Here is a 72,089-nt window from a genome sequence, read left to right on the forward strand (position 1 = left end):
TGGCCCAGGGTCTCCTCCGTTGCAGATGCCGACCTCACCAGGTCAGCATCTTCAGCGACTGTGCAGCATGCTCCAACCCACGTGAGCGTGATCACGAGCGGCGTGACAGTACGTGAGCGCAGGCGCAGAATATGACGACCTTTTGATGTCGCCATCTGCAATGGAGGGGACCACGGTCCACCGGCTGTGAGCTACGTCGAGGGACACATAAGCTGCCAGGGACTGGAGGAAGCCCCAGGTAAGTAGACCTTATTTTTTAAAAAAAACTCCTTGCACCTTCCCCTTAAACAGAGCAATAAACTAATACAAAACATAAAAAAATTGGTCTAATGTCACTTGAAAGCATATTTATGCTTAACTGAAGCTAACTGATAATTTTGCTGGTTTACAAAATTGTCTTGGAATTAAATATAATTAATTAATTCCTGTGTAAACAAATCAGAGAACATTTTCTGTCTCTCCCCTGGATACAGCAAAAGCTTATCTGCAAGGTTTACATATCTTAGTACACATTTCAGCACAATCTGATAATTTTGGCCAGCAACACAATCTTATGAATTAGCTTCATATTATTGAGTTGTTGTAAAGGTGGCCATACACTGGCTCGATTCGCCGCCGTTTCGACAGCAGATTCGATCACTGGGATCGAATCTGCTGTCAATCGTTCGAGCTACACGCCGAATTTCGATCCTTTTCGTCCGATCCCGTCGATCGCTCCGTGCGGAAAATTAGCATCGATCGCCCGCGGGTAGGGAGCGCGTCGCTAGCGGCGTTCGAGTACCCGACGACCGACGCAATAGAGCCGCATACATTACCTGCTCCGCCGGCACGTCTACGCCCGGTCACCGCTGCTCCGTGTCCGCGCTGGTCTCCGGCATGCTTCAGTTCCTCCTTAAACTTCCTGCCGGGCAGGAAGAAGTAAAGCATGCCGGGGCCGGAGACCAGAGCGGAGACGGAGCAGCGGTGACCTGGGGACTGGAGTCGCGCCGGCGGAGCAGGTAATGTATACGGGCATGCGGGCGGGGGGAGCGGCGACAGCACCACCACCACCACAACAGATTGTGAATGGTTTCAGGCTGAAATCGGTTCACAATCTGTTTGCAGTAAAGGTAGCCATACGTTCCCTCTCTGATCAGATTTGATCAGATAGGGATCTGTCAGTTGGTCGAATCTGATGGCAAATCGACCAGTGTATGGCTACCTTAAGAGTTTAAAGGTGGCCATACAGTTATATATTTGCATCAGATTCGGCCATCAGATAGATTTCTGTCAGATGCCTGTGAAGTTGAATCTCACTGGAAGGTATCTGATGTGTGCCACACACTAGGAACAGATTTCCAATAGATTTCAGAATCAAATCTATTGGAAATCAATCTAAAGGTGGCCATACACTAGTTAGATTAGCAGCAGATAGATCATCAGATAGATTTCTGATCTATCTGATGTGTTTAGGAACATTTTTGTACTAGGAACAGATTTCCAATAGATTTCAGTTTGATGGCATTTTTCAGATTTCAAAATGATAAGCAATCTCAACAGATCGACCTAGATTTTCCAGCCTGCCAGATCGATTGAAATTGATAGAAATTGATCGAAATCGAAATTTTCAATCGACCAATCGATCGATCGATTTTGATCGATCGATCGATCGGCCAAAAATCGGCTGAGTGTATGGGCCCCTTAAATGCATTATTGGACCATTAGATCCAATGCAACTCTATGGGCCATCGATCTGCTGCCAGCAGATTTGATAGAATCGGTTTCCGATCGATCGATTCCATAGAATTGATTGATGGCTGAAATCGATCAGAGTATGGGCCCCTTTAGTAATGTAGAAGTTTGAATTATTAACTCTTGCAGTAACTTGGAAACTAATAATATGTTGTTTGTTTCCCTATCAGTTTTATGCTATGTTTACTGCTTTTGACTAGTGATGAAATTTAAATTTCCTACCACTTTGAAGGATAACTGCACTTACATACAGGTGCTGCTGTAGTGTCATGATAGCCAGCCAGCAACAATAATAAGCCCCTGGCCCCAGAGACTGGCACACTAAGTGGAACTAGATGGTTCCAGCATCAGTAGCAGGACCTCTTGTGTACTCGCCTCAGTGTGCTGTGGAGACTGGAGTCCCCAAAGATAGGACCAGTGAAATGGGCAGGGTACGGTTGCTAATGTTGCTTGTCATGGTGGACTCAAGGTTTGAAATGGGAAGAGAGCAGTTTGGTGAGGAGAAGTATCTCGCTTTCAGTGGTTGAAAGTAGGAAGCACACTTAAAGAGACACTGAAGCGAAAAAAAAAATATGATATAGTGAATTGGTTGTGTACTATGAATAATTACTAGAAGATTAGCAGCAACGAAAATATTCTCATACTTTTATTTTCAGGTATATAGTGTTTTTTCTAACATTGCATCATTCTATAATATGTGCAGATTACACAACACTCAGCATTCAAAATGATTCTTTCAGAGCAGTCTGTGAATTAATGACCTCTCCTCTGCCAGAGGAAAAGTAAATAGTCCAGGAACAGTTGAGATAATAAAAGTCAGATAACAGCCCTCTCCACAACTAACTTAGTCGGAGAGCTTAATAGCTTTTTTGCATAGAGATAACAACTGGAGTTTCTCAACTCTTCCTGTACTGGAAACAATTACACTGACGTATCTGATCTTAATGTTTTATTTCTTAGCTGTGCTACACATACAAATCATAATATCATCATTTTTTTCCGCTTCAGTGTCTCTTTAAGTGTCTAAACCTGGGTGCTGTAGGGCCTTTTCCCAGCCCTTCACGGAGGAAAGGAGAAAGTCTGGAGCATAGCAGGCTTTGGGTTTAGGGATGGTCGTAGTCAGCAAACCTCGCTACGCTGGAAATACGCGTAGTTTTACGCAATTACGCTTCGCCAAACTACGGCTTTGAAATCAACGATTCGATTTGTAAGCATTTCGTAGACTACGCGTTAAAATACGCAATTACGCGTAGTGCGAAGCGTAGTGTATGCGGATGCTTATGCCCGCATGCAGAAAATTTTACGCATTAATTCCTCTTTAAATGCTTGTACAAGGAACTCTTCTATGCGTACATTCCCCTTTCCAATGCATAAATTTGTAAGCATACAATCGCACGTGGAAAATTTGCCACAAATAACGCATTCGTAGTTCACTACGCAATGCACATGTTGACTACGCATAGTGGGCGGAAGCTACGCGTACCAGTACTTCGCTGCGCGTAAATTCGTAAGCGTAGTTTTGAAACGTCACCTACGAACTACGATGTGTAGATGCGAACTACGATGCGTAAATTCGCACTGGCGTAGTTTCTGCTCATCCCTATTTGGGTTATTCTCATTTTCTTTGCCACCTTGGGGGTCCTTCCCTCAACAGAGTTTAAAAGAGCTGTATGTGAAATAAGTCTTTCATCTTCCTTTTTATGACCGAAAATATCTACAAAACATCCCTTAGCTACACATTTCCTCCATGTCATGGCAAGCAACACCTCAGAATAATGATGCAGGCCTCAGTGACTTAAAGAGGAACTCCAGCCTAAACAAACATACTGTCATTAAGTTACATTAGATATGTTAATTAAAATAGATCTATATATATATAAAATCGGATGTGTGTATGTATGTATGTATGTGTGTGTGTGTGTGTGTGTATGTATGTGCCGCGATCACGCGAACACGGCTTGACCGATTTGAACGAAACTTGGTACACAGATCCCTTACTACCTGGGATGATATGTTCTGGGGGTCTCGCGGCCCCCCTGCACACGTGGGCGGAGCTACAAACAGCAAATCAGATTTCACCCATTCAAGTCAATGGAAAAAATGTAAAAGGCTGCCATTCTCACAGTAATCAAGCCAGAGTCCCCACACATGGCACAGTTGGTCACTTGGTGACCGAGGTTACAAATCCAGGAAAAGTGGGCGGAGCATAAAACTGCCAATCAAATTTCAGCCATTCATTTAAATGGGAAAATGTAAACTGCAGCCATTCTTAGACTGTTAATCGCAGGGTTCTCAAACTTGGTACACTTGGTCACTGGGTGAATACGATTACGATTCAAGAAAATGGGTGGAGCCTACAACAGCCAATCAAAAATCACCTATTGATTTTCAAGGGGAATATTTAAACTGCTGCTATTCTTACACTTTTAATGGCAGAGGCTTCAAACCTGCTACAGTCGGTCATTATGTGACTGGGGTCCAAATTCACTAAAGGGGCAGGGCCACATACAGCCAATCAGATTTCCTTGGCGAATAAACTGCTTCCATTCACATATTTTTTATGCCAGGAACCTGAAAGCTCACAAACTTGGTCATTGAGTGACTGTGTGTGTCAAGGTTACAAAAAGTGGGCGGAGCCAAAAAAAACTTTTATTGGGAAAATATAAACTGCAGCCATTTTTACACCGTTAATGGCAGGGTTCTCAAACTTTGCACAGTTGGTCACTGGGTGACTGAGATTAAGATTTTGGAAGGTGGGTGGAGCCTACAACAGCCAATAAAAATTCACCTTTTGATTTTCAAAGGGAATATTTCATCTGCTACCATTCTCTTATACTGTGAAAAGCAGATTCCTCAAACCTGGTACAGTTGGTCGCTGGGTGACTGGGGTCCAAATTTGGAAAGAGGCGGAGCCACAAACAGACAGATTTGTTTATTTTTCAATGAATATACAAAGTATTGATACCAAGGACCCCAAAGCCGATAAACTTGATAACTGAGTGACTGTATGTCAAGGTTAGAAAAAGTGGGCGGTGCCAACAACTACATTTTTAACATGGCAGGGTTCCCAAACTTTACACAATTGGCCACTGGGTGACTGGGATGAATATTCAGAAATGTGGGTGGAGCCTACAACAGCCAATCAAAATGTACCTATTGATTTTCAAGGGGAATATTTCCATTGCTACCATTCTCAGAGGCCTCAAACTTGATACAGTCAGTCATTGAGTGACTAGGGTCCAAATTCACTAAAGGGGTGGAGCCACAAACAGCCAATCAGATTTGTTAGATTGATTTCAGCCATTCTGTTATTGGCAGGGTTTTCAAACGTGACACAGTTGGCCACTGGGTGACTGGGACTAATATTCAGAAAAGTGGGTGGAGCCTACAGCAGCCAATCAAAATTCACCTTTTGATTTTCAAGGGGAATATTTACATTGCTGCCATTCATGCACTCTTAATGGCAGAGGCCTAAAATCTGCTACAGTCAGTCACTGGGAGACTGGGGTTTAAATTCTGAAGGGAGCGGGCCAAAAACAGCCAATTAGATTTGTTTAATTTCAATGGCAAAATGCAAAAATGTTCAAATTCAGTAAAGGTGCGGAGCCAAAAACAGCCAGATTTCTTTGCTGGATAAACTGCTTACATTAGCACAATTTTGATGCCACGAACCCAAAAGCTCACAAAGTTAGTCATTGAGTAGTGACTGTGTGTCCAGGTTACAAAAAGTGGGTGGAGTTAAAAACAGATTTTTCTGGGAAATTCTAAACTGCAGCCCTTCTTCACTGTTAATGGCAGGGTTCTTAAACTTAGCTGGTTACTGGGTGACTGGGATTAATATTCAGAAAGGTGGGAGGAGCCTAAAAATGGCAATCAAAAATCACATGTCACTTTTCAAGGAGAATATTAAAATTGCTGCCATTCTTGCACTTATGGCACAAGCCTCAAACCTGGTACAATTGGTAATTGGGTCACTGGGGTTCAAATTCAGAAAAGGGGACAGAGCCACAAACGGTGAATCAGATTTGTTTTATTTCATGGGAAAATACAAATTATTGATGCCAAGGACCCCAGAGCTCACAAACTTTGTCATTGAGTAGTGACTTTGTGTCCAGGTTACAAAAAGTGGGTGGAGCCAAAAACAAATTTCACTGGGAAAGTGTAAACTGCAGCCCTTCTTACACTGTTTATGGCAGGGTTCACAAACTTTGCCCAGATGGTCACTGAGTGACTGAGATTAATATTCAGGGAAGTGAGTGGAGCCTATAATAGCCAATCAAAATTCACATGTTGATTTTCAAGTGGAATATTTAAATTGCTGCCATTTTTACACTGTTAATAGCAGATGCCTCAAACCTGCTACAGTTTGTCATTGGGTGACTGGGGTTCAAATGCTGGAGAGGGGCGGAGCCACAAATGGCCTATCTGATTTGTTTAATTTCTATGGGAATATACAAATTATTGATGCCAAGGACCCCAAATCTCACAAACTTAGTCATTGAGTGTTTGTGCGTTAGGGGTAGAAAGTGGGCGGAGCCCACACCAGTCAAATACATACCCGGGCAACAACGGGTCATCAGTGGGTGGAGACAAATACAAATTTCACTGGGAAAATGTAAACTGCAGCCATTCTTATATTGTTAATGGCAGGGTTTTTAAACTTTGCACAGTTGGTCACTGGGTGACTGGGATTAATATTCAGAAAAGTGGGTGGAGCCTACAAAATTAGGCTCCACCTATTGCTTTTCAAGGGGAATATTTAATTGTTACCATTCTTGAACTGTTAATTGCACAGGCCTCAAACCTGGTACAGTTGGTTATTGGGTGATTGGGGTTCAAATTCAGAAAAGGGTGTGGAGCCACAAACAGCCAATCTGATTTTTTCATTTCAATGCAAATTATTGATGCCAAAGACAGCAAAGCTCACAAACTTGGTCATTAAGTAATTGTGTGTTAGGGTTAGAAAAAGTATGCAGAGCCAACACCAGCCAAATACATACCCGGGCAACGCCGGGCAATCAGCTAGTAGGTAATATAATCTCTTACTCACCCTGTTTTAAAAGAACAGGCAAATGTTTGATTTCATGATGGCAGCCATCTTTTTGGTTGAAAGGAGGTGACAGCCGTAGAGTTGGGCCGAACCTCCGATTTTAGGTTCGCGAACCTGGTTCGCGAACTTCCGCGGAAGGTTCGGTTCGCGTTAAAGTTCGCGAACCGCGATAGACTTCAATGGGGATGCGAACTTTGAAAAAAAAAATAATTATGCTGGCCACAAAAGTGATGGAAAGATGTTTCAAGGGGTCTAACACCTGGAGGGGGGCATGGCGGAGTGGGATACATGCCAAAAGTCCCCGGGAAAAATCTGGATTTGACGCAAAGCAGCGTTTTAAGGGCAGAAATCACATTGAATGCTAAATGACAAGCCTAAAGTGCTTTAAAACATCTTGCATGTGTATACATCAATCAGGTAGTGTAATTAAGGTACTGCTTCACACTGACACACCAAACTCACCGTGTAACGCACCGCAAACAGCTGTTTGTGTAGTGACGGTCGTGCTGGACTGGTGCGCACCATGGCGAGAGTGCAGGTTTTGGTGGCTTTACAGCCCATATGGTCGCCTGGCTGATGTAGCTGAATGACAGAACAGTGACTGTCCAGCTGATCAAATTTGGTCTGACCACAATGAAGCAACGACCTTATTATCTTTTGTGTGCCCCCCGAGACACTCATCTAGGCGCCGGTCATTGCTTCATTGTGATACGCAAGCCCCTTCACCACGGCAAGGTAATGATCACGAAGGGGAATGGGCGCATGTACATGCCTTTTCTTTTGTTGTTGCAGCTGCCCGCAGTGCAGCCAGAAAAATTAGGCAGTCATGTACACGCACCAGAAAAACTATTACAGCGGCCGCTGCTAGCAGCGGCCTAAAAAATTCAGCAATCCGCCTGGAGTCCCGGACCCTGTTGGTGGTGGCGGAGAAGGTAGTCAAGCGGCCTGCAGGCAGACATGCTGTGTGGAGGGACTGGGAGCGACTTAGTCTTTTTGGGGCAGACCAGGCAGCCAGTCACACGGCGTGCAGGCAGAGATGCTGTGTGTGCGGGGACTGACTTAGTCTTAGGGCGGGCAGCAGCCCTCCGGGATCCATGCCTCATTCATTTTGATAAAGGTGGGGTACTTAACACTTTTGTGACTTAGGCGACTTCTCTTCTCTGTGACAATGCCTCCAGCTGCGCTGAAGGTCCTTTCTGACAGGACGCTTGCGGCACGGCAGGAGAGAAGTTGGATGGCAAATTGGGACAGCTCTGGCCACAGGTCAAGCCTGCGCACCCAGTAGTTCAAGGGTTCCTCATCGCTGTTCACAGCAGTGTCTACATCCACACTTAAGGCCAGGTAGTCGGCTACCTGCCGTTCCAGGCGTTGGTGGAGGGTGGATCCGGAAGGGCTACGGCGAGGCGTTGGACTAAAGAACGTCCGCATGTCCGACATCACCATGAGATCGCTGGAGCGTCCTGTCTTTGACTGCGTGGACACGGGAGGAGGATTAGTGGCAGTGGTACCTTGCTGGCGTTGTGCTGTCACATCACCCTTAAAGGCATTGTAAAGCATAGTTGACAGCTGGTTTTGCATGTGCTGCATCCTTTCCACCTTCCGGTGAGTTGGTAACAGGTCCGCCACTTTGTGCCTGTACCGAGGGTCTAGTAGTGTGGCCACCCAGTACAGCTCATTCCCCTTGATGTTTTTTATACGGGGGTCCCTCAACAGGCAGGACAGCATAAAAGACGACATCTGCACAAAGTCGGATCCAGTACCCTCCATCTCCTCTTGCTCTTCCTCAGTGACGTCAGGTAAGTCAACCTCCTCCCCCCAGCCGCGAACAATACCACGGGAAGGTTGAGCAGCACAAGCCCCCTGCGACGCCTGCTGCGGTTGTTCTCCTGCCGCTGTCCCCTCCTCCTCCTCCTCCCCCAAAGAAACACCTTGCTCATCATCCTCTGAGTCTGACTCGTCTTCTGCACACGACTTCTCTTCTTCCTCCTCCTCCCCCCTCTGTGCTGCCGCAGGTGTTGAGGAAACAGCTGGGTCTGATGAAAATTGGTCCCATGCCTGTTCCTGCCGTAACGGTTCCTGGTCACGCTCATTCACAGCTTCATCCGCCACTCTACGCACAGCACGCTCCAAGAAGTAAGCGTAGGGAATTAAGTCGCTGATGGTGCCCTCACTGCGGCTCACCAGGTTGGTCACCTCCTCAAACGGCCGCATGAGCCTGCATGCATTTTTCATCAGTGTCCAGTTGTCGGGCCAGATCATCCCCATCTTCCCAGACTGTTTCATTCTACTGTAGTTGTAGAGGTAGTGGGTCACGGCTTTGTTTTGTTCTAGCAGGCGGGAGAACATGAGCAGGGTCGAGTTCCAGCGAGTCGGGCTATCGCAAATGAGGCGTCTCACCGGCATGTTGTTTTTGCGCTGAATTTCCGCAAAGTGTGCCATGGCTGTGTAAGACCGCCTCAAATGCCCACAGAACTTCCTGGCCTGCTTCAGGACATCCGCTAAGCCAGGGTACTTTGCCACAAATCTTTGAACTACTAGATTCATGACATGTGCCATGCAGGGTATGTGTGTCAGCTTCCCCATATGCAAAGCGGCAAGCAGATTGCTGCCGTTGTCGCACACCACGTTGCCTATCTCCAGGTGGTGCGGGGTCAGCCACTCATCCACCTGTTTCTTAAGAGCAGCCAGGAGAGCTGCTCCAGTGTGACTCTCCGCTTTGAGACAAGACATGTCTAAGATGGCGTGACACCGTCGTACCTGGCATGCAGCATAGGCCCTGCGGAGCTGGGGCTGTGTAGCTGGAGAGGAGAACTGCCACTCAGCCAAGGAGGAGGAGGACAGCGAAGAGCATGTAGCAGGAGGAGAGGAGGTGGCAGGAGGCCTGCCTGCAAGCCGTGGAGGTGTCACAATTTGGTCCGCTGCGCCCTGCTTGCCATCGTTCACCACCAGGTTCACCCAATGGGCTGTGTAGGTAATGTAGCGGCCCTGCCCGTGCTTGGCAGACCAGGCATCCGTGGTCAGGTGTACCCTTGACCCAACGCTCTTCGCAAGAGATGACACCACTTGCCTCTCAACTTAACGGTGCAGTTGGGGTATGGCCTTTCTCGAAAAATAAGTGCGGCCTGGCATCTTCCACTGCGGTGTTCCGATGGCCACAAATTTACGGAAGGCCTCAGAGTCCACCAGCCGGTATGGTAACAGCTGCCGAGCTAACAGTTCCGCCACGCCAGCTGTCAGACGCCGGGCAAAGGGGTGACTGGCCGAAATTGGCTTCTTCCGCTCAAACATTTCCTTCACGGACACCTGACTGCTGCTGTGGGCAGAGGAGCAGGAACCGCTCAAGGGCAGAGGCGGAGTGGAGGAGGGTGCCTGTGAAGGTGGAAGGGAGAAAGCGGCAGAAGCAGATAATGCACCTGATGGAGGAGGAAGAGGAGAAGGAGGGTGGCTTTGCTTTTGTGTGCTGCTGCTGCTTTTGCTCAGGTGGCCATCCCATTGCTGTTTGTGCCTTTTCTCCAGGTGCCTTCGTAAGGCACTTGTCCCTACGTGAGTGTTGGCCTTTCCACGGCTCAATTTTTGTTGGCAGAGCGAACAGATGGCTTTGCTCCGATCTGAGGCACACACATTAAAAAATTTCCACACCGCTGAGCCACCCTGGGATGTGGGCACTATGGGGACCTCAGCAGCTAATGCTGAAGGGCAAGTTGGCTGGCTGTACATAGGTGGCGATACATGGTGCCGGACTCTGCCACCAGCTGTTTCTGACGAAGAGCTGCCCCAGCTTCTTTCAGCAACTTCTCTCCTCCTACTACTCTCTGACTCCCCCTCTGAACTGTCCCCCTCTTCATCTCCTCTATTGGGAACATACAGAGGATCCCTATCATCGTCATCATCATAATCATCCTGCCCAGCTTCGCTTGACTCAGAAAAATCCAAACATGCACCATCAGTAGGTCCTTCATCCTCCTTACACGTTACATCCATAGTGTTGCCGCGTAACGCAGACATATGAGCTGGTGAAAATTCATCTGGCTGTAACAACAATGGCTGTGCATCAGTGATTTCACCACTAAATAATTCTTGCGAAGTGTCAAATGCAGCGGAAGTGGTGCTAGTAGTAGCGCTGGTGGCTGAGCAAGATGAGGTGTTCTGTGTCGCTAAATACTCAACCATGTCCTGACAATCTTGGGACGTGATGGGACGTGCCTTCTTCCGAGCACTGTACTGTGGGCCAGGTCCACACGAAATTACATTTACACGACCTCGCGCAGACCTGCCGGGTGGCCTTCCTCTAGCTCTGGCACTACCTCTTCCTCTACCTGTTTTGTCCATATCAGGTATGCACGGAGTGGTATATCACACTGCGTGCACTCACGTAGGTAGGTGGGTTCACTTAACTGCACAGGTATGTGCACTGATGCGGTGGGTTCACTGAACAGAACAGGTATACAGTGGCGGGTTCACAGAACAGGTATGCAGTGGCAGGTTCACTGAACACAACAGGTATGCAATGGCGGGTTCACTGAACAGTACAGGTATACAGTGGCGGGTTCACTGAACACAACAGATATGCAGTGGCGGGTTCACTGAACAGGTATACAGTGGCGGGTTCACTAAACAGAACAGGTATACAGTGGCGGGTTCACAGAACAGGTATGCAGTGGCAGGTTCACTGAACACAACAGGTATGCAGTGGCGGGTTCACTGAACAGTACAGGTATACAGTGGCGGGTTCACTGAACACAACAGGTATGCAGTGGCGGGTTCACTGAACAGGTATACAGTGGCGGGTTCACTGAACAGAACAGGTATACAGTGGCGGGTTCACTGAACAGTACAGGTATACAGTGGCGGGTTCACTGAACACAACAGGTATGCAGTGGCGGGTTCACTGAACAGTACAGGTATACAGTGGCGGGTTCACTGAACACAACAGGTATGCAGTGGCGGGTTCACTGAACACAACAGGTATGCAGTGGCGGGTTCACTGAACAGGTATACAGTGGCGGGTTCACAGAACAGGTATGCAGTGGCAGGTTCACTGAACACAACAGGTATGCAGTGGCGGGTTCACTGAACAGTACAGGTATACAGTGGCGGGTTCACTGAACACAACAGGTATGCAGTGGCGGGTTCACTGAACAGGTATACAGTGGCGGGTTCACTGAACAGAACAGGTATACAGTGGCGGGTTCACAGAACAGGTATGCAGTGGCAGGTTCACTGAACACAACAGGTATGCAGTGGCGGGTTCACTGAACAGTACAGGTATACAGTGGCGGGTTCACTGAACACAACAGGTATGCAGTGGCGGGTTCACTGAACAGGTATACAGTGGTGGGTTCACTGAACAGAACAGGTATACAGTGGCGGGTTCACTGAACAGTACAGGTATACAGTGGCGGGTTCACTGAACACAACAGGTATGCAGTGGCGGGTTCACTGAACAGTACAGGTATACAGTGGCGGGTTCACTGAACACAACAGGTATGCAGTGGTGGGTTCACTGAACAGGTATACAGTGGCGGGTTCACAGAACAGGTATGCAGTGGCAGGTTCACTGAACACAACAGGTATGCAGTGGCGGGTTCACTAAACAGGTATACAGTGGCGGGTCCACTGAACAGAACAGGTATGCAGTGGCAGGTTCACTGAACACAACAGGTATGCAGTGGCGGGTTCACTGAACACAACAGGTATGCAGTGGTGGGTTCACTGAACAGGTATGCAGTGGCGGGTTCACAGAACAGATATACAGTGGCGGGTTCACTGAACAGAACAGGTATACAGTGGCGGGTTCACAGAACAGGTATGCAGTGGCAGGTTCACTGAACACAACAGGTATGCAGTGGCGGGTTCACTAAACAGGTATACAGTGGCGGGTCCACTGAACAGAACAGGTATGCAGTGGCGGGTTCACTGAACAGAACAGGTATACAGTGGCGGGTTCACAGAACAGGTATGCAGTGGCAGGTTCACTGAACACAACAGGTATGCAGTGGCGGGTTCACTGAACAGGTATACAGTGGCGGGTTCACTGAACAGAACAGGTATACAGTGGCGGGTTCACAGAACAGGTATGCAGTGGCAGGTTCACTGAACACAACAGGTATGCAGTGGCGGGTTCACTAAACAGGTATACAGTGGCGGGTCCACTGAACAGAACAGGTATGCAGTGGCGGGTTCACTGAACACAACAGGTATGCAGTGGTGGGTTCACTGAACAGGTATGCAGTGGTGGGTTCACAGAACAGGTATGCAGTGGTGGGTTCACAGCACAGGTATGCAGTGGTGGGTTCACAGAACAGGTATGCAGTGGTGGGTTCACAGCACAGGTATGCAGTGGTGGGTTCACAGAACAGGTATGCAGTGGTGGGTTCACAGCACAGGTATGCAGTGGTGGGTTCACAGCACAGGTATGCAGTGGTGGGTTCACAGAACAGGTATGCAGCCAGACAGGAACAAGTTAAGCCTAACTAATCTTTCCCTGAGAGACAGTCTGCAGCAGCTCGCCCTACTCTCACTAACGCAGGCAGCACACGAGTGACCGTAATGGCCGCCGCTGCCTGCCTTATATAAGGGGGGGGGGGGGGCTCCAGGGGCTAGTGTAGCCTAATTGGCTACACTGGGCCTGCTGACTGTGATGTAGAGGGTCAAAGTTGACCCTCCATGTGCATTATGGGGCGAACCGAACTTCCGCAAAGGTTCGCCTGCGGGACGCGAACGCGAACCACGGAAGTTCGCATGGAACCGTTCGCAGGCGAACCGTTCGACCCAACTCTAGTGACAGGGAGCATGAGACACAGTTCCAACTATCCTGTGTCCTGAGCACCTCTCCCAGTTGCTAGGCATTGTGAATAACAACATAGGAAATCCCATCGTGCTCTGCACAGCATCAGGGAAAAAAAGCCCGGGCTTTTTTTCTTTGATGGGTGAAGCTTAGCTAAAAATGCAGCTAAAAATGATGCTTTGGTAAAAAAAACAAAGTTCTGATGCTGTGAAACTGTTAAAGAAACACTGTGACTTTTCAGGGCAGCTGTGCAGATTTTTAGTCCGGAGGTTCGCTTTAACTACAATTCATGGGCCCCTCCTCCAGCAAAACTTTGATGGGCACCTCACAATGTTCACACCTCTTCCCTTGGCGTACATGCAAAAAGGATGTCGGGTGTAAACGTTAATCTGAAATATCGTTTATAAAACAATTAAACAATTTTAATATTTCGTTTACAATAATGTTTTACAAATTCAAATCATTAAATCATGTCTATGAAATGTTGTATTGGTAAAACAGTATTCTCTGTAATTATAGACGGAAAATTACAATAACCTTTGTATATTCACAATGATGATTATAATTATTATGATTTAAAACGGATTTTACATAAACGATGTTTAAGTACTGTTTGTTATTTTTTTGTTTTGTTTTATGATTTAACCAGATCAGGATCCAAAAACGTATCTTTACATTTTATACTTTTATAAACTTTCTATACGATATTTTGTAACAATTTTTATTATAAAATTGATAAACCTTTAAAAAGTCATTTAGTACAGATTAAAACTTAATTCACATATTTCAAAAAATCAAATCATAAAAAAATATAAGTACGTTCGTAATAACTGTAGTACAACATTAGTAAGTATTACTAACATTTTACTACAACTAAACCTAACCCTATTCTCACACAGAACCCTCCCTCTACCTATCTTTAACCCTTATGCTGGACATACACAGCACTTTCTTTACTTATCAATCGAGCTGCTGTTGGCTCGAATGATCATATCCGACAGGTCCGATGACCTGCCGGATAAATTCCCAGCTCGATGCACGCCGGCGGACAATAGCGGGGAATCGAGTGGCTGATAAGGAGCGCCGGCGGGGACGAGCAGGGAATCGATCCGCGCGCATGCGCGGACGAGCGGGGATGCGCCGGCATCGAGCCAGCGGCTCGATCCGGCGCATAATTGCATCCGTGTATGCCCGGCGTTAGACCCCCTGGTGGTGCCTAACCCTAAGACCCCCCTGGTGGTGCCGAACCCTAAATCTCCCCTGGTGGTGCCTAACCCTAAGACCCCCCCCCCCCTGGAGGTGCCTAACCCTAAGATCCCCCTGGTGGTGCCTAACCCTAAGAACCCCCTGGTGGTGCCTAACCCTAAATCCCCCCCCTGGTGGTGCCTAGCTCAAAATCCCCCCTTAGTGATCGCTTTATTGTGTGAATAATAATGTTTTACAACTAGAGACTGTATAAAATATATTACCATGTACTTACTGATCGCTTGATTATATGGATAATGTTTTACAAAGAGTAAGTGATAACATTTTAAATAACGTTTTAGTGACATACAATAGCTATGTTTAGTATGTTTGTAACCATTATTCGTCAGATTTAGCTATTGCTCAGTTTATCAGATGGATAATAGTGTTTTATAAGTATTAAGTGTGAAAAACAATATATTATGATTTTGTTGTTGCGCAGTTTATTTGGTGGATAATAATTTTTTACAGAGTGTTCACAAAAAAAAAAAAGTATATTGCGATTTATTTGTTGACGGCTTTATATGTTGAAAATAATGATTTATGAAAAGTGATTATTTAAATATTACATTACTATAAATAAGTATTATTTTATGTGTAATCGCTACTGTTCGCCGGCAAAGTTGGGAAACATTAATTATCACGGATGCAGTTTGAAAACATAAATTATCAGGGGCGCCCCTTTTTTCCTGTTCGGCGCTTGTTAAACAATATTTAATATGGGAGTCAATGACGTCGCCCTTTTTGTCCACCTGCCTCATGCGCCCAAATTTCCTGCTTACCTTCCCTTGCCCCACCTTGGTGTTTTTCACAGCTTTGGGGCCATCTGACGAAGATCATAAAACAAGTGTAGCCACCATGATTTTCACAACCATAACAAGTGTAGCCACAAAAACACCTGATCTGTAGTACTGTCCCCTGTATCGAGGAAGGGAAGGAGTTGGGGGCTCCCACAGCTCTGCCACCTCCTGTGATTGCAGGGGGTGCATCCTCCTTGTTATGCCCCTGGCAATTCTGCGCTTGATACTCAGAAACTATCAGCAAAACTCGGTCCTAAACTAAAGTTGTAGAGAAATTCTTGCATGTGCAAACTGTCTTGCTTGTTTGAGAATAGTTTGTAGCTTCGTGTATTTCAGAGAGCCTTCATTTATTTATCAGAGAACAAACAGTTCAACCTTAAAAGGAACACATTGAAACATTTTTGTATTTAAATTTGGGGATGTTTACTCGGTTTTGTCTGGGAAAAGTTGTGTTTGGGAAAAGGAAGACTGTCATTTGACATTTCGGTTAACACAAAATCTTGATGAAAGAACAAGTCACACAAGTGAGGCAGAAACTTGGACCTTCATAGCCTTTTCACCTGTTTATTAAAGCGGAATATAACCCTGCATTTCAACTTTGCTCTAAAACATTAATTACAGCATATTATATGCAACCAGCATTTTATTTTTACTTGACCAGCATTGGAAGGGTTACACACAGAGCTTTAAAGTTCCTGGAGAGAACTGCTCCCCGCAACTGACGTTTAGATAGATACATTTAAGCAAAACAAAATGTAACAACTGTGGAATGTGACTCACTCTCTCTGACTGTGCAGGAGCTGGAGGACAGCCAAAGAGTGTGTAACATTCCTCACTTGTTACATTTTGTTTACTTAAATGTATCTATCTAAACTTTGGTTGCGGGGAGCAGTTCTCTCCATGGAACTTTAAAGCTCTGTGTGTAACCCTTCCAATGCTGGTCTAGTAAAAAAAAATGCTGGTTGCAAATTTTCACCATCAGATCTTTTCTACTGACTGTAGAACTGTAAGTAAACAAACATTCCTTAGAGATCCTCTGCCAGTACTAAATACGTTGCTGCCTGTGATAAATTTTAGAATGTAAATCAGTGAGAGGAAACATTTTACAATGGGCAAACATTTACTAAATCATTTATAACTGAATATTGTAAAAAAAAACTATTTTATTAATTATCTTATTTTGATTAAAGTTCCACTTTAAAGAAAACCTGTACCAAAAAAAAAACGGCCTCTGGGGGGCACTCACCTCAGGAGGAGGAAGCCTCCGGATCCTATCAAGGCTTCCCCCGTCCTACTGCGTCCCACGGGGATCCTGCTGAGCCCCTCTGAATGTCGGCGATGTAAATATTTGTCTTCCCGGCTCCAGCGCAGGCGCGGTAGCGGCGCTGCGCTGCGCTCCGAAGTAGGCGGGAACACCCGATCTCAGTCGGCATTGACTCCGGCGCCTGCGCAGTAGAACGGACCCGACTGAGATCGGGTATTTCCGTCTACTTCGGCGCCGAAAGCCAAACAGCTCCCCCACTGGAGCCTGGAAAGGTAAATATTAAACAGGCTGATGGATTTGTCAGGCCGGCTTTGAAGGGAGGACGGGGGAAGCCTCATTAGGATCCGCGGGCTTCCCCCTCCCGAGATGAGTACCCCCCAGGAGAAGTTTTTCTAGTTACAGTGTCTCTTTAAGCTCTGACTTACAGAGGACTTGGCTTTACGATTAAAGGTGTGCAACCTCTTATATCATGGTGCAACAAACGTCTCTGTCAGTTTTCTGAGACTATATTTAGCAACTGTTGTTTAAGGCAGGGGTCTCCAACCCCCGGGCGCGGGACGTTTTGGCCCGGGCCGCAGGTCTGGCATCTTTTTTTACTGCAGCTCATCTCACAACAGCACAGGTGCATCTCGCAGCTGCCGTGCAGAGGCAGCCGCAGGAAGCAGGTGAGCGGCTCCCTGTAGTGGCCATGTATATCGCTGTTACCATGGGAGCCGCTGCCCTGCTTCCTGACTCTACACAGCAGCCACGAGACGCACCTGTGCTGCTGTGAGATGAGCTGCTGAAAGAAGATGATGGAGCTTTGAGGGGAGGGGCTGACCGGCTGTTATAAAAGAGGAAGTGGCCGCCATATCATAAGGTAACATGAGCGGTGGCCGCCGGGGGAGGGTGGACCAGGCACAAAGGGCAACTGTACTATTTATACTGGGGCAACTATACTAGGTATACTGGGGTAACTATACTACCTATACTGGGGTAGCTATACTACCTATACTGGGGCAACTATACCAGGTATACTGGGATAACTATACTACCTATACTGGGGCAACTATACTAGCAATCCTGTGGTAACTATACTCCCTATACTGGGGCAATTATACTCCCAATACTGGGGTAAATGGGGGGGTGCTGCCCCAACCCCCCTGAATCCGCTGCCAAACATAATGCAAAGTGGGGAAACCACTTCAGGGTTAAATTTACTGGCTCTGAGGGCCAGATTTGGCCCGCTGGCCGGAGTTTGACATGTATGAGTTGTCTGTATGGCACAGCTACTACACATGGAAGAAGAGTCACAATTAAGTTGGCCTAGGGGCAGAAAAAGTATAAATCTAAGTACTGGACTACTACTTTTATCCTCCAGATGGCAGCCATGATCAGCCCACTGGCTGTGCTGGTATGTGACCACCATAAGCAACTGAGAAAAAAAAGTTATTTATTTAGCTGGAGTATCTCTTTAAAGTATAAGGAAATGCCTAGTTACCTGAGCCCCAGGGAACACCTGCCTCCCCTGCACAGCTTCAGCCTTCCCAAGATGTTGTGTCATAACACACAAGTGCTGAACTTCCTGCGTAATTGTGATCACAACAATATGACTGGCATCCTTCCCAGTCATCTATCAGCGGATGAATCAGCCTCGACTTAAACTCTGCGCAGCTTACAAGAAAACCCCAGCATGCCGAGGGACCCGCAAAGAAAAATATTATGACATGTTATGATATCAAGTCTTCGAATTCCATACCCCCATTTTTGTGTTGAAGGTTTTCCATATCCTCTGGTAATTGACGAGTGAGCACATTTTCTGCTCTGACACGTTTCAGTACATGATGGCAAAAAAAGATGGAGGCAACAGTTCAGGCAGCTTGAAGCAAACCTTGGTTGTCTTTTCTTACACATGCCTAGCGGCGGGGAGGGGGGTCGGACCCCCCCTCCCTTGCCTGGGTCCCCCGACCTCCGCTCCCCTCCTGCTTTAAAGAGTTACGTCGCTGGCTGCATTGTAAGAGGCAACGGGCGGGGATCACTCACCTCTTCCTCGTTCCAGCGTGCGCTCCACTGACGTTACTTTCTGCTACGCCGCAGGAAGTGTCGTCAGTGGAGCGCACGCTTAACGGGAGCGGAGGATGGGGGACCCAGGCGAGGGAGGGGGCGGGTCCGACCCCCCTCCCCACCGCTAGGCCCAATACCCCCTTCCTGCCCGCTATCCCCTCCAGCTCGGGCGCCCCCCCCCCACACCCACAGCTTGGGGGGGGGGGGGGCGATTTGTTTCAAGATTGCCTCAGGCGGCATAAAGTCTAGGGCCGGGCCTGGTCACCCCAGCCACTATACATATTCTCTCAGGGGCGGAGAAGGCATGCCGGTACACAGGGGATGGGGGAGGGGCTTGGCACAGCCACAATGTGCCCTGTGGAAGCAAGGCCGCAGACTGTATTTGTGCCGCTGCAATTTACATGTTTGTCAGTTTAACTGCCTGAGTGTGCCAACCTGCTGCCCACCCCTTGTTTCCTGGTGCCCTAGGCCATGGCCTTTGTAGCCTTGCCTCAAATCTGTCCCTGGCAGTGATATTGGACAAAAGATTTAACTGATATTTAAATTATACATGATGTCTCCAGGCTATGTCCTTTGTCAGGTGTGTCCATATTTTTACTTCAACAAGAAACAGCAAAAACGTGCACCTTCCGTCTTGGTAAACAATTTTTACTTGCAAAAAAGTGTGGCTACTCAAATATCAAATACAGACTTCAAAAAAAAAAACCTCTCTCCGGTGTGTCTCTAGCCTCCCGTGTGTTTCCTGGTTTTGTGCAGTGTGTCAAATGATCATCCTCCAGTATTGATGTTTTTCAAACTACACTTCAATTACAGTATATGGATCTTACTTGTATTACTAGTTGTCCTGATTGTACAATGTGTTGAACTGCTCTTGTATCTATGCTCCCCATTATTGCATGTTTTTTGTACATTGTACAGCACTATGAAAGATGTTGATGCTATATAAATTAAAGGGATACTTAAGTCAACTGGAAAAAATGAGTTTAACTCACCTGGGGCTTCCCTCAGCCCCCTGAAGCCGATCGGTGCCCTCGCAGCCCCGCTCCGATGCACCTGGACCCGCCGGTGGCGACTTCCGGTTTCGCCGTCACCGGCCGACAGGCATGGGAACGCGAGTGATTCTTCGCGTTCCCAGCCACAATAGCACCCCCCTATGCTGCTATTGCGGCCTTCTTGCCGCAATAGCAGTATAGGGGGTGCTATTGTGGCTGGGAACGCGAAGAATCACTCGCGTTCCCATGCCTGTCGGCCGGTGACGGCGAAACCGGAAGTCGCCACCGGCGGGTCCAGGCAGGGACAGATCTAGGGGGGGGGGGGCAAGCGGGTCTCTTGCTCCAGGCGCAGTTTATTGAATTCTTAAAAAGGCGGCAAAATTGGATGGGGAATGGCAGTTTAGGCGCCAAAACCTGACCTTGCCCCAGGCGCAACTTGGGGCAACTTGGTCTAGATCCGTCCCTGGGTCCAGGTGCATCGGAGCGGGGCTGCGAGGGCACCGATCGGCTTCAGGGGGCTGAGGGAAGCCCCAGGTGAGTTAAACTCATTTTTTCCAGTTGACTTAAGTATCCCTTTAATAATAATAATAATAGTAACCATTGTAAACTTAAAGCGGACCTGAGCTCAGAATTTCCTCTATGCTCTAAAAGATAAGCAACTGTATAATAACCTTTAAAGGAAAACATTTCTTTGTTACAGCTTGCAGAAATCATGTAAAAAATCTTCAGTGTGTCTTCTTCCTGCTTTCATGGAAGCAGACAAAAGGTTTATATCCCGTGTTTACATATTAGCTGTGTTTATATTTCTGTGCTGACACAGCTGAGAGATCAAATTACACTTGCAATTACTTGAAGATGAGAGGAATTAGAATTGCCTTTCTCTCTAAAAACACACATGGTGCATTTATCTCTGTTTTTCTTGTGTCCCATGCAAGAGTTCAGGTCCATTAAAGAAATTAAAGGCAGGTTTTTATTGTCTGTAATGCCAACCTGTAATTCGGCTTTGAGTGCCATCACGGATTTCCTTCTAGAGATGTACAAAAGCCATAAAGTCTTCAGTATTTTTCTAATGTGTCCTGTGTCAGCTCCAGCTCTACTAATACAATACATACTGCAGAAAACAGATTAAACACCACTGGAAATATTTTAGCAGAGGTTCCCAAACAGGAGGATACTGACATGTGGCTCTAGTTAAAATAAACTGTTATTTGTTTAAACAAATTAGCTGCGAATGAGCCATATTTGAGCTTCATTTCATGTGGTGCCTCAGACTCAAAGAAGCAAATCCTCATAATTTCAAGAGAAAGTCATTATTATTAAGAAAATGGTGATGATTCATTTGGTTGATGGACTGAGGGAAATGCCTGAGAGACGCTGTCACTAATGGCTTATATACGCTGAATAAAAACGCATTTTGCACATTGTTCTTTGGCTTTTGCAGTCACACTTGAAGCCATTGGGTGCACTTGTTTTGGCCAGGAAACAGATGGGAAGACACGGTACAAATTCAGATTGGGGCTAACTTGAATTTCTAGTTGGTTTACTGAGTTTTGTTTTGTTGTAGATATGGGTATTTGTTTACCTCGTCTCACATGATCGCCGCCGCACTCCTGTTCGTTTCCATCGCAATCCGGCCAGTCCATGATAGGTGAACGGGAACAGATGTTCCCAAAGCCATCACAGTGCCTGTAATAAATGACAGCCGGCATCAGAAAGATGTATAAAAAACATTAAATGGAAAAAATACAGCTATATTTCCGAATCAAATATTATCACCATACATTTTACTAGAGACATAATTTAAATTATGTAATACCCAGGACAAATGGACAAATAAAATGTGTGGGTTTTATCTACAAAAGCGCATTTTATTTTAAAACTGTAATGGCTGAAATCTAGGAAACGATGTGTCACGATCTCTCCTGTAGCATGTTCTGTCGGTTGTAGTGGGACTGCAACCGGGCAGTTCTGATTTATCTGCTTGCATTCAGTTGCGCATTCGCAATAAGTCTCATTGTCATTTACAATCGCTCTGCAGTTCAGAGCAGCTCAGGATGCTGTCATAACTCGTCCCTTTGTTTGCTGCAGTTGAACTGCAGCCAGATATCCATGGATTTCCTACATGCATGTTGTTGCATAATATTGCATGTATTTGTCATGAGAGTCTTTCAGCTGGTGGCTTGTGATCAAGCTGGCTCAGGATTGAGTAATTACCATTCACCTGTGTGGGAAATTGCATGCCTGCATCCATTGGCTGATGCCGACATAAAAGTCTGCCTTCCATTTCAGACCCCGCCCGACATAGTCTTCAGCTCTCTGAGTTTTCGTTGGGTCTTTGCTGTGAAAGTTGTTATTGTAAAATTGTATAATGCCTTGCTCTGTATTTTCATGTCTGCTGGACATTTGCTGACCTGCGGGGGTCAGTAAAATCCTTCTGATCCTGATAGTTTGGATTCTGCCAGCCCCACGTTGGTGACTGGTAGTATTCCTTCTAGCCTTGTTCTTGCCTTGTTCTTGAGGACAAACTTTAGCAGCGGTTGCCTTAAGTTACGCTCCTACCTGTTATTCTTGTCTATCTCAGTGTGAATGTTGCCATCACTGAAGCAGCGACTAGATTGGCTGAGCATTCCGTCTGTCTGTCTGTTGTCTGTCTTGTTAATTGTCATTACTTGTGCTTTAGCTAGTGAGTTATTTGAGAGCTACATTTCATATATTGCGCATCAGCACGATATATATGTACTCTAGTCAGTCAATTTTTGTTTTATTGTAATATTGTATATTGTTTTGTGTTCTGACCCTTGCCTGCCTCTTGACTACGAATTTGTCTAGCCCTTCTGTATTACTGCCATCTGATCTATCGTGTATGACCCAAGCCTGTTACCGACTACATCTGTTGTGTATTGTATCACATAGCAGCTAGCCTGATAGGCAACCCAGAGCTGCAGTTGCTCTGGGCAATCTTGCTCCCTTGTTCATTACTCCTGTGTCCATCTGTGGAGCGGCCTCTTCCATTATCCAGCTACTAAGCCTTGTTGCTCTAGGGGGTCAGAAAGTATACCCCCCAAGCATTACACTATGATTTTTTTTCTTTTTATTTTCAAAATGCATACAAAATAAAATAATTCTTAGAAAAAAGTACCACCCAAAGAAAGTCTTATTTGTGGATGAAAAAAATATATAGATCATTTTGATGTGATAAGTAACGACAAAGTTATTGGCGAATGGATGGCAGCAGCGTGATGTGAAAATTGCTGTGGTAATTAAGGGGAAAAAAACCTGTAGTTGGGAAGTGGTTAAAGCAATACTGAAGCATCCTGTAGAAAAAAAAGTTAGATGTTCAACTATGGAAAAGGAAGGCTCTGGATCTCATAGAGATTCCCTGATCCTCCTTCGATGTCCTTGTTGTTCCACTGCTGTCCCTTGTTCAAATGTGGTGCCTCCGGGAGCCCATGGAAGGCTTTAGCTGTATTTGTATGCACTGTGCATGCGCGAGTGTCCACTTGTACATGTGCAGAATGGAGCCTCCCTTCTTTAGAAGCACTCTGGGACACAAGTGCTCCTCCACTCATCCAAACTTCTTGCCATATCATTTAAAAATACAAACCCATCTTATGTACAGAATTGCCCCTGGAAGAGCGCATTTGATTCTGCTGAGCGTGCAGAAATGTCAGGTCATGTGTGAATGGCATTCTTCTTCTTCTTACGAAATCCTAGCCCTCAGCTCTAAAATATCCCTGATGTTTTTCTTGGCTGGTGGGAATGAAAAGCGTGCTGTGCTAAATCATATTATGCAGAATAACGTCATGAGTCAAACTACATATCAGGGATATGAAATATGATGATCAGGTTGCAGCTCAGTGGATGGGACCCATTAGGAGCAAGAGTGGGGAGTGGGAGAGATCAGCATCTTGTGCCAGAAAGAAAATGAGACCTGGAAGTGTTTTCTACATCATAGGTTTACTGTTAAATGTACAACATTATATATATATTATATGTATATGTACAGTATATATATATTGGGGTTGGACAAAATAATGGAAACACCTTGAAAATCAACAAAATATATTTAAATAGGGTGTAGGTCCACCTTTTGCGGCAATTACAGTCTCAATTCTCCGAGGTATTGATTTATACAAATTGTGATTTGTTTCCAAAGGAATTTTAGCCCATTCTTCAGTTAAAACGCCCTCTAATTCTTTTAGAGACGATGGCGGCGGAAATCGACTTCTTACTTGAATCTCTAATAACGACCATAAATGCTCAATAATGTTGAGATCTGGGGATTGTGTTGACCAGATGAGATGCTCAACTTCATTAGAATGTTCCTCGTAACATTCTTTAACAATTCTAGCTGTAAGGATTGGGGCATTATCATCTTGAAAGATGGCATTCCCCTCCAGAAACAGTTCTTGAACCATAAGATGAACTTGGTTGCCCAAAATTCCTAAATAGTCTCGGCTGTTAAATCTTCCATGAAGGGAAATCCTTGGCCCGGCGGATTTCCAAGAAATAGCACTCCAGATCATCACAGAACCCGGCCATGTTTTATGGTTGGTAGATGGCAGTCTGGATGAAATGCTTCTTTCGGCTGTCTCCAAACGTACACTCAGCCGGAGGTCGGAAATAAGGTAACCGATGATTCGTCAGAGAAAATCACATTTTTCCACTGCTCGAGGGACCAGTTCTGGTGGTTTCTACACCATTCTAAACGCTTTGAAACATTTGTCTTTGAGAGCAGAGGTTATCTAATTGCAGTTCTTCCGTGGAAACCAGAAGTGTGCAGTTCCCGACGAACAATTTTTGTGGAAACTGGGTTCTGTAGGTGTTCATTCAGCTCTACAGTGATTTTAGTCCGACGGTCTCTCTCAGACAACTTCGACTTTCGGCCACAATTGTGCTTTGCTGAGGACGTTTTTCCTTCTCTTTCAAAGGCAGCCATTACTTTTGATACAGTACCTCTTGAAATGGCAAGCATTCGGGCAGTTTCTGTTACAGTAGCGCGTGCCATACGAGCACCAACAATTTGGCCTCTTTGAAAGTCTGAGAGATCTGCCATTTTTATAAATTATAACAACTTTGGTTTAAATATCTGTTAAAAAAAAACAATTATTTTAATTAAACATTTCAGATAACAAAACTAATAAACAAAAAAATTGAACATATGTATATATATATATATATATATATATATATATATATATATATATATATATATATATATATATATATATATATATATATATATATATATATATATATATATATATATATATAGTTGTTACTGCACATTTTGGCACCCCAGGTCGCTTCGAAATGGGGCACCAAGTCTTTTGTTTCGCCCTCTAAATCCCAATCAAAATTAGTTTTGCTAGTTAAAGTGAACCCGAGGTGAAAATAAACTGATGAGATAAACAATTGTTTTTATCCTCCTACTCCTAAACATGGCTCTTTTTAGATCTCCCATGGTTATATTTTCTAATTAAACATTTACAAAGTAGATTGAATGTTTGCTCAATGGCAGTATATTAAGTGTACCAGAGTTAAAATACATGAACTACTGACCCTTTTCTGTATCTCCCCTGACCTCAGAAGTTGTATTCTGCCAGGAAAACTTTTATGGCTATACTTTGCTTATCAGTGAGGTTTACTATATTCCTGACAAGGTACTGATAAGACAGAAGCTGTCACTTACATGTCTGAATATTAACTCTTTCAGGCAGCAAAATAAAAAAGGAACAAAGCCTAGTTATTAATATGTGTTGCACTGTACATACACATGTTTATCTCATCATTTGATATGTCGCCTCGGGTACCTTTAACTACTTCAGGACCGCAGTGATTGAAATCTACGCCCTGTTTTGGTGGTTACCTGGCTGGCAGGGCTTCGATTTCAATTAGCCGCCACTGTGCGCATCCACCATTTTCGTCGATCCCACCAATTTCGCTGCTGAATCCCCGCCTTGTCCCGTCGCAACTCACTTGCTCTGCCTGTCTTTAGGGCGGCAGAGTCCTGTGAGCTGGTCAGGAGCCGCTTTCATTGGCTTCTGGCCCTGTCTTTCAATGTAAGCAACTCCCATTGGCTTACATTGAATGACAGGATCAGAAGCCAATGAAAGCGGCTCCTGACCAGCTCACTGGAACTCTGCCGTCATAGAGACGGCAGAGTGGGTGGCCCATATCATTTGGTGACGTGGGGATGGCGATTGCAGCGGATATGTGCTGTTATCTGTCGGGGTTCCGCCGTTTGTGTACTAACGGTCTCTGGTCCTAAAGGGGGCAGAGACCGCTGGTACTTAAGTAGTTAAAGGACCAAGGCTGAATATATATTGGGTTGATGTGACTCTGTAAAATGTTTTAGCTACAGGCTCATTATACACCAGCAGTTCTGGCTGTGAGTCTTGCTTCCAAAGGCCAAAAAAGATAATTTGCATATTCGGGAGTGTTGCATCATGGGAAACCATCGTTGCTCACTTACGGCTGAATTGTTGCAAATACCTTCCGTTGTATGAAGGCAAAATTACATTTGGCCGGTACCATTAACCAATTGATGAATTATATACAGAAATTAGGTTATTCCTCAAAATAAGTCTACAAAGGATACATAAATTATTACCAGGCTAGATACCAGGCAAACAAAGAGCAACTAAGTGTAGACCGTTTATTAAAAAAACAAGCGCTAGGAAAGTAAACGGATAGAAAATTTAAGACTTACATGCGGGACCCAAAAAATTGGGAATCCCAGGTAAGATTGCACTTTATGCAACTCCGAACTTACTCTGGGGTTGCTAATTTTTTGTGCCCGTTTATAAGTTTTAACGTTTTTATCCCTTTACTGTCCTAAGGCTTGTTTTTTGAATAAATGGTCTACACTTAGGTGTTCATTGTTTTGCTTTTTATGCACTTATTGTAGAAGTAAAGCCCGCACCATCCAATGCTCTTTTACAATCTTTATTACATCAGAATGTCATAATAAATACAACGTTTGTGGTGTCTTGCTCCTTTGTCAAGCTATAACAGTCTCAGCTTTTGATGCACTTTAAATGCCAGACACTGATACTGATCTATGACTTCTGGAGAGAGGGCTACTCTCTGTATCCGTGGCATCTACAGTGGTGTGAAAAACTATTTGCCCCCTTCCTGATTTCTTATTCTTTTGCATGTTTGTCACACTTAAATGTTTCTGCTCATCAAAAAACGTTAACTATTAGTCAGGATAACATAATTGAACACAAAATGCAGTTTTAAATGATGGTTTTTATTATTTAGTGAGAAAAAAAACTCAAAACCTACATGGCCCTGTGTGAAAAAGAAATTGCCCCCTGAACCTAATAACTGGTTGGGCCACCCTTAGCAGCAATAACTTCAATCAAGTGTTTGCGATAACTTGCAACAAGTCTTTTACAGCGCTCTGGGGGAATTTTGGCCCACTCATCTTTGCAGAATTGTTGTAATTCAGCTTTATTTGAGGGTTTTGAACTGCCTTTTTAAGGTCATGCCACAACATCTCAATAGGATTCAGGTCAGGGCTTTGACTAGGCCACTCCAGAGTCTTCATTTTGTTTTTCTTCAGCCATTCAGAGGTGGATTTGCTGGTGTCGTTTGGGTCATTGTCCTGCTGCAGCACCCAAGATCGCTTCAGCTTGAGTTGACGAACAGATGGCCGGACATTCTCCTTCAGGATTTTTTGGTAGACAGTAGAATTCATGGTTCCATCTATCACAGCAAGCCTTCCAGGTCCTGAAGCAGCAAAACAAACCCAGACCATCATACTACCACCACCATATTTTACTGTTGGTAACGTGTTCTTTTGCTGAAATGCTGTGTTACTTCTACGACAGATTTAACAGGACACGCACCTTTTAAAAAGTTCAACTTTTGTCTCGGCGGTCCACCAGGTATTTTCCCACAAGTCTTGGCAATCATTGAGATGTTTTTTTAGCAAAGTTGAGACGAGCCTTAATGTTCTTTTTGCTTAAAAGTGGTTTGCGCCTTGGATATCTGCCATGCAGGCCGTTTTCGCGCAGTCTCTTTCTTATGGTGGAGTTGTGAACACTGACCTTAATTGAGGCAAGTGAGGCCTGCAGTTCTTTAGATGTTGTCCTGGGGACTTTTGCGGCCTCTCGGATGAGTTTTCTCTGCGCTCTTGGGGTAATTTTGGTCGGCCAGCCACTACTGGGAAGGTTCATCACTGTTCCATGTTTTTGCCATTTGTGGATAATGGCTCTCACTGTGGTTCTCTGGAGTCCCAAAGCTTTAGAAATGGCTTTATAACCTTTACCAGACTGATAGATCTCAATTACAGTACTTTTGGTCTCATTTGTTCCTGAATTTCTTTGGATCTTGGCATGATGTCTAGCTTTGGAGGTGCTTTTGGTCTACTTCTCTGTGTCAGATAGCTCCTATTTAAGTGATTTCTTGATTGAAACAGGTGTGGCAGTAATCAGGCCTGGGGGTGACTACAGAAATTGAACTCAGGTGTGATAAACCACAGTTAAGTTATTTTTTAACAAGGGGGGCAATCACTTTTTCACACAGGGCCATGTAGGTTTTGAGGTTTTTTTGCCTCACTAAATAATAAAAACCATCATTTAAAGGACTTACGAGGCCAAGTCCATGAAAAAAAATAAAAAAAAGTTAGCTACCTTGCTCAGCTTGTAAGGCATGGAGGACGCCGTCCGCGCCCTCCGTGCCATTCCGCCTGGTCCCCGCCGCTGCACAGCCCCCCGAACGGTCCCCGACCGCGCGGCCCGGGTCGGGCTCCCCAGCCTGTACCAAGATGGCCGGCGGAGCTGGCCGCGGCTGCGCAGTCCGCATAGCCGCGAGTGCGGCTGCGCAGCTCTAAGGCCAACCCCCCGATCCACGCTACTGTTGCGTGGATCGGGGGGTTGGCCTTAGAGCTGCGCAGCCGCACTTGCGGCTATGCGGACTGCGCAGCTAACTTTTTTTTATTTTTTTTCATGGACTTGGCCTCGTAAGTCCAAAACTGCATTTTGTGTTCAATTATGTTATCTTTGACTAATAGTTAACGGTTTTTGATGAGCAGAAACATTTAAGTGTGACAAACATGCAAAAGAATAGGAAATCAGGAAGGGGGCAAATAGTTTTTCACACCACTGTATCTATCATATCCTGCATAGCCAATAGCCAAGTTTTGCATGCACACACTTACATTCAGCCTTGTGGTTCTGGCTGTTATAGACTGGTAAGCCTTCTATTTACTTGTTACTGGTGTGGAACACTTACAGTAAGTTTTTTGAGCACAGAGGTGGCCACTATCTTTGCTTAGATGCTTGTCCGGGAGTGCTTTTTAAAATAATATTTACTTATCAATGTGAATTCTGCATATATTTCCCGCATGCTCAAATCTGCATGTTTTTGGACAATTTTTCGCATCCTGAAAATGCAGAAGGTTCCTGAAATCACAGAAGGCCCATAGGAAAACATTCCACGGGCTCGATTCACAAAGCGGTGCTAACCCAGTTAGCACGCCTAAAAGACTTTAGGCGTGATAACCAATTGCACCACGCTGGTGAAAAGCCAGTTTAGGCATGATAAGTTTAGGCGTGATAAGTTTAGATCGCACGCAAAGTCCCGCACGCAAAGCAGCACCATTAAACTCTATGCGAAGTACACCAGACTTTGCTAGCGCAAAACTCTTGTTCAGCTGTGCACTGCGGTGCTAACCCAGTTGGTGCTATAGTTATAACACCTAAACTTATCACGCCTAAACTGAATTTAGGCATGATAAAGGGCTTTTCACCAGCGTGCTAACTGTTAGCACCGCTTTGTGAATCAAGCCCCATGTGTTTCCACATGCAATTTCGTATTGTGGCAAAAAGCACACGATTTTGCCAAGCATTACCCCTGTCTGATACATCCTTAAAGTGAACCCGAGGTGAAAATAAACTGATTAGATAAACAACTATATTTATCCTCCTACTCCTAAAAAATGACTCTTAAGTATCCCAGGGTTTTATTTCATATTTAAACATTTAAAATGTAGGTTGAATGTTTAACCTCCCTGGCAGTATGAATCGTGCGGCTGCGCGGCCGCGGGAGGGTTTTTCTCACTTTTTTTTTTCTTTATAGCATGTAGCTAGCCTAGCACTAGCTACATGCTTCCCCCCTCCCCGCGGCGTCCGCCCGTCCCCTCCGATCGCCGCCGGCGCCGCTTGCCCATAAGGAAATCCCGTTCTGAACGGTATTTCCTTGAGGGCTTCCCCCGTCGCCATGGCGACGAACGGAGTGACGTCATCGACGTCGCCGACTTCGTGACGTCACAGGGAATCCTGATCCACCCCATAGCGCAGCCTGGCGCCGATTGGCCAGGCTGCGCAAGGGGTATGCGGGGGGGCATGTATCGCGGCGGGTAGCGGCGCATCGGCGGTGGGCGGCGGCGATCGCAACAAACACGCAGCTAGCAAAGTGCTAGCTGCGTGTTTGAAAAAACACGGGGTTACCGCTAAGGAGGTTAACTGTCTTTAATCAGTGGAAGCCTATTAAATGCCCCAGAGTTAGAAAAAGGTCAATAGTGCATGTATTTTATCCCTCCCTGCCCTCAGAAGTTGTATTCTGCCAGGAACATTTTTATGGCTGTAACTTATTTATCAGTGATGTTTACTATATTCCTGCCAAGCTCCTGACAAGGCAGAATCAGTCACTTCCATGCCTAGAAAACAACTCTTTCAGGCTGTAAAGAGGGAGCATCATAATGGCATATTCCACTTGGGGAAGCACAATTACATACCTCCTAACTTTTGAAGATGCCAATGAGGGACACTTAAGCCTCGCCCCCTGTGCGTCCTTAAGCCACATCCCTGCTTTTGCAGGGGGGTGACAATGGGAGGGAAGAGGGTGCGGAGGTGGGTGCCAGTAGGTGGGAAAGGGTGACACTGGGTGTGGAGGATGGTACTCGTGGGTAGGAGGAGGGTGCCAGTGGGTGGGGAGGAAGGTGCCCGTAGGTGGGGAGGTGAGTGCCACTTGGTTGGGAGAAGGGTACCACTGGGTGGGGAGGAGGGTGCCCATGAGTTGGGAGGAGGGTGCCAGTGGGCCGGGGAGGAAGGTGCCCATGGGTAGGGAGGAGGGTGCCACTGGGTGGGGAGGAGAGTGCCCATGAGTTGGGAGGAAGGTACCCGTGGGTGGAAAGGAAGGTGCCCATGGGTGGGGAAGAGGGTGCCACTGGGTGGGGAGGAAGGTGCCTATGGGTGGAGAGAAGGGTGCCCATGGGTGGGGAAGAGGGTATCACTGGGTGGGGAGGAAGGTGCCCATGGGTGGAGAGGAGGGTGTCCATGGATGGGGAAGAGGGTACCACTGGGTGGGGAGGAAGGTGCCCATGGGTGTAGAGGAGGGTGTCCATGGATGGGGAGGAGGGTGCCACTTTGGGAGGGAGGAAGATTCCTGGGCAGAGAGGAGGCAAAAAAAATGATCGAGGCGCCAGCCACGCAATGCGAGGAGGGGGGCGGCATCATTCCTCCCTCCCTCCCTCTGAATGGGCTTCCTACTTTGTGTGTGTCAATGCAGAATTTGCGTAGCGGAGCGGTTGCCATCTTACCCGTCTATGCATGCGTTCCGGCAGCCAGCTCTTCTCTGCTAGTTCCTGTTTCCTATGACGTCATAGGAAAGAGGAAGCAGAGTGAAGCTGGCTGCCGGTACGCATGCATGGACGGGTAAAATGACCACCGCTCCACAAGTTCTGCATGCAGGGGGGACACACACACAGTAGGAAGCACATTCAGAGGGAGGGAGCAATGATGCCACCCCTCTCCCTGTATTGCGCGGATGAGCTGAAATTTTCGAAATTTTGCATTACTAAAATTACGCATGCGAAATTTGCGATTACGATGCGAAATTACAGTAGCGTAATTGCCATTAAAATCGTAATTGAAAATACCGTAAGCGTAATTTTCAACGCGTAATTTCGCGTTTCGTTCATGCCGTAATTTCGCGTTAAACCGTAATGCTCCGTATAATATAAAAAAGCCGCCGACTTTAAGGGTTAATAGCAAAGCCCCCTTAAATGCTAAGAGCCTCAAATTTGGAGAATATATTAAGGAGATCAGGAGGAATAAGAGGAACATTTTTTTTTTCAAAAAGACCTTATAGTTTTTGAGAAAATCGATGTTAAAGTTTCAAAGGAAAAATGTAAACATTTAAAAACCCGCCAACTTTAACGGTTAATAGCAAAGCCTGCTTAAAGTTTAGGAACACCAAATTCCCAGGGTATATTAAGGGGATCAGTGGGAATAAGAGGAAAAAAATTTTTTTCAAAAAGACCTTATAGTTTTTGAGAAAATCGATTTTTAAGTTTCAAGGGCGAAAATGTCTTTTAAATGCAGAAAATGTCCGGTTTTTTTGCACAGGTAACAATAGTGTATTATTTTCATAGATTCCCCCAAGTGGGAAGAGTTTTACTTACTTCGTTCTGAGTGTGGGAAATATAAAAAAAAACGACGTGGGGTCCCCCCTCCCAGACCTCTTTAACCCCTTGTCCCCCATGCAGGCTGGGATAGCCAGAATGCGGAGCACCGGCCGCGTGGGGCTCCGCACCCTGACTATACCAGCCCGCATGGTCCATGGATTGGGGGGTCTCGGAAGGGGAGGGGCAGCCAAGCTTTCCCCTCCCCCTCCGAGCCCTTGTCCAATCCAAGGACAAGGGGCTCTTCTCCACCTCCGATGGGCGGTGGAGGTGGAGGCCGCGATTTCCTGGGGGGGGAGGTTCATGGTGGAATCTGGGAGTCCCCTTTGAAAAGGGGTCCCCCAGATGCCCACCCCCCCTCCCAGGAGAAATGAGTATAGAGGTACTTGAACCCCTTACCCATTTCCTTTAAGAGTTAAAAGTAAATAAATACACAAACACTTAGAAAAAGTATTTTAATTGAACAAAAAACATAACCACGAAAAAAGTCCTTTAATATTCTTAATTAACCATTAATACTTACCTGTCCCTTTAAATAAATGATCCCACGCAATATCCTCGGAAATGTTCTATCAGTTACAATGTAACAAAGTTATTACAATGTGGGTGACATGTGGGTGACAGATGTGGGCGGGGTGGACAGCGGGAGCTGCGGGGACTTAGCGTCCTGCACGGACGCCTAATTGCTGCGGCGGCTGAGCGGCGAGTGACGTCGGGTGCGGCGTAGTTACAATGTAACAAAGTTGTTACATTGTAATAACTTTGTTACATTGTAACTGATAGAACTTTTCCGAGGCTATTTCGAGGGATCATTTATTTAAAGGGACAGGTAAGTATTAATGGTTAATTAAGAATATTAAAGGACTTTTTTCGTGGTTATGTTTTTTGTTCAATCAAAATACTTTTTCTAAGTGTTTGTGTGTTTATTTACTTTTAACTCTTAAAAGAAATGGGTAAGGGGTACAAGTACCTCTATACTCATTTCTCCTGGGAGGGGGGGTGGGCATCTGGGGGACCCCTTTTTAAAGGGGACTCCCAGATTCCACCATGAACCTCCCCCCCAGGAAATCGCGGCCTCCACCTCCACCGCCCATCGGAGGTGGAGAAGAGCCCCTTGTCCTTGGATTGGACAAGGGCTCGGAGGGGGAGGGGAAAGCTTGGCTGCCCCTCCCCTTCCGAGACCCCCCCAATCCATGGATCATGCGGGCTGGTATAGTCAGGGTGCGGAGCCCCACGCGGCCGGTGCTCCGCATTCTGGCTATCCCAGCCTGCATGGGGGACAAGGGGTTAAAGAGGTCTGGGAGGGGGGACCCCACGTCGTTTTTTTTTTAATATTTCCCACACTCAGAACGAAGTAAGTAAAACTCTTCCCACTTGGGGGAATCTATGAAAATAATACACTATTGTTACCTGTGCAAAAAAACCTGACATTTTCTGCATTTAAAAGACATTTTCGCCCTTGAAACTTAAAAATCGATTTTCTCAAAAACTATAAGGTCTTTTTGAATAATTTTTTTTCCTCTTATTCCCACTGATCCCCTTAATATACCCTGGGAATTTGGTGTTCCTAAACTTTAAGCAGGCTTTGCTATTAACCGTTAAAGTCGGCGGGTTTTTAAATGTTTACATTTTTCCTTTGAAACTTTAACATCGATTTTCTCAAAAACTATAAGGTGTTTTTGAAAAAAAAAAATTTCTTCTTATTCCTCCTGATCTCCTTAATATATTCTCCAAATTTGAGGCTCTTAGCATTTAAGGGGGCTTTGCTATTAACCCTTAAAGTCGGCGGCTACCTAACATTGATACATGCGTCAACTTTTCCGCTTCGGGAGCATGACCATACGCATTAATTTCGTAATAACAGTTCCAATGCGGAAATTACGCGAAAATTAAGGTTACGCGAAATTTCATGAAATCCTTCTTCATTACGATTATGTACTTACGGCCATAAACGTAATTACACTAATTACGCGAAATTTCGCGAAATCGTAATTACTCCATTACGCTCATCTCTAATTGCGCGGTTGGTGCCTCAATCATTTTTTTTTGCCTCCTCTCTGCCCAGCCGCCAGGACACTGGGGCGGGTGATAGCGGGATAGCGGAAGGGGCCGCCCAACCCGGGACAGTCCCGCAGGATCTGGGACAGTTGGGGGCTTGCAATTATGGCATGTTCCACTTAGGGTAGTAAAAGCTACTTCTACAGATGCACTATAGAAAGTGTTCTGACCAATTGCATGATGGCCTGGTACAACAGCTGCACCAAGGCTGATAGAGAAGCCCTGCAGCGAGTTGTAAAAACAGCAGAAGCCATTATCGTTACTGAACTACCATCACTGGAACTTTTGTATAAGACTTGCTGTATGAGAAGGGCCAAGAACATTATCAAAGACAACAGTCGCCCCGGAAATGCGTTGTTTGAGTTCCTTTCATCAGGTAGATATTTTAGGTCAACCCGCATACAATGAGACTGAAAACCAGCTTTTTCTCAGCTGCCATAAACTTGTTAAACTCTGAATCTTCTCTGAAATAATTAACACTGTGTGCAAATTGTTTAATTATTTTAAAAGCCCGGCATACTTGTATAGTTCCTTTATTTTTACTTTTGTTACTATCACTATGCTCCCTATATACACCGCGGGGCTGTCATGAAAAGTAATTTCATTGTGTTATACATTGACAATAAAGTGCTTGAACTGAACTGAATTGAAAGGGGAACTATAATGGAGTAAGCACCAAAACAGGGGCATAGTAATGGAGGCACTATAAGAAGGGAAATAAGAAGAGGGGAGCAGATTATCTAACCCTGTGTATTTTTTTTAATCACGCAGGTTTTCTGTTGTGTAAAGTACAGATAAGTACCTTGGTTTGTATAATAAGTTTACCTTTGAGTATCCTGTTACGATGGGCCGATGTACGAGGGTGCTCTCCACATGCTGTGGTTGGATCACATAAATGTGAAGCAGCTAATTAGGCTGAGAGCAGCACTCTCATCCGCTCATCTATGAGCACTTAGAGAAACACAAACCGGGGATCGCTGCCTGGTCTATCTATCTGGATATATGCACAGGATACACCACTGCACTCTACCAGTGGGTTGTACTTTAGGTGTATATAGGTTAGACTAAAGGGGAAAAGGAACGTTCACCCACATAAGCAACACTACTACATAATTTCAAAAATATAAACAATATGTTTTTGTTATATCAATTCTTGCAAACAACATCAATCCCATTAGTTAAAAACAATTAAAAAAAAACATTTTCCGTCGATGATCCACAAAGCTTTTTTACCTGTCTTCCTCTGTTTTCACCTTATCTCTGTTACATTTTTATGCTTCCAAAGACAGTAATAAAAAAAATTAGTAATTAATAAAATTAAGGTAATAAAAGTAATATTGAAATGAAGTTAATCAGGAACAACTTACTTTGAGTGATTATTTTGCTTTTAAATGTGCTGGAAGGTTATTTTTTATCAATTAGGTGATAAATAAGTCATTTTTGAGACGTTTAGTGAAGAGAGCCCTATACTATAATATATAGGAGATATTCATCAATTATTATTATTATTGATTTATAAAGCGCCAACATATTCCGTGGCGCTGTACAAAGTAAGAAACAAACATGGGGTTCATGATAATACAGACAATGGTGTACACCAATATACAGGATACATAATTAGTGACAAAATACAAAAATGATACAAAATACAGAATACAAAATACAGAACTGGTAATGACAGTGACAAAAAGTAACATTAGTTCACACACCAACCGTGTTTCAGTGATCAAAAGTGCAACACACGTGACCACACACTCCTTCTCTGATTCTGCTCACCGGATTTTCACCACCTCAGAAAACAAGTGGATCTAGCGTTTATATATATTCCACAAGGCACTTTGTTAAATCTTCATCTTTTCTTTAATGTAAAAATTCCTCAATAAAACACATAAGAACACAATAGTGTAATCCTGTTTAAAATATCAGCCGCAATGCCCGCACACTAATGCGCACTCACGTGATAGTTTCTTGAAATCAAGCACATCAGAATTACAACAGCAAGGTCTGCCTAGTTGCTAAATAGATAAAAGTAACATGATAAATAAAATGTATAATGATTTCCAAGACACAAAAGTGGGAGAGAGCCCCAATGACTTAAAGTGTACCCAAGGCGATATGTGACATGATGAGATAAACAAGTGTAAGTACAGTGCAAAACATATAAATAACCACGCTGTTTTACTTGTATTTTAGCGCCTTAAAATTTAATTTTTAGCCATGGAAGGGACAGCTTCTGTCTTGTCAGTACCTTGTTGGAAATATAGTAAGCCTCACTCATAAACAAAGTACAGCCATAAATGTTTTTCTGGCAGAATACAACTCTAAGAGCAGGGGGAGATAAGAAAAGTCAATAGTTCATGTATTTTAACTCTGGGACTCTTAATAGACTGCCATTGAGCAGAGGAAACAAATCATTCAATCTACTTTGTAAATGTTTTAAAGGAACACAATCAATTAACATGATTTTTTTTAACCTGGGATTGAGAGAGTTCCTGTGCTGGTAAATAATGATATATACATTTCACTTGCTTATCTCTTTTGTTTACTGTATCAAATTCCTTTCACTCTTAATTGACAGCAAGTGTGGCCAAATCTGACGGCCCACTGACCCATGAGGAGTGGGGGGATTCCCTCACATTACATCTGTTAACCCTTTGTGTGAGAAAGCTCTCACTAGCTGCAGCTGCCTGTGTCCTGTGTCTCTAACTGAGCTGTTTGCAGAGAGCAGATGAAATGTAACTTGTTATAAACATTTGTAATTGTCTGTGAAACCTGACACCACAGCTTTTCATGCTTGTTTTACTTTCAGAGAAAAATACTCTGTAGACTGATATGCAAAAAACAACACTGGCTGTGCATTGAAGCAGACACCCCCTTTGAAAATGATTTGTTCCAATAGAGTTAAATCCTAAAATTCTTGGCTACTTCTGTCGACATCTAAGATGGTCGCATACATATTGCTCAGGAGTACGTCAAAACTCTGTGTAAAGTTTTTCAAACATTCCTTGATGCTTTTAATTTACTATAAATACTTATTCAGCTTAATGTATGCATAGTTCATCACTGTCTCAAAACTTAATAGAATGGATTGACTATGATAAGTTCAAGTACACCCTGATTGGGGACATAATGACAGGGGAATAGCCACTGCAACTGCAGGAGGGCCCAGAGCTGTAATGCTGGGAATACACAGCTCGATTTTGAGCCATTAAGAAGGCTCAATAGATAATTTCCGTCATGTCCGATCACCGTTCGATCGTTTTGCGGCTCGATTTCTCATTGAAGTGAATTAAACAAAGATAAGAAAAACGAGCGGAAGGTAAGAGAATGGAGCAGGCAAAACGATCAGGCACAGAATCGAGCGCCAGAATTAACCCGTGTATTCCCAGCATAAGAGGGCTCTAACTACTACTTCTCTCCATCCTTCAGATCAGGTGTTTTTGTGGCTACACTTGTTATGGGTGAGAAGATCATGATGGCCTCACTAGTTTTATGACTTTTGCAAGAGGGGGTAGGTAAGGAAAAGGGTGGGATCATTGAGGGGCCCTATCAAAGATTCGTTGGGGCCCCATGATTTGAAGTTGTGCCCCTACCCCTAAAACCTACTAAAGTCCCCCCTGATTTGGGTGCTGCCGGCGCCACCATAGGCCGTAATAGGAGTTATGGCTATAATGGCACTCATTGAGTAATTTGGGCGCCGTCAACACATGGAACACAAATGACTATAAAAACAGTGTAATTCTGCCTCTAGCACTAGCAATAGCTGGAAGCCGAATTACTTCTTTCCAACACTATCCATCATGAATGCGGCAGCCAGAATTATCCACTCCTCCCTTCGCTCCACCAGGGCGGCTCCTCTCCGTGAATCCCTCCACCGGCTTCCTATCCAGTCCAGAATCAGACTCAAGATACTTTGTTTGACCTACAAATCTGTCCACTAAACCTGTCCAACCTACATTTCTGATCTTACTCAGAGATACACACCTAGCCGCTCACTCCGCTCCTCCAATAAACTTCGCCTGACCGACCCCTGCATCACCCAATCCCGTGCACGCCTCCAGGACTTCTCAAGAGCTGCTCCAACACTATGGAACTCCCTACCTCCACCCATTAGGGCAGCCCCCTCCTTCAACACCTTCAAGAAGGCCCTCAAAACTCACCTTTTCACTCTGGCCTACCACCCCACACAATTGCTCTAAACCCACAGCTGAACTCTGGTCCCCTAACGTTCGTGTCCTTACCTCACCCTCTAGATTGTAAGCCTTTGGGCAGGTTCCTCCTCCTTTTGTGTCCTACCTGATCATGCACCTCCATTACTGTACACCCATGCTATGCATTTGAGTGAACCTAACTTGCCTAATCTCCATGCTCCATCCAGTGACTGACTAAGCATTACCGTGTACTCATACTGTGCTGCTGATCTGATCTGGTCTTTCTTGTATTACTGTATTGTCATATTGCTGTATGTGACCCCTAAATATTGTCTGTAACCTAAATTAATGTCCAGCGCTGCGTAATATGTTGGCGCTTTATAAATACAATAAATAATAATAATAATAATAATGGCGGCTTGGAAGGGGAATAGTAATTAACACTGCCGCGACTTGTGCAGGAACATGGTTAGCCATTTATCGGCTTTACCCTGCACCCAAATCTCCCAATGGTTTAATTAACCACTTTACCCCAGCCCGTACGAATTTCTCTGTCCCTTTTTCCATCCTTTAACCCCCAGGGACGGAGAAATCCGTACTTTCCGCGCTCCCGCAACTGCCCGCGCTCCCGCTCGTAAACACGCCGCCCGCCGCTAGTAAACACGCCACTGCCCGCTCGCCCGGAGATCAATGAACGGGAAAATCCATTCCCGTTAGTTGATCTAAGCCCCACAATGATCCGCTGCTCTCCGATGGGCAGCGCGATCATTGTGAGAAAAAACAAACACTCACAGCCTCCTACTAATTCCTGCGAGCGTCCGGAAGGACGCTCGCAGGTCGCAATACACAAAAAGTTACTGTTGCCATCTTGTGGCCAAATAGTAAAACTACACCCTAAGCATTTTTTACATAGAAATAAATTAGTGTTACACAAAAAATTAACTCATTACCTCCCACACTCCCCATTTTTTTTATTTTTTGTAATTAAAAAAAAATAAAAAAATTTACAATTAAAAAAAATACATAAATAGTTACCTTAGGGGCTGAACTTTTTAAATATTTATGTCAAGAGGGTATAACACTGTTACTTTATAAACTATGGGCTTGTAATTAGGGATGGACGCAAAACTGAAAAAAATGCACCTTTATTTCCAAATAAAATATTGGCGCCAAACATTGTGATAGGGACATAATTTAAATGGTTTTATAACCGGGACAAAAGGGCAAATAAATTTCATGGGTTTTAATTACAGTAGCATGCATTATTTAAAAACTATAATGGCCGAAAACTGAAAAATAATTAATTTTGTTCCCACATTTTTCCTATTTTCCCATTAAAACACATTTAGAATAAAATAATTCTTGGCATAATGTCCCACCTAAAGAAAGCCTAATTGGTGGCGGAAAAAACAAGATATAGTTCATTTCATTGCGATAAGTAATGATAAAGTTATAGACGAATGAATGGAAGGAGCGCTGAAATGTGAAAATTGCTCTGGTGCTCAGGGGGTAAAACCCCTCAGTGGTGAAGTGGTTAAATATAAGCCCCCGTGGAATGTGCATACTGTGTGTTGAGAATCCCTAGGGGTTATTCTCCACTCACCCTGACAACTTTCAGTAACCTTTGTGCAATAACCAAGAAAGAAACACATTTCCATAAGTTCAAGCCTGTTTTTTATATCATGTTTCTCTGTAATCAGTCCTTAGCTTTTTTGGTAAAAGCAGCTATTGTAAAAACTGGAAGTGATGAACTGTTGTTTTATTTCCCGGGTCCAGAGACTGATATAACTGTGAGTAAGTCTGTGGGTGGACAAAGAAATATCAGGTCAAGTAACTTTCAAGGTGTGGGACTGGCTAAGCACAGCAGGGGGCAGACTGACTCATGAGCCTTCAGGCATCCCGCTGAGACTAGATCGTTTTGCAAGTTTCAGGGTTAAAATAAGTTCACGGTGGATATAATGAATTTCTAGAAAATTTAATGTTTTTCTATAAATGTCTTGCAATGTGCAAAATAAAGTGTTTTAATAGCATACATTAATAAGGGTGCCAGGAAAAAAGGGTGCGGGGTATAGAAAAAATTCTAAGATATTCTCTATAACAATATTTATTATTATTGCTTCATCTTCATTTGACATAGAAAAAATAAATATGTTAAAATAATGGTAATAAAATCGCCTTGTCTATAACAATGAAACAAAAAATATAGTTTGTCGTAATAACCATAGTAAAACATTGGTGAATATCACCAATATTTTACTATAACTACACCCATCCCTACTCTCACACAGAACCCTTCCTCCACCAATGCCTAACCTTAAGCCCTCCCCCCCCCCCATGGTGTCTAAGCCATACTCCCCTGGTGGTGCATAACCCTAAGACCCCCCCCTGGTGGTGCCTAACCCTAAGACCCCCCCCCCCAGGGGGTGCCTAACCCATAGACCCCCCTGGTGGTGCCTGACCCTTAGATCCCCCAGGGTGTGCCTGACCCTTAGACCCTCCAGGGGGTGCCTAACCCTAAGACCCCCCTGATGGTGCCTAACCCTAAGACCCCCAGGAGGTGCCTAACCCTTAAAACCCGCTTCCTAACGCCTAACCCTAAAACCCCCCTTTCTCCACTGCAAATAATGTTAATACAAAAAGTGATACATTTCTAAGATAATAAAGTTAAAAACGGTAATTTACACTATCATACTTCTCCAAATGAATGTCAAAGCTATATTGATCGAAACACTAATTGTCAATACGAAAAATTTCAGTTGGACAGGCCTGGCGCCTGGGCCGCTATTTATCAGGCACCCAAATTTCTTCTTTGGTGCTCAATAACCGATATTTGGAGCCCAAATAGTCCATGAACCCCAGGCGCCCAAATTTCCTGATTCCCTTTAACAGTTGTTGAGTCCTTGTTAGATGTGATGGTCACCAGCAAGCAGCACTATCACAGAAAAGTATGAAGGGTTTGTAAGTCCGTACCCTCTGACTGTTCTACAACACGTAATAACACTGTGCTTTTTTTTAAATATCTTCTGTCTTATAGAAAAATTCCATGAATTGTCATTGGATTGGGAATTCCATAAGAATTACATTTTATTTAACATCTTTCACCATCAATTTTTTTTTGTTCTTTAAAAGTTATCAACTAGAAAAGTTGGAGGATCAGAACTTTATCCCCTTGGGCATTATCGCTGGGCCAGGCTGCGCACATGCGTGTCAGCTGTGTAGCTGAAAACGCACTCTGTTGCTATGTGGGAGGGGCAGGGGGGCAGAGCTGTGTTCCTATGCGGGGGAGCGGTGTGAACAATGGGTGAAAAAATAATGTAGGTTTACTTACCTGGGGCTTCTTCCAGCCCCTAGAAGTCGTTTGGGTCCCTTGCCGCAGTTCCGCTCCTTCCCGGGGTTCCACTGGCAGCCGTAAGGATTGTCTACTCCTGATGGATCAACACCTTCTGTGCAGGCGCGTGCGAGCACACATGCGCGAATGGGCCCATGTCATGGGGGTGTACTGCGCCAGTAAGCCAAACACTCTTCCACAACTCTTCCCTCTACTCTACCTAAGTAAGTATCTAACTTCTTGTTCCCTGGCTGGTACAGGCCTGCTTAAAAAGTGTATCCGAGGTGACATGATGAGATAAACATTAGAGTTGGGCCGAACGGTTCGCCTGCGAACGGTTCCATGCGAACTTCCGTGGTTCGCGTTCGCGTCCCGCAGGCGAACCTTTGCGGAAGTTCGGTTCGCCCCATAATGCACCATGGAGGGTCAACTTTGACCCTCTACATCACAGTCAGCAGGCCCAGTGTAGCCAATTAGGCTACACTAGCCCCTGGAGCAACTCCCCCCCTACTAAAAGGCAGGCAGCGGCGACCATTACGGTCACTCGTGTGCCTGCATTAGTGAGAGTAGGGCGAGCTGCTGCACACTCTCTCTCATAGGGAAAGATTAGTTAGGCTTAGCTTGTTTCTGGCTGCATACCTGTTCTGTGAACCCACCACTGCATACCTGTTCTGTGAACCCACCACTGCATACCTGTTCTGTGAACCCACCACTGCATACCTGTACTGTGAACCCACCACTGCATACCTGTTCTGTGAACCCACCACTGCATACCTGTTCTGTGAACCCACCACTGCATACCTGTTCAGTGAACCCGCCACTGCATACCTGTTCTGTGAACCCACCACTGCATACCTGTTCAGTGAACCCGCCACTGCATACCTGTTCTGTGAACCCACCACTGCATACCTGTTCTGTGAACCCACCACTGCATACCTGTTCTGTGAACCCACCACTGCATACCTGTCCTGTGAACCCACCACTGCATCCCTGTACTGTGAACCCACCACTGCATACCTGTTCTGTGAACCCCCCACTGCATACCTGTACTGTGAACCCACCACTGCATACCTGTTCAGTGAACCTGCCACTGCATACCTGTACTGTTCAGTTAACCCGCCACTGTATACCTGTTCTGTTCAGTGAACCCGCCACTGCATACCTGTTCTGTTCAGTGAACCCGCCACTGCATACCTGTTCTGTTCAGTGAACCCGCCACTGCATACCTGTTCTGTTCAGTGAACCCGCCACTGCATACCTGTTCTGTTCAGTGAACCCGCCACTGCATACCTGTTCTGTTCAGTGAACCCGCCACTGCATACCTGTTCTGTTCAGTGAACCCGCCACTGTATACCTGTTCTGTTCAGTGAACCCGCCACTGCATACCTGTTCTGTTCAGTGAACAGTTTGGTGTGTCAGTGTGAAGCAGTACCTTAATTACACTACCTGATTGATGTATACACATGCAAGATGTTTTAAAGCACTTTAGGCCTGTCATTTAGCATTCAATATGATTTCTGCCCTTAAAACGCTGCTTTGCGTCAAATTCAGATTTTTCCTGGGGACTTTTGGCGTGTATCCCACTCCGCCATGCCCCCCTCCAGGTGTTAGACCCCTTGAAACATCTTTTCCATCACTTTTGTGGCCAGCATAATTTTTTTTTTTTCAAAGTTCGCATCCCCATTGAAGTCTATTGCGGTTCGCGAACTTTAACGCGAACCGAACCTTCCGCGGAAGTTCGCGAACCCGGTTCGCGAACCTAAAATCGGAGGTTCGGCCCAACTCTAATAAACATGTGCATGAACAGTGAAAAACACAATAACTTCTGTGAAAGTTTGGTTCGTGCGAACTTCCGCGAACCACAACAGACTTCAATGGGGGAGGCGAACTTTGAAAACTAGAAAAATGTATGCTGGCGACAAAAGTGATGGAAAAGATGTTTCAAAGGGTTTAACACCTGGAGGGGGGCATGGCGGAGTGGGATAAACGCCAAAAATCTGGATTTGACGCAAAGCAGCGTTTTAAGGGCAGAAATCACATTGAATGCTAAATTGCAGGCCTAATGTGCTTTAAAACATCTTGCATGTGTATACATCAATCAGGGAGTGTAATTCGAGTACTGCGTCACACTGACACACCAAACTCACTGTGTAACGCACCGCAAACAGCTGTTTGTGTAGTGATGGCCGTGCTGGACTGGTGCACACCATGGCCAGAGTGCAGGCCGTGGCGGTTTTCAAGCCCATATGGCAGTCAGGTGGCCTGCGGGCAGAGATGCTGTGTGGGGAGCGACTTAGTCTTGGGGCAGGCAGCCAGTCAGGCAGAGATGCTGTGTGCGGGGACTGACAGTAGCCCTCCGGGATCCATGCCTCATTCATTCTGATAAAGGTGAGGTACTGAACACTTTTGTGACTTAGGCGACTACTGCCAAGGCTCTCTGAAAACCTGTGGGTGTGGCTTTTTTAGTTTATAGGGAATTGGATTATTAAAACAAAACCAAAAAAGTATTTGGCTTGAGGAATGCCCTATAAACGATAGGAAAGGAACACAATTATGCAATGTGTAAAAGTTCACCTCGGATCCACTTTAAGGTCAGGTAGTCGGCTACCTGCCGGTACAGGTGTTGGTGGAGGGTGGATCCGGAAGCGTTAAGGCCAGGCGTTGGACTAAATGTCCGCATATCCGACATCACCATGAGATCTCCTTGCCTGTGTGGACATGGAAGAAGGATTGCTGGCAGTGGTACCTTTATTGCGTTATGCTGTGACATCACTCTTAAACGCATTGCAAAGCATAGTTGCCAGCTTGTTCTGCATGTGCTGCATCCTTTATGCCTTCTGGTGAGTTGGTAACATGTCCGCCACTTTGTGTGTATACAGAGGGTCTAGTAGCGAGCGCCCACCCAGTACAGCTCATTCGTCTTGAGTTTTTTTTATACGGGGGTCCCTCAACAGGCTGGACAGCATGAAAGATGCCATCTGCACAAAGTTGGACCCAGACGTACTATCCATCTCCTCTTGCTCTTCCTCAGTGATGTCAGGTAAGTCCTCCCGCTCCCCCCAGCCACGAACAATACCATGGGAACGTCGAGCAGCACAAGCCCCCTGCGACACCTGCTGCGGTTGTTCTTCTGCCACTGCCTCCTCCTCCAAAGAAACACCTTCCTCATCATCTGAGTCTGACTCCTCGTCCCCACACGACTCTTCCTCCTCCTCCCCCCTCTCTACTGCCGCAGGTGTTGAGGAAACATCTGATTCTGATGAAAATTGCTCCCACAACTGTTCCTGCTGTAACTGTTCCTGTTCACGCTCCTCCACAGCTTGATCCACCACTCTACACACGGCACGCTCCAGGAAGTAAGCGTACGGGATCAAGTCGCTGATGGTGCCTTCACTGCGACTCACCAGGTTGATCACTTCCTGAAACGGGCGCATGATCCTGCATGCATCAATGTCCAGTTCGGGGGCCAGAACATCCCCATCTCCCCAGATTGTGTCCTTCTACTGTAATTGTACAGGTACTGGGTGACGGCTTTCTCCTGTTCTAGCAGGCGAGAGAACCTGACCAGGGTTGAATTCCAGCAAGTCGGGCTATCACATATCAAGCGTCTCACCGGCAAGTTGTTTCTCCGCTGAATGTCGGCAAAGCGTGCCATGTCCGTGTAAGACCACCTGAAATGCCCACACAACTTCCTGGCCTGCTTCAGGACGTCCTCTAAGCCTGGGTACTTTGACACAAATCTTTGAATGACTAGATTGAGCACGTGCCATGCAGGGTACATGTGTCAGCTTTCCCAAATTCAATGTGGAAAGGAGATTGCTGTCATTGTCACACACCACGTTGCCGATCTCCAGCTGGTGCGGGTTCAGTCACTGATCCACCTGTTTGTTAAGAGCAGCCAGGAGAGCTGCTCCAGTGTGTCTCTCCGCTTTGAGGCAAGAGATGGCATGACACCGTCGTACCTGGCATGCAGCATAGGCCCTGGGGAGCTGGGGCTGTGTAGCTGGAGAGGAGATTGCAGCACCAGTAGAGTTGAACTGCCACTCAGCCAAGGAGGAGGACAACAGCGAATAGGATGTAGCAGGAGGAGAGGAGGTGGCAGGAGGCCTGCCTGCAAGCCGTGGAGGTGTCACAAGTTGGTCCGCTGCACAGCCACGTACGCCCTGCTTGCCATCGGTCACCAGGTTGACCCAATGGGCTGTGTAAGTTATGTATCTGCCCTGACCGTGCTTGGCAGACCAGGCATCCGTGGTCAGGTGGACCCTTGACCCAACGCTGCGTGCCAGAGGTGACACCACTTGCCTCTCAACTTCACGGTACAGTTTGGGTATTGCCTTTTTAGAGAAATAATTGTGGCCTGGCATCTGCCACTGCGGTTTCCCAATGGCCACAAATTTACGGAAGGCCTCAGAGTCTACCAGCTGGTATGGTAACAGCTGGCGAGCTAACAGTTCCACCACGTCAGCTGTCAGACACTGGGCAAGGGGGTGACTGGCAGAAATTGGCTTCTTCCGCTCAAAGATTTGTTTTAACGGACACCTGGCTGCTGTGGGCAGAGGAACAGGAACCGCTCAAGGGCAGAGGTGGAGTGGAGGTGGGTGGCTTTGAAGGTGCAAGGGAGAAAGCGGCTGAAGATGCTGCACCTGAAGGAGGAAGAGGAGAAGGAGGGTGGCTTTTCTTTTGTGTGCTGCTTTTGCTCAGGTGCTCGTCCCATTGCAACTTGTGCCTTTTCTCCATGTGCCTTCGTAAGGCACTTGTCCCTACGTTAGTGTTGGCCTTTCCAACGGCTCAATTTTTGGAGGCAGAGAGAACAGATGGCATTGCTCCGATCTGAGGCAGACACATTGAAAAATTTCACAACTGCTGAGCCCCCCTGGGGTGATTTGGTTAATTCCCCACCAAATAACTCCTGTGAAGTGTCAAATGCAGTAGATGTGGTGCTTGTAGTAGCACTGGTGGCTGCGGAAGATGAGGTGTTCTGTGTTAAATAGTCAACCATGTCCTGACAATCTTGGGAGTTGATGAGACGTGCCTTCTTCTGAGCACTATACTTTGGACCAGGGCCGCAAGAAATCACATCAACACGACCTCGCACAGACCTGCCGGGTGGCCTTCCTCTGGGTCTGCCTCTACCTCTGCCTCTACCTGTTTTGTCTGTTGTGTCCATATCGGGGGGGATGAAGTGAAAGGTATGCACTGACTTGACTAATACAATGTGCAGTCACACAGGTGCAGTTAACAGGTGTGCACGGAGTGGTATATCACACTGCATGCACTCACGTAGGTAGGTGGGTGCACTGTGAACAACAGGTAGGTATATGCAGTGATGAGGTTGGTGCACTGAACACAACAGGTAGGTATATGCAGTGATGGGTATTACAATGTGCACTTTCCACACACAGACAGACAGGTACCGGACAGGCACAGTGACACTGTGTGCATTATGGGGGCGAACCGAAGTTCCGGAAAAGTTTGCGGTTCTCCGCGATCGCGAACCCCCGGAAGTTCGCTGGGTACCATTCGGGCCATCTCTACTCATCAGGACTCTGCATAGGTAAGGAGGGAGGGAGGAACTCGGGGAGGGGAGTGGGCCGCCTTGCCATCATCAGGCGCCTGTAGGCACTTACCTACAGTGCCTTATGGTAAATCCGGCCCTGAATATAATTGTTTATCTCATCAGTTTATTTTCAACTTAGGTTCACTTTCATTATGTTAACTGGCTCCTGTCATTTACCATAGGACCACAATGCTCAAGTATTTCCAATGATTATAAATCTCAGGCAACCACAATCAGAATCATAGATCTGTATTTTTTCCTGTGATTTAGATCTGCTGTGAATGGTCAGAGAATAGTTCAGGATCAATTCCACAATTACAGGCTTACAGGAGATTAGGATATATCATCATTACACCTCTGTAATCCACACATTATAAATGGCAGCACAGTTTACATCTCAGTAACATGGACACGAAGGAAACATAGCGAGATGGAGAAAACATCTTGTAAACAGGCTTTGCAGAGAGGCTCGCTTGTTTAATAATATGTGGCTTCCAGACCCGCTCTTTCTAAATATTGCCTGACTGGCGCAATGAGTCATTACAAATGCTGGATTCTAAATGTCAAGACTTCAAACACGACACTATGGGGAAAAAAAAATGAAAAGAATAGGATGCGGACCGTCCAACAGGATGGTGGGTAACAGTAAATTCGGGCGCCTGAGGCAAGTGGACAAATCGGGCGCCGCCATTCACTCCCATAATAAATATCGTTTAATGGGCGCCCGACAGGAAAAAAGGGCGCCGGAGAAAAATAACATTTTATAAGCGGCGCCCGGAGACTTTTACTGTTTTATAACTGCTTCTCATGATTACACATTATTTTATGATTTATAATTTTTTAAACATTATTTTTAAACGAAAAACAGTACAATCTTTTTTAAAACATTATTTTTAAACGAAAAACAGCACAATATTTTTTCCACACGTTATTAATGCTTATCACAGGGGGGTCTTAGGTTTAGGCACCACCAGGGGGGTCTTAGGTTTAGGCATCAACAGGGGGGTCTTAGGTTTAGGCACCACCAGGGGAGTCTTAGGTTTAGGCACCACCAGGGGGGTCTAGGGGTTAGGGGTAGGTACAGGGAGGGTTACTTACTATTTTTTTTTAAACGTTATTATACGTTTCACTTTTTAAACGGAAGATTAACGTTTTCACAATTGCCAATTTCATGCACATTATTTAATGATTTATAACTTTATAAAACATTATTTTTAAATGAAATATAGTACATTATATTTTTAAACGTTATCCATGTTTATCGTTTAAAACCCGGCGCCCTTTTTTCCCAGCGCCCCTTTTTAACGTATGCGGATGGTGGGCTGGTGGCACACGGGGTTAAAGTAAGTACTTGTAATACAGTATAATCTTGTTATAATAAAAGTCCGATATGGTAAAACTTCGGATATAGCCAACTAAGTGTCCAGGTCCCGGCCAGACATCATTATATAGGGATAGTTGAGGTGCAAAAAGGGGTTTAAAAAAACATAATTGCCTAAACTAAAATCAACCCCGTGGGGATTGAAACGTAAAAAGGGAAGGGATAGAGACACCCTTAAAAAATAAAATATCTAAAATCAGTTTAACAGGTAAGAAAACCTTTCCTAAAGTATGAACGCGTTTCACAGGTATGAACCCGCTTCTTCAGGTCAATGACCAGCAGTGTCCTGAGGTCAGTGTAGCACAGCTTGGAACACTTGTAGGGGGACAACATTGACCTGAAGAAGCGGGTTCATACCCATGAAACGCATTGTCTGGTGTGATTTTTCTATAAAATTACTACACTTTGACTTCAACTATGCTTTATTCTTGAGGCAAGCTTTTCATACCTTTTAAGCCAGGGGTGCCCATTAGGTAGATCACGATCTACCAGCAGATCGCAAAGGCCTTCATGGTAGATCGCGACCCCACTACATTTTCCATTCTGTATATACAAGTGTGCTCCTAAAATTGTACACAGGTAGATCATTTTGACTTGCTGATTTTTTAAAGTACCTCACAAGGCGAAAAAGTGTGGGCACCCCTGTTTTAAGCTATTTGTGATATATACATATACATATACATATACATATACATATACATATATACTGCTTTGCATAGAATTGCATAAAAAAAATTGGTTTGTGCTGCTCACCCCTTGGTAATTTATTTATAATTTTCCCCTGTGAGCCTGCATGACCACGCCCACCTCTAGCACAGTTAAGTATATAAATGAGTGCTTTGCACATGTTAAGAGAGTTCGTTTGGTAGCTAGGTGAAGGGTGAGGTGTTTTTAATTTCCTTTTTTCCCATCTAGTTGACATTTTAGGGTTGTTGGTTTAGTTCCCACTAGACTGCTTATAAAAACTGGCATTTTGCATGGTAGAGTAGGACTCACCAGATTGGGGACACTTTGGCGCAGTTGGTGAGCTTAAGCGCGTTAAAGCGTAACCAAGAGCCCCTGTCACTGTTTTCCTGTTGTGTGCTGCAGCCCCTCTGTACTTATACATATACATATATATATATATATATATATATATATATATATATATATATATATATATATATATATATATATATATATACAGAGGGTGCTGCAGCACACAGCAGGAAAACAGTGACAGGGGCTCTTGGTTACGCTTTAACGCGTTTAAGCTCACCAACTGCGCCAAAGTGTCCCCGATCTGGTGAGTCCTACTCTAACCAGGCAAAAATGCTAGTTTTTATCAGCGTTCTAGTGGGAACCATGCCAAAAGCCCAGGGGTCAGCTAAATGGGAGAAATGAAATTAAAAACGCCTCACCTTCTACTAGCTACCAACTGAACTATGAGCACCGCTCATTTATATGCTGTCACTGTTTTCCTGTTGTGTGCTGCAAGAACCCTCTCTGTATTTATATATTTCTTATGGAGTCTGGGGACCTCCAGTGCTGCGTGCATGCTTTGCATAGTATTGCATAAAATTCGGTTTGTGCTGCTCATCCCTCGGATGCGAAAGTTTGGGCAACGTTGTTAATCGTCATGATTTTCCTGCATAAATAGTTGGTTGTTACGATAAAAAATGACAGTTAAATATATCATATAGGAGACACACACCACACAGTGATATTTGAGAAGTGAAATGAAGTTTATTGGATTTACAGAAAGTGTGCAATAATTGTTTAAATAAAATTAGGCAGGTGCATAAATCTGGGCACCATAAAAAATAAATTAAATCAATATTTAGTAGATTCTCCTTTTGCAGAAATTACTGCCTTTAAACACTTCCTGTAGGTTACAATGAGAGTCTGGATTCTGGTTGAAGGTGTTTTGGACCATTCCTCTTTACAAAACATCTCTAGTTCATTCAGGTTTGATGGCTTCCGAGCTTAGACACCTCTCTTTAACTCACACCACAGCTTCAGCTTCCGGCACAGCTTCAGTTTCGTCACTGATTCCTGGACATTGGTCTCCAGAATCTGCTGATACTGAGTGGAATCCATGCGTCCCTCAACTTTGACAAGATTCCCAGTCCCTGCACTGGCCACACAGCCCCACAGCATGATGGAACCATCATCATATTTTACTGTAGGTATCAGGTGTTTTTCTTGGAATGCTGTGTTTTTCCTCCATGCATTACGCCCCATGTTATGCCCAAATAACTCAATTTTAGTTTCAGCAGTCCACTGCACCTTATTCCAAAATGAAGCTGGTTTGTCCAAATGGGCTTTAGCATACCTCTGTTTGTGTTGTGGGTGGAGAAAAGGCTTCCCCTGCATACAACATCTCCTTGTGTAAAGTGTGCCAAACGGTTGAACAATGCACAGTGACTCCATTTGCAGCTAGATGATGTTGTAGGTCTTTGGTGCTGGTCTGTGGGTTGACTGACCGTTCTCACCATTTGTCGCTTCTGTTTACCCAAGATTTTTCTTGGTCTGCCACTTCGAGCCTTAACTTGAACTGAGCCTGTGGTCTTCCAATTCCTCAATATGTTCCTAACTGTGGAAACAGACAGCTGGAATCTCTGAGACAGCTTTCTGTATCCTTCCCCTAAACCATGGTGGTGAACAATCTTTGTCTTTAGGTCATTTGAGAGTTGTTTTGAGACCCCCATGTTGCTACTCTTCAGATAAATTTAAAAGAGGAGGGAAACTTACAATTGACCCCCTTAAATACTCTTTCTTATAATTGTATTCACCTGTGTTTGTAGGTCAGGGGTCACTGAGCTTACCAAGCCAATTTGAGTTACAAAAATTAGTTCTAAAGGTTTTGGAATCAATAAAAGAAGACAGTGCGCAAATGTATGCACCCACCTCATTTTGTTAAACAATTATTGCGCACTTTCTGTAAATGCTATTAACTTAATTTCACTTCTCAAATATCACTGTGTGTGTCTCCTATATGATATATTTAACTGACATTTTTTATCGTAACAACCAACGATCCGATTTATACGAGAAAATCATGACATTTAACCACTTTGCCTAAACTTTCGCAGTCACTGTTTATACATATATATATATATATATATATATATATATATATATATATATATATATATATATATATATATATATATTTATTTATTTTTTATTTATTTATTGTATTTATAAAGCGCCAACATATTACGCAGCGCTGAATATATATATATTGCTGTTCTATGTTATTTTACATTTGTGGGTCTTCTCCTTTTATGGCCGCCTAATTTTTGGGAAGCCTCCGCCTCCCCTCCCAACTGTTATCTCTGCTACTGTTACACTGCATGTTTTGTATACCTATACTATTCCTTACATGATCACAAACCTCCTGCACATACTGTTTATACAACCGTATCGCTTTAGTCTCTATATAAACCAATAGTAATAAAAAAGAGCCACAGGCATAAACTGAACGGTTCATTAATGGTCTTGTATTTCATTCTAGTGGAAAGAAAGGCCTAATTCATTTCATTCTGTCTTGACACGTCCGCGGTCAGTTTCTAATTTAGACGCCTTCACCTAGAGACTACAATAGAGCGCCTGGCTCTATAAATACATTTGCCAAACCTCTCTTCAATTACTGAGGAGTATAAATGGAAAGAGGTCAATTATGCAAAGTACAGTTTATTAAAGGCTGTTCATTTGTACGCTGCTCTTAAAGTGTGCCAATGGATGAAAAACAGCGCAGGAAGCAATACGGGGAACGAAAAATAATTTAACCCTTTTTCCCGACTAAGTAAGTACACAATCTTGGAATTCACAGAGAGACCACTGGCAAAGCAATACATGAAGCAAAGGCTGCAGCCGCACCAGGGCCCTTGAACTTGGGGGGCTCACTAAGAGACCTCCTTCAACCACTATATTAGCTTTTCATTGGTGCTACACAGGTAATAATCACCTCTATATGTGTAAGGGCATAATAAGGGGCACACGGGCTACAAGGATTTGTACTCTTTACCACCCATGTCCACTGTCACCAGCTGTCCCTCTTCAATATCGGTAGCGAGGTGACCCCTCTCCCTTCCCTCCAGTATAGGTAGCCATGTGACCCCACTCCCCAGTAGCCAGATGACCCCTCCCAAAGTATAGGTAGCCAGATGACCCCTCCCCCCAGTATAGGTAGCCTGACGAACCCTCATCCCTTCCCTCCAGTATAGGTAGCCAGATGACCCCCCTCCCCAGTATTGATAGCCAGATGAAACCTTTCCCTTTTACCTTCAGTATAGGTAGCCAGCTCGCCTTCACACCGCAGAAGCCATCATTGTCACTCATTTCTCAGCCCGTGTCCAGTGCAGAAGCTTCCTCTTCCTTTCCGTCTCCAATGCTGCCCAAGTAGCCAGATGACCCCTCCCAAAGTATAGGTAGCCAGATGACCCCTCCCCCCAGTATAGGTAGCCTGACGAACCCTCATCCCTTCCCTCCAGTATAGGTAGCCAGATGACCCCCCTCCCCAGTATTGATAGCCAGATGAAACCTTTCCCTTTTACCTTCAGTATAGGTAGCCAGCTCGCCTTCACACCGCAGAAGCCATCATTGTCACTCATTTCTCAGCCCGTGTCCAGTGCAGAAGCTTCCTCTTCCTTTCCGTCTCCAATGCTGCCCAAGTCCATAGCCGCCGGCCACAATGCAAATGTGCACAGAGAGCAATGTGGCTGCTGCACAGGCGGCTAGAAGAAGAGTACCCCAGTCAGGCTGTCGCCTGATCTCCCTGCATTGCAGCATTTGCAAGCTTGCACCAGTTTAGCCTGCTGCTTTGGTGCCCTTGCTCCTGTGGTGCCTAGGTGGCCTTGACCTAAATCCGGCCCTGGGTGCACACTGCAGATAAAAAAAAACAGGAAGTGGCCAGTAACACAGAAGATATCAAACTTACCCACCACCACCCACAATATGAGCAAAGCGGAGTTATGATCCTGATACCTAAGATCTCCTCTTCCTCCTGACAGTCACTCGCTCTGTTATGTATCCATGGCTCCTGATGTCACATGATCAGCACAAAGCGAGTGGCTGCCGAGAGAAAGGGGAGACATGAGGCAGCGTGATCTGGTAAATACAGTCACATAGCTCCACTGCTCTAATGCTCTGCAAGGTGGGAGGAGGAGAAGCTTGACCCCACAGTCCCTTCCCCCTACTCCACCACCACCACTGAATGGCGAATATTTATGCCCCTAAATATATGCTTTCAATAGTGGCAATCAACAATGGACTGTGGCCCTTATGCAAATTAACTTTTGTGTCCTTAACTTTTTATTTTCTCCTATGTGATATTTTCACAACGTGTCAATAAAACACCAGCAAGCAAGGAAGTACTCAGAATAATTTTGCTGGTACTTTTCCACCAACTTTTTTAGTAAGCATGTACATGTGTCAATTCCCCTTCGTGATCATAACCTTGCCGCGGTGAAGGGGCTTGCGTATCACAATGAAGCAATGACCGTCGGCTACAGTATATGAGTGTCTCGGGTGGGGGTGGCACACCAAAGATAATAAGGTTGTTGCTTCATTGTGGACAGACCAAATTTGATCAGCTGGACAGTCACTGTTGTTGTATCATTGAGCTACCACAGCCCGGCGACCATATGTTTTCGAAAACCGCCATGGCCTGCACTCTTGCCATGGTGTGCACCAGTCCAGCACGGCCGTCACTACGCAAACAGCTGTTTGCGGTGCGTTACACAGTGAGTTTGGTGTGTCAGTGTGAAGCAGTACTCTAATTACACTCCCTGATTGATGTATACACGTGCAAGATGTTTTAAAGCACTTTAGGTCTGAAATTTAGCATTCAATGTGATTTTTGCTCTTAAAACGATGCTTTGCGTCAAATCCAGATTTTTCCCCGGGACTTTTGACGTCTACCCCACTCATCCATGCAAAAACTCCCTTGAAACATCTTTTCCATCACTTTTCTGGCCAGCATAAGTGTTTCTAGTTTTCAAAGTTCGCCTCCCTATTGAAGTCTATTGCGGTTCCGAACTGAACTTTTGCGGAAGTTCGCGTTTGCGGTTCGCAAGCCGAAAATCGGAGGTTCGGGCCATCTCTATTTGTTTGTCACAGACTCACAGCCATGTGAGAATATTAAATGAAGCACAGTTAAAGCCTAATATAACCCTGCATTTCAACTTTGCTCTAAAACATTATTTACAGCATATTATATGCAACCAGCATTTTTTTTTTTACTAGACCAGCATTGGAAGGGTTACACACAGAGCTTTAAAGTTCCTGGATAAAATTCAGACGCATCCGAAGTTTAGATAGATACATTTAAGTAAACACAATGTAACAAGTGGTGAATGTTACACACTCTGGCTGATCTCCATCTCCTGCACAGTCACAGAGTGTGTGTCATATTCCACACTTGTTACATTGTGTTTACTTAAATGTCTCTATCTAAACTTCGAATGCATCTGCATTTTCTATTCACAGAACTTTAAAGCTCTGTGTGTAACCCTTCCAATGCTGGTCTAGTAAAAAAAACATGCTGGTTGCATATAATATGCTGTAAATAATGTTTTAGAGCAAAGTTGAAATGCAGGGTTATATTCCACTTTAATTGTCGGCTGGGGGGGAGGGGCACATCCTCACAAGTTTGCCTCAGGCAGCAAAAAGTCTAGAACCGGCCCTGGCTTGAAGGAGCCCAATGTTCCTGAGCTACATCACTGAGTGAGTCTTCAGTTCAGGTAAATATAATGTTTTACAAATGAAACACATTCATAAAAACTTTTCTACTGGCCTAAGTTGTTTAAATTCTACCTTCTCTACTTTGTTATTTGCACACCTCCGCAAATCCACACAACCAGACAGGTAACCAGAAGCGTAACTATTGGGGGAGCAAATCCCGAACCCTGCAGGCAACAGTAATTGTGCGTGTGTATGTACCTTAACCTCCCTGGCGGTAAGCCCGAGCTGAGCTCGGGCTATGCCGCGCAGGGGTAGATCTCAGCCCCTGGTGGGGCGATTTTTATCCTGTAAAGTGCTGTACGCGCAGCTAGCACTTTGCTAGTCGCACGTACAGCTTGATCGCCCGCACGCAGCGGCGCAAGAGGGCCCCCCCCGCCAGAGCCCTGCGCTGCCCGGACCAATGAGTTCCGGGCAGCGCTATGGGCTGGATCGGAGACGTCTGACGTCAGGACGTCGGCTGACGTCCATGACGTCATTCCGATCGTCGCCATGGCGACAGGAGAAGCCAAACAGGGGAGCGCGTTATATACGTGTTCCCCTGTTTGCTATTGTTGCCGGCGACGATCGAACTAGAGGGACACATGTGCCCTCTATAAAGAGTAGAGAAACCGAGAGCCCAATATAGTGTAGTATGTTAAGCATAAATGAAGTAAAGGTTATCGTGAGAAAATTATACTCACAAACATGGGTTACCACACAGGCAACCACTGTATAGGCAGGTGAGGAGATTAGACCTGTCCTCACTCAGGGATAAGAAGTCGCTCTCTGTAGATGTGAAAGGGGGTAGATCACCCCTCCACCAGGGGTGGACACGGTATAGCAGTAGGAGAACAGAGGCGCCAGCAGGATAAAAGTGGATAAAAACTTTAAAATTTGCTGGGAGGAAGTGGTGGACTTACCTCCATAAAGCAGACACGAAAGACTGTCTGAATAGTAGTCACATTTATTAATTAGTACCCCAAAACAGTGCAACGCGTTTCGCAGGCCCAGCCCGCTTCATCAGGCAATAAAACTGGGGACAAGACTGTAGACAAGAGACAGTACATTATGCTATAGTAAATTCTGCAAATTTGCATATTAATATATTGCATATCATAAAACATACCATATGAAATAAATAGCTTCGTGGAGATGGCATAAAAGAGTTGGGTGTGCAAGTAGACAATAGGGGGTAGAGGCTATGGTGCTCGTGATAGTAATGGGCTATGGGGTGTTATTTTACACAGATTTGCAATGAGTGGTATTGGTAATGGAAAAGGGTATATGTCAGCAAGAGTAATGGGTAATAGAGCATTGAGAAGAGAACAGGGGGCCAGAAATACAGGGTAAAGTGTGCAAATAAAATAACATAAAGAACTCACCAGAATTTCAGCAATAGCAGGTGTAGCGCCTCAGTGAAGTGGTGAGGACGCTCAGCTCCTTATATATACAGGTTCTTGCTAAAAGGGCCAATTAGATGTATGGGAGGTATTTGGTGGGCGGGGTTAGGGTGAGTGTGCGAGCAGCCAATGGGCTCTCGCCACCTGTGTTCAGTGAATTGAGTTTTTGGGAAGGGTGGGTGGGGTTAGGGCGGGCTTGTGAGTAGCCAATGGGCTCTCGCCACCTGTGTTCGGTGTATTGGGTAGTTGGGGGGCGGATACAGGTATCATGGTTACCAAATGTGCAGCTGAATAGTGTACTAGCTGAATAGAGTACTGGTTAAGGGCACTGCCTTTGACATGGGAGACCAGGGTTCAAATCCCGGCCGGGGCATTATCTACTCATTGGTGTTTGGATGCTGTAAATGGGCAAAAGAATAAATTAAGTAAAAAAGAATATGCAAAGGTCTTTTTCAAGATTTAAATAAATATAATGATTCGATCCAGTGGGAATAAAATTAGTATATTTGACAGAGGGATTGATGTGTAAAAGTATTTAGCTGCCATCTAGTGGACCAAAAAGTTATGACCCGGTCCTAAGACACAAGCATCAATAGACATGTAAGAGCAACATAAAAATTAATAGAATAAATAGACATGTAAAAGCACCATAAAAATTAATAGAAACATAAATATAATATAAAAAATAACCAAATATGGATCAACTTAGTAGTCCTGGACAATTGTAGCAACTGGTAAAAAAGCACATAACAATCAAACCAAATTACACTTTTTGACATAAAAATATGTAGAATAATAATCAAGCCAGAGGTGTAGTTGTAAAAATAGACGGTTACACTAAAACTTATTGGGACAAATAGAATAAAATACAATAAATAAAAAGTCATGAAACAAGACAAAAAAAGGGTAAAAGAGAGCGGCCAAGATAAAAGAAAAACGGTACAGGAGGTATTTTAGTAAATTTTTTCCAGAACTTCATTTAGACCCTCAGGGCTGAGGGTTCTTATAGTTTGTATCCAGAACATTTCAAATTTTTTTAGTTTTTCGAATGCGTTTGACGAACTTGCATCAATTGAGTCAATTAGTGTAATGTTGAAGAATTGTGGGTTATTGGCGTGGTGAGTGCAGAAGTGCCGTGATACGCTGTGAAGGGGGAAGTTTTTAGTGATGTTTCTTTTGTGTTGTCCGATTCTGCTGCGGGCCAACTGTGTAGTCCTCCCCACGTACTGGAGTCGACAGGGACATGAAATGAGGTAGATGACAAATTTAGATTCGCAGGTGAGGTGTTTTTTTTATGGGATATTGAATACCGGTACTGGAGGACACAAAGAATGTGCAGGTGTTGATGAATTGACAGGCTGTGCAACGGTTTTTGTTGCAAGGGAAACAACCAGGCTCCTGTGTTTGAAGGGTGGTGGGTTGGTTTGGTATACGTAATTTGCTTGGCGCTAAGAGATTGCGGAGATTTGGTGCTCTCCTATATGTAATTGATGGTGTTGTGGGTAGTATAGGTCGTAGATAGGGGTCTTGCATAAGGATGTCCCATCGTTTTTTTAGGATATTGCGGATGGACAGATGTTGGGCATTGTAACGAGTGATGAATCTGGGGGGGCATGTAGTATTAGTAGGTTGTTTGGTAGTGGTATGAGGGTTGGGATGTTTGGCTCTGTATCTTGCATCTTTGATCAGTTTTTTGGGGTAATGGCGGTCTGTGAATTTTTTGGTAAGGATCTCTGATTGAATGTCAAATTGTGATTGGTCCGTGCAGTTCCTATGTATTCTTCTGTATTGACTGTAGGGGGTGTTAGTAATCCAAGGGTGGTGGTGAAAGCTATTGAAATGTATGTAGTTGTTGGCATCGACTGGTTTGAAGTATGTTTTTGTCATAATGTGATTCGATTCTATGTATAAAGTGAGATCAAGGAATTCAATGGAGGAAATGTGGTGGTAGTGTGTGAATTGGAGTCCTGCTGTATTAGAGTTGAGGTAACTGACAAAATGTGGAATGCGTGAAGCGTCGCCTTTCCAGATGATTATGTCTGGCTAACATGCGATGTCACTTCCCTCTATACCAATATCCCCCATTCCTTCGGTCTTCAAGCCTTACAATATTATTTAGCCACCAACCCTTCCATGCCACCTACACAACAAACCTTCCTTCTGCAATGTGCAGAATTCATCTTAAAAAACAACATATTCACATTTAATGATAAAATTTACCATCAGACGAGTGGGACCGCGATGGGGAGCTCGTTCGCCCCCTCGTATGCCAATCTTACAATGGGGCTCCTGGAAGTACTTAAACTATCCACACATCATCTGTTTTCCGACAACATAGTACTATACAAGCGGTATATTGACGACCTAATCTTCATCTGGAAAGGCGACGCTTCACGCATTCCACATTTTGTCAGTTACCTCAACTCTAATACAGCAGGACTCCAATTCACACACCACCACCACATTTCCTCCATTGAATTCCTTGATCTCACTTTATACATAGAATCGAATCACATTATGACAAAAACATACTTCAAACCAGTCGATGCCAACAACTACATACATTTCAATAGCTTTCACCACCACCCTTGGATTACTAACACCCCCTACAGTCAATACAGAAGAATACATAGGAACTGCACGGACCAATCACAATTTGACATTCAATCAGAGATCCTTACCAAAAAATTCACAGACCGCCATTACCCCAAAAAACTGATCAAAGATGCAAGATACAGAGCCAAACATCCCAACCCTCATACCACTACCAAACAACCTACTAATACTACATGCCCCCCCAGATTCATCACTCGTTACAATGCCCAACATCTGTCCATCCGCAATATCCTAAAAAAACGATGGGAGATCCTTATGCAAGACCCCTATCTACGACCTATACTACCCACAACACCATCAATTACATATAGGAGAGCACCAAATCTCCGCAATCTCTTAGCGCCAAGCAAATTACGTATACCAAACTAACCCACCACCCTTCAAACACAGGAGCCTGGTTGTTTCCCTTGCAACAAAAACCGTTGCACAGCCTGTCAATTCATCAACACCTGCACATTCTTTGTGTCCTCCAGTACCGGTATTCAATATCCCATAAAAAAACACCTCACCTGCGAATCTAAATTTGTCATCTACCTCATTTCATGTCCCTGTCGACTCCAGTACGTGGGGAGGACTACACAGTTGGCCCGCAGCAGAATCGGACAACACAAAAGAAACATCACTAAAAACTTCCCCCTTCACAGCGTATCACGGCACTTCTGCACTCACCACGCCAATAACCCACAATTCTTCAACATTACACTAATTGACTCAATTGATGCAAGTTCGTCAAACGCATTCGAAAAACTAAAAAAATTTGAAATGTTCTGGATACAAACTATAAGAACCCTCAGCCCTGAGGGTCTAAATGAAGTTCTGGAAAAAATTTACTAAAATACCTCCTGTACCGTTTTTCTTTTATCTTGGCCGCTCTCTTTTACCCTTTTTTTGTCTTGTTTCATGACTTTTTATTTATTGTATTTTATTTTATTTGTCCCAATAAGTTTTAGTGTAACCGTCTATTTTTACAACTACACCTCTGGCTTGATTATTATTCTACATATTTTTATGTCAAAAAGTGTAATTTGGTTTGATTGTTATGTGCTTTTTTACCAGTTGCTACAATTGTCCAGGACTACTAAGTTGATCCATATTTGGTTATTTTTTATATTATATTTATGTTTCTATTAATTTTTATGGTGCTTTTACATGTCTATTTATTCTATTAATTTTTATGTTGCTCTTACATGTCTATTGATGCTTGTGTCTTAGGACCGGGTCATAACTTTTTGGTCCACTAGATGGCAGCTAAATACTTTTACACATCAATCCCTCTGTCAAATATACTAATTTTATTCCCACTGGATCGAATCATTATATTTATTTAAATCTTGAAAAAGACCTTTGCATATTCTTTTTTACTTAATTTATTCTTTTGCCCATTTACAGCATCCAAACACCAATGAGTAGATAATGCCCCGGCCGGGATTTGAACCCTGGTCTCCCATGTCAAAGGCAGTGCCCTTAACCAGTACTCTATTCAGCTAGTACACTATTCAGCTGCACATTTGGTAACCATGATACCTGTATCCGCCCCCCAACTACCCAATACACCGAACACAGGTGGCGAGAGCCCATTGGCTACTCACAAGCCCGCCCTAACCCCACCCACCCTTCCCAAAAACCCAATTCACTGAACACAGGTGGCGAGAGCCCATTGGCTGCTCGCACACTCACCCTAACCCCGCCCACCAAATACCTCCCATACATCTAATTGGCCCTTTTAGCAAGAACCTGTATATATAAGGAGCTGAGCGTCCTCACCACTTCACTGAGGCGCTACACCTGCTATTGCTGAAATTCTGGTGAGTTCTTTATGTTATTTTATTTGCACACTTTACCCTGTATTTCTGGCCCCCTGTTCTCTTCTCAATGCTCTATTACCCATTACTCTTGCTGACATATACCCTTTTCCATTACCAATACCACTCATTGCAAATCTGTGTAAAATAACACCCCATAGCCCATTACTATCACGAGCACCATAGCCTCTACCCCCTATTGTCTACTTGCACACCCAACTCTTTTATGCCATCTCCACGAAGCTATTTATTTCATATGGTATGCTTTATGATATGCAATATATTAATATGCAAATTTGCAGAATTTACTATAGCATAATGTACTGTCTCTTGTCTACAGTCTTGTCCCCAGTTTTATTGCCTGATGAAGCGGGCTGGGCCTGCGAAACGCGTTGCACTGTTTTGGGGTACTAATTAATAAATGTGACTACTATTCAGACAGTCTTTCGTGTCTGCTTTATGGAGGTAAGTCCACCACTTCCTCCCAGCAAATTTTAAAGTTTTTATCCACTTTTATCCTGCTGGCGCCTCAGTTCTCCTACTACATGTGCCCTCTAGTGGTGTTTCATGTAGCTACCACTCTGGTAGCTTTACATGAAACATAAAAAAAATAAAATTAAAAAAATTGGATTTCAGCAATTTTTGCAGAAAAGATTAACCGCCAAGGAGGAGTGAAACTCTATATTAACAGAAAATATAACAGAAATCATCCAACGAGAAATTACTTATTTACTGAAGCTTACCTATCCTGATGTTTTTATTGTTCACTATCAGATTTAGGAGAAATGTGATATGAAAAAAAGACGGAAGTATTTCTGCTGGCTTCCACTTTTACTGTTCCTCTGTGATGCCCCCTTTTTTTCTTCCTAGCTTAGTGTTGATTTCCCCTCCCTACTGCCACAACTTACTGTCACTGTAACAGCAAACACCACCTTGAAAATGGGCTTACGTCACTATGTGAACTCTTCAGGAGGGTGGGGGTAGGAGGGATGCAATTACCTTCTGTTCATAGTGTGCTGTACTTATCCAAAATAGGAAGCTTTATATTTGCAAGCTGAAATAAACTTGTTACTGTAGCTAAAAAAAAAACCTCCCCACAATACAGCTGGCACTGCACAGTTCCTGTAGATAGGCAAAGGCATCCAGAATAGGTAAATATAAAAAAATGGGGGACATAGATCGACCTATTTTATAAAAAAAAAAAAAGGGTATAAACTTATATTCTTAGGGCACTTACTATTTTTTGGCATTATTTTTTTTTGGATGTTACAAGCACCTTTAACCTCTTGCTGACCGTGTGCAGGCAGGCCTCAAAGTCCATGTGCAGGCAGGCTTGCAAGAAAAGTGCTCACGCTGTGAGAAACGTGCATGCTGGCCAGTGTGACAGAAGCCCCACCCACCTACGCATTTCATGCCTTCTGGGCGTTTCCTCAGGGTGTGTGGGCACACCCAGGAGACGTGAAACGTGTAGGTGGCGGGGCTTCTGTCACACTGGCCAGCACGCACATTTCCCAAAGCGTAACCACCTTTCATGCAAGCCTGCCTGCACATGGACTTTGAGGCCTAACAAAATGCAGCGCTGAGATGCCAGTAAGTGGCAGGCCAGCACCTTTATCACTGGGATCCCAGTTCATATGTCCTGCTTGTCTGCGTGACCATTGGGGGTTTGAAAGCGGCGGTTTGAGCGAAAAGATGACGGCATGTATGAGGAGGTGGTGAGTCTACACTGTCAAGGCCAGATTTACCATAAGGCACTGTAGGCACGTGCCTGAAGGCGCCTGATGATGGAGGGGTGGCTTACTCCACTCCCCGAGCATCTCCCTCCCTATGCAGAGTCCCGAAAAGAGTGTAAATGAGAGGTTACTCACCCTGCTTTCGGCATTCCACTGACGAGATCTCCCTTCAGTCAGGAGCAACTATAGCTACTTAATACTGAGGTTTCTCTAGCTACCTTATATTTGGGGCACCTCTAGTTACTTAATATTGAGGGTACTTCTGGCTACCTAATGCTAAGGAGCACCTGTAGCTACCTATGACTGGCAAGGGAAGTAAGGGAAAAGTGACAGCTGGAATAGACAGCACACTTGCGGTGCGGTTCGGTGGGGGGTTTGTAGTTTAATGGAGCATGAAGTCTAAGGTGCCAGAACATCTGTGCCTATAGGCTTCTGTGAGGTAAATCCGGCCCTGTACACTGTATAGGGCTCAAACTTGAACTTTATGTAACCCTGTCTGCAGTCACAAACACGCTGATTAACATCCAGGCCGACTGCAGCTACTTTGCCTTGCTTTGCATGCTGCTTGCATTTAAGCCTCGTTCACATCTGCTGCGCTGAAAAACGTGTGAAAGCGCGTGGTAAAAAACGCATGCGGTGGTGCGTGCTTTAGTGCGCGTTTCTGTGCGTTGCGCTTCTTTAAAGCGTGTTTTGCTTGTTGTACCAGCAGCAGTTGTCAATAAAACTTTGTTTTTGTATGTAAATGTATTTTTTTCTCCAATTAGGGGTAAAAAACGCATGCGCTTCTATGCGCTTGTACGCGCTTCTATGCGCTAAAAAAGCGCACCCATTCACTTGCATTGATGTGCGCTTTCCAGCTCAACGCACAGAAATGCATGCAACCCTACGTTTCTGTAACGCTGCTCAACGCAGCACATAGATGTGAACCAGCTACATTTAGTTACATGGGAAAGTAAATACCTTGCTGATCGCACAGGGCAGTGCGCTGTAAAAAGCACACAGAAACGGCCCTGATGTGAACGAGGCCTTACATTGTGGCTGCTGGAGTCTGGAGGACGACAAGGACTATCAGGTTTTGTTCCTCTCCTTGAATATTGAGTGATTCACAGCCATACAAATAGTTTCAATGCTAATTGGGTAGTCTAGGCAATGATATACAAGTCTTGAAGTACTTGAACCGAATGGGTTTCAGCTAGCGAATTGTAAAAAATAGCCTGGTCAAGACTCACTAGGTGGGTATAAACCTCTGGTCCTCAAATGGCTAAACTGCTTAATTTGTATACGTATAGCCACTAGCCACCGATATGACAATGCTCTGGCCAATCAAGTGTTTATATCATTGAGTAGTTCAACAAACCCCATATTTGTTTCTTACTCTGTACAGCACCATGGAACATGTTGGCGCTTTATAAATCAATAATGGTAATAATGATAGTTTGTGGTATTGGTGACCTCACCATTAGAAAGTATTTTTACACTACCGTTGCCTGGTGATCTTTAAAGATCTAAAGGCCAGATTTATCAAAGCATTACCGAAAGTTTTTTCTTCTTAAACAGTTCTAACCAGCAGGAGAGCTGTTCTGCATGATAATAAGAATATTCTTAAATCCTACTTAATAGATACATTTTAGTGTGCATTTCTAGAACTGCACTACAGTTAAGAAAAGTGCAAATCCATTTCTAAACTGCCATAGATTAAGAAGTGCTTCAAAGCAGTTCTACAGATAGTGCAGCAGTGCAGGCTAGTCATGATTTGTGAAGTGCTCCTCCCCCTGCTGCCAGGTGCCCTTTGAGGCTGTTCTGTGCTTAACCTTTCCAGTGCTGGGCATTGATGCAATACTACAGATGTATTGGTTACCTCAGCAACAGCAATTCCCCTCACACATTGCACTGTCTGAGAGACCTTCCTAACTCCTCCTTATTTAGAACAGCTTAAGAAGGAAACTGCACTATGTAGTGGGTTCTTAGCTGAAACAGTTCTGCAAGGATTTCTAAAAACCTATTAAAATTTTGTCTCAGACTTTTAATGAAACACCACATTGGTAGTATTGTCTCACACTCACTAACAGGCTGCTGCTGACCCCAGATGGATACACATCGCTGACAGCGAGTGTTAAGAGGAGCCAGACTCCCAACTTCCTATGCAAAATCTTTTGCACAGCAGCAGACAGATCTTTGCCTCAGAGCAAATATCGCCTTGATAAAGGGGTCCTACGCGGCTCCGAAACGTTGGCCATAATTTTACATGGAACCAATAAAGATTGATTTTGGATGTGCCAGCTTTCTTTCTTGTTTTAATAAGACACATCTAATAATTATATTGTTACAAAACCCAATTCATACCATTTTGATTGGGCTTTTTTGTGTTTTTTTGCAAGAAATACAGCTGGTTTCAGGATGCTGCAATAACGTCTTGTTGGATAAACATCCCACATGACAACATTTGGGCATGGCTCCCAGCTGCATCTGGATTTACATTATAAACAAAGATATTCCCTCCACAACAAGCTCTTGTAATGTCATTCCAAACCACCTGTAAACATGCGTGATTAGCATATCTACTCACAAGCTACTAACTGCGACTACTGTACAACTGATTGCCAGCGCATCCCCTTCTGTTGGAGGACGCCATATTCTATTGATAAAAGGATTATTGGAGTAGATCGATGTGCTGCAGAAGCCAAAAATTGCTATTTTAATGTTTTGTTAATTTGTTGGCTTCCTTAGCAGTTCCTTCTGCAGTAGAGTGACACTAGCTGACCTGTATTATAGGGACTGGAAAAAACTGCTCAATGACTTCATAGATAATATATTCATACTACACTAATTATTATTTAGCTCAGACCTCTTCCAGAGCAACAGCTAAAGGGCACCATTTTACTGCATGATTGTTGAGGTCAAGCGCCTTCCCTTTGCACCCTCTGACATGCAGTGTATTTCTTGTTACCGGGCAGTAACCACAGTGCAGGTCAACCGCTAATAAGCTTGTAACCACAAGGTTATCAGCGGTTGACACGCACTGTGATTACTGCCCGTTACTGCCATGTCAAGTCCAGGGCTGGCTGACGCTTGGACCCCGGCTTGGATGCACATGCAGTGATCACCACAAGTGCTGGACCCAGGCACATAAACAGGAGCACGCGTACAAGATCACAAGGATTTGCAAGCGTATCTCACATGTCCAATGTACCACTCCTCGGACGTCAAACGTGGCCAGTGGGGGACATTAACAAGGGTATGTGGGGGGTCTGAAGTCCAGGTAAACTCTGTGTACCGGGTCTACTACTGTAACAAGTGCATTACCGAAGTAGCGCACGCAACTGGAGTACTGTGGGGTACGCTACTAGCGTGGCTTGTGGTACTTACATGCGTAAGTAACTGTAATATTACTGTGCGTGTGTGTGAGAACAGTAATATTACCGCAGTTTGATTAACCCTTTCAGGCCCAGCCACCTAATCCCCTTCAGGACCAGGCATTTTAGCTGAAGGGGGGGGGGCACATTTGGGGGGGTCAGGCGGCCAGATCCCTGCAGGGTCTGTCTGGGCTGTCTCCCCCCTGTGTGGCCAGGTGCTCCCCTTGTCAGCAGCAATCACTCACCTTCCAGGCTCCAGCGACGTGCCGCAGTGGATCCCTCCGCTCCAGCCGGCATCTCAGCTCCTCCTGCCACTCAGTTCCGGGTCCCGGCTTGATGGCGTCATCAAGCCGGGACCCGGTGCTGACGTCAGAAGGAGCAGAAATGCCGGCAAGAGCGGTGGGGGGTGCCGATCGTCGCGGGAACGGCAGGGAGGTGAGTGGATCCTCTTCTTTCCCCCCTACCGCCCCAGCTGTTAAATTGATCACTACAATCCGACGGCGATCATAGTGATCACATGATCAGCAGCCATACGCAATGGCTGCTGATCACTGAGGGGAGATGCCAGCTGTCATATGACAGCTTAATCTCCCCTCTCCGGTGCGCACGATCGCATTGGGATAGTTCGTTAGCGTAGACGTTGAATCAACGTCCAGTCAGAACGGTAGCACCACCTGCTGGACGTTGATTCAACGTACTTGGTCCGCAAAAGGTTAATTAACCCCCAGAGGCATATCTTGGTAATATAGAGCCTATGGCAAACACTGAAATTGCGTGTGTGTGGTAGGGGGTTTGCGGTTTGCCAGGGGGCAGCTGGTGATAGTGGTCTTGGGAGGTAAAAAGTACAAATCCAGCCCTGGCGCCCAAATTACCGCTAGTAGATGCTAATCACAGCTGCTAACATTGCTGCCTATGGCGACACTGCTTTTACCAGGGCGCCTCCACCCTGCTTTAAACCGAACCAGCTTGTTTCTACAGAGGAAAAACACCCCAAACAATCAAGGTCAAGAACGGTTGTTCCAGAAGGCTGTTATTGCGAGCGTGTACAGGGTTTACTCCAGTTCTGTCTTGCTCTCCAATGTTATCTAGCAACACTGTTTAGTTTTGTATCATGCCTGAGAAATGTTCTATAGAATGTATATGTTTGCAGCCCATCTACACTGAATGTGAAAATAAACAGTGGGAGGGGTATTTATCCAGCACAGGATACTTGAAGCACATCGCTAATAAACGTGAGGCTCGGAGCAGTTCAAGTAAAGTGTTTATTGGAAGGCTGCTTACGAGATTACATTAGGAAGGCCGCATGGGTGAAGCTACTTGGGATTATCTAAACTGAATCTGCTTCTCCAGGGATTCACAGGGCCGCTAATTGTTCCAGAGAGCGCTGAAAATAGAAAAATCCCATTTGTAATAAAATATGGAAGTGGCTCGTATGTTAACAAGCCCTGTAAAGTATTTTAAGCATCCCATGCATTTATAATAGCGATTAGCGCTGACGCTGATTAAACATCTGGAAGTTCACAGCGGCCCAGCTGTTCAGCCGAAGAAGCGGGATATCTCGCAATCTGCCCAACCGAGAGAACCAGAAAATGCAATTTAGATTATATCCTGAAGATAGAATCAGTTTGCACTTTATGACCATCCTGCTGTAAAATATATCTGTTACCAACCTGGGCACTCGGAACAGACTACATCTATATATATAAAAGTGTGTGTGTGTGTGTGTGTGTGTGTGTGTGTGTGTGTGTGTGTGTGTGTGTGTGTGTGTGTGTGTGTGTGTGTGTGTGTGTGTGTGTGTGTGTGTGTGTGTGTGTGTGTGTGTGTGTGTGTGTGTGTGTGTGTGTGTGTGTGTGTGTGTGTGTGTGTGTGTGTGTGTGTGTGTGTGTGTGTGTGTGTGTGTGTGTGTGTGTGTGTGTGTGTGTGTGTGTGTGTGTGTGTGTGTGTGTGTGTGTGTCAAATGCCTTGACCGATTTGAACGAAACTTGGTATACAGATCCCTTACTATCTGGGATGATATGTTCTGGGAGTCTCGCGGTCCCCCTGCACACCTGGGCGGAGGTACAAACAGCAAATCAGATCTCACCTATTTATGTCAATGGAAAAGGCTGCCATTCTCACAGTAATCAAGCCAGAGTCCCCACACTCGGCACAGTTGGTCACTTGGTTTACAAATCCAGGTAAAGCGGGCGGAACATAAAACAGCCAATCAAATTTCAGCCATTCATTTTGAATGGGAAAATGTAAACTGCAGCCATTCTTACACTGTTTATAGCAGAGGCTTCAAACTTGCTACAGTGGGTCATTGGGTGACTGGGATCCAAATTCACTAAAGGGACAGGGCCACAAAGAGCCAATCAGATTTCTTTGCTGGATAAACTGCTTCCATTCACAAATGTTGATGCCAGGAACCTGAAAGCTCACAAACTTGGTCATTGAGTGACTGCGTGTCAAGGTTACCACACACACACACACACACACACACATCTACGTGACCGCAAGCAGTGTTATATACCAGTCAGTTGCTGCACCTGTTCACGGTACCTGTGTGTGTGTGTGACAGCTGCACATTTGTAATACCAATCACTGCATACCCACCTGTTCAGTGCACCTACCTACATGAGCGCACGCATTGTTAATACCACCAGTCACTGCACCTGTTCACGGTACCTGTGTGTGTGACAGCTGCACATTTGTAATACCAATCACTGCATACCCACCTGTTCAGTGCACCTACCTACCTACGTGAGTGCATGCAGTGTTATATACCAGTCACTGCACCTGTTCACGGTACCTGTGTGTGTGACAGCTGCACATTTGTATTACCAATCACTGCATACCCACCTGTTCAGTGCATCTACCTACGTGAGCGCATGCATTTTTAATACCACCAATCACTGCACCTGTTCACGGTACCTGTGTGTGTGACAGCTGCACATTTGTAATACCAATCACTGCATACCCATCTGTTTAGTGCACCTACCTACCTACGTGACCGCACGCAGTGTTATATACCAGTTAGTCGCTGCACCTGTTCACGGTACCGGTGTGTGTGACAGCTGCAAATTTGTAATACTAGTCATTGCATAATTGTTTACAGCACCTGTGTGACCGCACGCTGTGTAATATACCAGTCTGTGCATACCTGCTAACTGCACCTGTGTGACAGCTGCACATTGTATTGTAATACCAGTCACTGCATACCTTTCACTGCACCTGTGAGAGTGCACATTGTATTAGTCAAGTCTAACCATTGTATTAGTCAAACCAATCACTGCATACCCACCTGTTCAGTGCACCTACCTACCTACCTATGTGAGCGCACGCATTGTTAATACCACCAGTCACTGCACCTGTTCACGGTACCTGTGTGTGTGTGTGACAGCTGCACATTTGTAATACCAATCACTGCATACCCACCTGTTCAGTGCACCTACCGACCTACGTGAGCGCATGCAGTGTTATATACCACCAGTCACTGCACCTGTTCACGGTACCTGTGTGTGTGACAGCTGCACATTTGTAATACTAGTCATTGCATAATTGTTTACAGTACCTGTGTGACCGCACGCTGTGTAATATACCAGTCCGTGCATACCTGCTAACTGCACCTGTGTGACAGCTGCACATTGTATTGTAATACCAGTCACTGCATACCTTTCACTGCACCTGTGAGAGTGCACATTGTATTAGTCAAGTCAGTGCATACCTTTCACTTCAAACCCCCCCCCCCCCAACCATAGGACAAAACAGGCAGAGCCAGAGGCAGGCCACCCGGCAGGTCTGTTTGAGGTCATGCTGACATTATTTTGTGCGGCCCTGGCCCAAAGTATAGTGCTCAGAAGAAGGCATGTCCAATCAACTCCCAAGATTGTCAGGACTAGAGTGGGGCCGAACCTCTGACTTTAGGTTTGTGAACCGGGTTCGCGAACTTCCGCGTAAGGTTCGGTTCACGTAAAAGTTCGCGAACCGCAATAGACTTCAATGGGGATGCGAACTTTGAAAAAAAAAAATTATGCTGGCCACAAAAGTGATGGAAAAGATGTTTCAAGGGGTCTAACACCTGGATCCCCAGGTGTAGGAGTGGGATACATGCCAAAAGTCCCCGGGAAAAATCTGGATTTGACGCAAAGCAGCGTTTTAAGGGCAGAAATCACATTGAATGCTAAATGACAGGCCTAAAGTGCTTTAAAACATCTTGCATGTGTATACATCAATCAGGTAGTGTAATTAAGGTACTGCTTCACACTGACACACCAAACTCACCGTGTAACGCACCGCAAACAGCTGTTTGAGTAGTGACGGCCGTGCTGGATTGGTGCGCACCATGGCGAGAACAGGTATGCAGTGGCGGGTTCACTGAACAGACAGAAAAAAAGAGGTAACTGGGTCTCAACCTGGATTTTTGCAATTATAGCTTTGGCTTTATTAGCACCATAGTAGCAAACAGCACGACGTTTCGGCCCAACGGCCTTTATCAAGTGTTACCAAACACAGAAATCATTCACCTATATAAACATTAAAACACACCCATCAAGGGCGGGCACACACTTAGTAAGTTCAAAGAGACATTAGCAATTAAAGAGATGTTAGCAATTAAAGAGACAGTTCACAGAAAGCATCTGAGGCTAAAATCCTCATTAAGTCCATTTGGTGTAAGCGTACTTAACTTATCCATCCACCTGCTTTCCCGTCTGAGTAGCGTAGTCTCACCATTTTCACCTTCTTTCGTGTAGACTTTTTCCAGGACACACCAGCGTAAATCACTGACATTATGTCCACACTCGTAGTAATGTTTCCCTATAGGGGAGTCAATTTTTTTATCAGGATTATTAACATATTTCTTGTACACTCTAATATTACTACGGTGTTCATTAATTCTTACACGAACCGCTCTGGAAGTCTGTCCTACATACCCAACCCCACAGGGGCATTTCAGGAAGTATATCACATTTTCAGTCACACAAGAAAAATTCCCTTTTATGTCTATCTTGGTACCCCTCATAGGATGTCTAATGTGGTCACCCTTGATGATACTAGAGCAATTTTGACAGTTCATACATGGGAACGTTCCCATTTTTTTAGATAGAAAAGTTCTTTTCTGTATGGTGTTTTTCTTAACATCTGCCCGTACTAACATGTCACGAATGTTTTTTCCTCTCCGATACACAAAAGATGGTGGTGTGGGGAAAATTTTTGATAACACAGGGTCAGCTTTTATCAATGTCCAATTATCCAGGATGCTCCTCCTGACTAATTGTGCATGGTTATCGAACGTGGAAATGAATTGAGTATCCCTAGTATGTTGATTTCTCATCACTTTTTTCCTAAGCTCTCTCCTATCCAACAAACCAACATCTTGTGCAGTCTTTAACAGGGCCTCCCGCTCATAACCTCTCGCACTATAATTTTCTATCAGCGTATTAGCTTGTATGTAATACGCTGCATCACTTGATGTTATTCTCCTTGCACGTATAAATTGGCTCTTTGGAAGTCCACGTATCATAGATGGAGGATGGCAGCTGGTCGCAAGTAACGCATTATTCCTATCAGTCATCTTCCTATATACATCAGTTGAAAAAAACAGTCCATCAAACCGAATGTTTACATCTAGAAAGTGTAGTATTTGTGCATGAAATTCAAGGGAAAATTTAATGCTTGCATGACATTGATTAAGT

This window comes from Hyperolius riggenbachi, chromosome 2, assembly GCF_040937935.1.
Source record: "Hyperolius riggenbachi isolate aHypRig1 chromosome 2, aHypRig1.pri, whole genome shotgun sequence".
Taxonomy (NCBI): domain Eukaryota; kingdom Metazoa; phylum Chordata; class Amphibia; order Anura; family Hyperoliidae; genus Hyperolius; species Hyperolius riggenbachi.